The sequence below is a fragment of the Emys orbicularis genome, chromosome 12 (assembly GCF_028017835.1).
Source record: "Emys orbicularis isolate rEmyOrb1 chromosome 12, rEmyOrb1.hap1, whole genome shotgun sequence".
Taxonomy (NCBI): domain Eukaryota; kingdom Metazoa; phylum Chordata; order Testudines; family Emydidae; genus Emys; species Emys orbicularis.
In genome coordinates, this window is record NC_088694.1 from 43,703,124 (window position 1) to 43,774,853 (window position 71,730).

At 46.6% G+C, this 71,730-nt stretch overlaps 2 protein-coding genes, 1 long non-coding RNA gene and 2 pseudogenes across 3 annotated transcripts; 2 read left to right on the forward strand and 3 right to left on the reverse strand.

The window, feature by feature from the left end:
* Nucleotides 1-15,063: 15,063 nt before the first annotated feature.
* LOC135886254 (olfactory receptor 11L1-like) lies at nt 15,064-15,966 on the reverse strand. The gene has a single exon (XM_065414080.1). The coding sequence runs from the start codon at nt 15,892-15,894 to the stop codon at nt 15,064-15,066; it is 831 nt and encodes a 276-aa protein (XP_065270152.1). The 5' UTR covers nt 15,895-15,966.
* Nucleotides 15,967-21,051: 5,085 nt separating this feature from the next.
* LOC135887150 (uncharacterized) lies at nt 21,052-27,554 on the forward strand. Its single transcript, XR_010561803.1, has 2 exons — nt 21,052-21,603; nt 24,538-27,554. It is a non-coding gene; the product is annotated as an uncharacterized LOC135887150 (long non-coding RNA).
* A 7,685-nt stretch (nt 27,555-35,239) lies between these two features.
* On the forward strand, nt 35,240-36,181 carry LOC135887148 (olfactory receptor 11A1-like). The gene has a single exon (XM_065414930.1). The coding sequence runs from the start codon at nt 35,240-35,242 to the stop codon at nt 36,179-36,181; it is 942 nt and encodes a 313-aa protein (XP_065271002.1).
* Nucleotides 36,182-44,393: 8,212 nt separating this feature from the next.
* Nucleotides 44,394-45,091, reverse strand: LOC135887149 (olfactory receptor 11L1-like; annotated as a pseudogene).
* An 11,175-nt stretch (nt 45,092-56,266) lies between these two features.
* On the reverse strand, nt 56,267-57,941 carry LOC135886255 (olfactory receptor 6N1-like; annotated as a pseudogene).
* Between the last annotated feature and the right edge of the window lie 13,789 nt (nt 57,942-71,730).

Here is a 71,730-nt window from a genome sequence, read left to right on the forward strand (position 1 = left end):
GGAAAATTAAGTGATTCATAGATTTCAAGGTCAGAAGAGACCATTGTGATTATCTAGTCTGACTTCTTGTTTAACACAGGCCAGAGACCACCAATGAAATAATTCATTTTGAACTAGAACGTATCTCACATAAATGTTATTATTCAATGGAACCTAGTCAACTACAATCCCCTTAAAGGAAGTACAGGTGACAAGAATATGCTTCATCTGAACCAAACCCCCAGCTCCAACCCTAGAAATAACAAGAATTAAAGAGAAAGAAACTCAACACACCCCATACGCGCATCCAATAGCATCAGAAAATATGGGGGAAGTTTAGTAGGATTGTTTGTCTACTTCAATAGGGCTTAAGAAGAGACCCAAAAGATAGATCTATCTAGCTAGCTAGCTAGCTATCATACCTACAGTAAGTACGATGAAGTAGAAACTGAATAACAAATACAGACAATAGTATTAAATGTTATATAGACTATTATGGTAGTTATCCCCACGCAAAAATGCAGAAATTAATACAAAAGAGGTGTAAAATGCTACCAAATCTGAATTCTCCACCCATTTACACCCATGGTGGCCCTTTACACTTCTGATGCATTCGCTTTGAACAGGTGTAAATGACAACACAGAATACAAAATTGGAAAGAATCAAGCCCAAAAGTTTTACTGTAATTTTGTATTGTGGTTCAGTTGCCTCTTGTTCACAAATGCCAGAAAAGTCTGATTATATTTATCCTGATTAACAACTGAAGCCACTTTTACCTTTGATTTGGCTGTGGCCTTTATATGTAATTGTATCCCTTGCTTTCACCTCTCCAGCAATCAGAATCTTGTTTCTCTGGTTCCCTCTTCTCACAGCATGTTGTCCTCTAAAGTAAATAAGAGTTACATGAAAATATACATCATCCCCATGTTTGACCTTCACACAGTGAATTATGTATTAGCAGTCCCAACTCAGAAATATATAAAGACATATTGTCTCATTTGATAACCCAAAAGGGACTAATTACACTATTTATAGAGTGTGATCAGCAGTGTTATTTAAACCAGACTGCTAGGTCCTGTGAGGATATTCTCCTCCCAGACACCATATCTCAGGGCTTGGTCCAAAGCCCTTTGAACTCAATGGAATGGTTCCCACTGGATCAGACACTAAGCTGTGGCAAGTTAAAAGGTGAAAATTATTCCCCTTTTGGCTTGATCTGGCTACCTTCCTCACTGAAGGCCAAATTCACCTCTGCGCAGACGGCTAGCACCCTAACAATGGGCTATGTGAAGGGAATTAAGGTGATTACATTCCCCCAACCCACTGTATTACAACATGGATTGGGATGCTTAGATGTCAACAAAGATGCTCTCCATGTCTTTCGTTCCTTCAGAGACATTGGAAAGTCCTTAAAAATAGTAAAGTGCCTGCATCAATTGTGCATCTATCTATCTATCTATCTATCTATCTATCTATCTATCTATCTATCGATCGATCGATCGATCGATCGATCGATCGATCGATCTAAATTCCTCCCCATCATCCACACTCCAGAGCAATGAGGAACATTGAGGAGGGAAGTAGAGGTGGTTTTGCAACAAACTGGACCTAATTGACCTCTCATTCACACTGTTTCTCCATTGAAATAACTCCACTAAAGTCAATGTAGGGTCTGATTTCCTAAGAGGTCTGAGGGGTTTATGCACCCAACTCCCACTGTCTTTCAATTAGATTTAGGTACAATTTAAAAACCCCTAAGTGACTTAGCACCAGATTTTTGATGGTATTTACCTGCTTCAAGATCCTGCTGGGTGCATAACAAATGAGAGGAGGAGCCCACCTTATAACAGTGCATAACTGCCCTGCTGAGGTCCTATGAAAAATCTCACTGTCACAGATTGACAAGGTCTGGTCTATGTCCCAACCTTTAACCAGTCTCCTGGGAGTGCCCCTTTAGGGTACTGGACCCTAAGGACATACACTGGCTCACTGGGAAAAGCCTCTGGCCTCCACCGCTCTGAAACTGGGCCTGCAGGCATCAGCAATACCCATCTCTCTCTGTGGCTCCCTGAGTGAGTGCAGCCAAGCCAGATTTGCTCTGCCCCTTCAGAGCACAATGCTCTCAGTATCTGCGGTGTCAACAGGCAGCCCTTTCAGAATAAGGTGACCATTCATGTGGCCTACAGCATCTGAAAGTCCTTAGGTTAGCATTATGAAGCAAAGGCTAAGAGAGAGTTCATACTGGCCAGAGCCAGGGCTCCTCTGAGCCATACTGCTGGAGGGTGTATTTTGGCTCGGTCTCTCCCCATCCCCTTTGTCTCTCAGTCCCCACTGAGCGGCTGTGTTTCGGTGAGCCCAGTTCTTAACTCAGATACCTGACACCTTCTCCCTTTACTCCCCAGCTCTGGGTTTTTGCTCTGCTTCCCTGTGAGGGGGAGAGTACCCAACTTTCAGCCATTAAGGCTTCCCATTGTCTTTCCAGATTCTCCATTGATATGTGTCGATTCTAGCCCAGACAGTCCTAGTGGCTCTATGTCTCCAATATGTAGCCTGCTCTCCCATGTGCCAGGGAGAACATCAGTTCTTTCCCCTAAGAGCTAGTAATGCCAAGGGGACTGGTACAGAAGCCATACAGGAATTCCTCACATTTGCTGCACCCACTAGGGGATAGATTCCCAAAGGAACTTAGGAACCACACTGCTGAGCATTATGATGTCTAATCTTTGGGCACCTAGACAATCAAAAAAGCCTGAGTTAGGTGTTCAGGCTGCCTGTGTAATGCACGGAGAGAGATGGGCACCTAATAATGGGATCCACAAAACCCAGCAACCTGGGTGGCTCCCCCACTAAGCCAGATGCTGACAAGAGGAGGGTGTCCTAGGCCCCACCCCTCTCCGGGAAGTTGGCACCTATTTCTGCTCGGCACCCACAACCATAAACACTCTCCTAGAGTCAGTGCCTAAGTTGACTCTAGGGGAGGTGATTTTCTTTGAGAAACCCTGGAGGAGGAGCAGGCGCTGCTGGTGGTCACCTGATAACTCTATCCACCTACTGAGTTCCCAGGGGGTGGGAGGGCACAAGATGAAGGCCCCTCCCCTAGCCTAAGGGGTGGAGCTACTGAACTCAGGGCTCAACTGAATTCAGGAGATAACTAATGAAAAACAAGGATGTAGTGAAGGTCACAGGGCCAAAAGCAGGGAACCAGAGGGGGTAACTGACAACTTTATCCAGTGGTTAGACCTTTACCTGGGATGTGGGAGATATGGATTCTATTCCCTCCTCTGCCTAATAGAGATAAATAATTGGATCTCCTACCTCTGAGAAGCATGCCCTAACCACTGGGCTATGGGATATGCTGGAGTGGGTGGTTCTCAGTAACTCTTGTCCAAGCTGTTCCACTTTGGATAAAATCCGTGACTAGTCATTGGGCCAAAGAGAGTGAGTGAGAGTGAGAGTGACTTTATAGCATGGAGGAGCTCATGTTTACCGCATGGTGGGAAACCCAGGCTCCAGTCCCACTTCTTCAATGAGTACATAACCCAGAGTAAAACAACTTCTATAGGAGGAATTGAGAGAAAGCCACATCAGGCTACCCCATAGGCCAATGGTTAGAGCGCTCGTTTGAGCGGTAAAAGTTCCTTGTCCAAATCCTTTATCCCCATCAGGCAGAGGGGGGACTGAATGCCGGGTGAGTGTTTTCACCACTAAGCTAAAAGTTATAAGGTGGCTCCTCCTCCAGCTGGATTGTGAATGGGCACAGATTCAGTAGGCCTGCTCTTGGTACACCTGTCAGACTGGGCCCCACAGGTGAGATCGGTGGTCCCCCACCTATCTCCCCTGGTTTGTGGATCACTCTGGAGCTAAGCCATCTAGACACCTAGAGCGAGACAGGAGTCTGCATGCCTAAAGTCAGAAATGTAGGCACCTAGGGAACTTTTACAGTGAAAATTTAGGCGCTGAATAAGTTTACATGCCTATGAGGTGAGGAGGCAGCCGAGAGGAGTGAATGCCAGTGGAGCCTAAATCTAGTATTTAGGAGCTAAAGTACAGTTAGGAGCCTAAATCCCTTTGTGAATCCAGCCATAGATGCCTATTTGCATCTTTAGGCACCTCAATTCATTTGAAAATCTGGCTCATAGTGTGATGCAATTGCTCTGGGACCAGTTCAGGTTATGGGGTTTGCCCTGAAGGTTGGTCTGTGACTGGGATGGTGGTAAGAAACATGCAACATTTTCCTTTTTATTATACACAAAGAGCAAGCCATGCACCTTCAGTTCAAAATGGCTTTCAGTTTCAATTAAAGGGGAAAAAAGTGAAAGCAAATAAAAGCAATGTCTTCACAGGAGAGAGAGAGAGACAGAGCACAGTGTGTATGATTGCTCAGTAAAAAGCTACAGCAACTCCAGGAAAGATTTTTCAAAAGCACAAATGGCAGTTAAGCACCTGACTCCCAGGAAAAATCAAATGCTCCTAGGTGACTAGCTGCCATTTGTGTCTTTGAAAATCTCCACCTCTGAAAACAAAATGACATTTAAATGAACAAGTAGAATAGAGTAGAACAGAATGAAATAGATCATTTTTTTCGCACAATCTTTTTATAACAAAAAAGCCCATTTTATTCTGAAACTTACCTTTTAGCAGAAAAATTGACTGCCTCTTCCAAATTTTCCTTTTTTTCCCCATCCTAAGATAATCATCATTACTCTTACATATTTTTGGGTAAATTAAAATATTAGATAATTAATCTCAATTTGATTCTGAAACAAAAATGTTAAAAAATATTGATTTAAAATTAATGCTGGTCTGAAAATGCTGATTTTGTTCTGCAGAAAATTTTAACTTTGCATCAAAAAACCAAAAAACTGAACATTGGCCTATTTTTCTCAGTCATAAACACAATTTTTTGGCAGAAAACTGAATATATAAAAAAAATTGTAGAAAAAGAAAAATAGTGTTGTTCAAAAACTTCCATAAAAGCCTTCTTGTGTTCTATTTTCCAACCAAAATTGGAATGTTTTTGATGAAAGCACACAGTTTGCAAAACATTTTCATTTAGTCCCAAACCTAATTTTTTGTTGGAAAAACAATTCAGTTTGGAGTCAGAGTTACGAGGTTGCTTGCACCTCTATCCTCTTTCTGGTCTCTCCATGTGCACCTCCTCAGGTGTTGGGTGTTGGATCCTCATGTGTCTTGGGGTGGAGTCTCAGACTCCTCCCACTTTTAGACCAGCGGATCTGGGTACAGGACCCGGTCTATGCCAACTGCTTATTACTGTGCAGATCTGACTGAACACCTGTGACCCTGCACTTCAGGAGCCGTGACCTGTGATATACAGTGACCAAAAGCCTTCTTAAAAGAAGCAGGTTTATTTAGCGAATACAACAAAGCATTGGAGAAAATAATTTCAAAACAACAAACAGCTGACACGTACATTTTGACTCATCTAATCCTATGCTTCACTACAATCTCAGGCCTGGTCTACACTACAGAGTTAGGTCGACATAAGGCAGCTTACATTGACCTAACTCTGTAAGCATCTACACTAAAATGTAGCTCCCACCGATGTAACTCGCCCACTACACTGACTTAATAACTCCACCTCCATAAGTGGCATAGTGTTTAGGTCCATGTAGTTAGATCAAGAAACTGCTTTGCTTATATCGAATGTTGCTGCCTTTCAGAAGCCATCCCATAATGCCTCACACTGACAGATAAATTGGTGCAACTTCTCCTGGTGAGGATGTGCACCATTGATACAAGGAGTGTAGTGTGGACATGGAAAAGCGATTTAATTACTGTGGTGGCTGTACATTGATGTAACTTAAGTTGACTTAATTTTGTAGTGTAGACTTGCCCACAGTTACATGAGCTTCCTTTAAAAGCAGCAAAGAGTCCTGTGGCAACTTATAGACTAACAGACGTATTGGAGCATGAGCTTTCGTGGGTGAATACCCACTTCGTTGGATGCACTTCGCCCATGCATCCGACGAAGTGGGTATTCACCCATGAAAGCTCATGCTCCAATTCGTCTGTTAGTCTATAAGGTGCCACAGGACTCTTTGCTGTTTTTACAGATCCAGACTAACACGGCTACCCCTCTGATACATGAGCTTCCTTTGTATCACAGGAACAGAACAGTCCCAGCTTACATTCTTTAGCAAGCCCAGGTGCTCTTGGGACCAAGCCTGGTCTCTGGTTTTCTCCCAGACAGTGTGTCCTCCTCTCAGAAAACTCCCTTTTCACAAAGACCCACCCTGCCTGTGTGAACCTGAGCACAGCTACCACATATCTCAATATCTTTTGATAGAGGGCCTAGGTGCAAAGTCTTCCTTTTGACTGAGAAGGGTTCCTCCCAGTTGGCCTACCAGGCCCTATAGGAGAATGCCCCTTGCTCCATTGTTTGGTGGCTAGGCCCATTTGGCCTAAATGGCTTTCAGGCACACATCCTGTGACTGGAAGAGTGTGCTGAAACTGTCTTCTCCTCCCAACATTCCAGATCTCCTTCTCAGGAATCCTGTCCACAAACCAGTATTTGGGGGTCCAGAGCAATGTTGGTTACGCAGCACCCCCACACCCATTACAGCATGATTATAAGAAGCCAAATAGAACAGAAGAGAATCCTTTAGTGGGGATAGAATTTTACTGGATTCTGCGGGATGGTTTAGGAACTGTGTCAAAAGACTCTCCTTCTCTATCATTTCTAGAGGTTATTAAAGTACATTATGTAGATCCCTGAAAAGGATTTCATGTACCCAGCCCAGAGCAAGAGGAGGAAGAAGGGTTAGGCCTGGATCCTCAAAGGCACTTCGGTGTTGCACCATTGACTGTTGCAATGCCTAACTTTTAGGCACCTAGCTACCCGGTGAATTCACAAACTGTGGCTAAGGTGCCCGGGCTACCTATACAATGCATGAGGAAAGAGAGACACCTAGCAACGATAGCCACAAAAATTAGCACACTGAGCAGCACGCTCCCTAAACTAGCCAATAGCAGATGCTGATATGTCATAAACCACACCCCTTTGGGGAGTTAGGCACCTAAGTCCAAGCTAGAGGGAGGCATCTATTTCTGCTTGGGATCCCCAGCTGGGAACCTTGTCCTGAGTCAGGTGACAAGGCTGTTTCTTGCAAGAAAGGCTTCAGCCCATATTTAACCCCAAGCAAAGTGACTGGGGGGAAATAGGAATGAGGAGTCCTGCCCCTTTATAGCCCCTAGCCTAGTGGTTAAGGAACAAACATAGGGATGTGAGAGACATCAGTTCAGTTCCCTCCCTTGCCTGATGTGGAGAAGGGATTTGAAGTTGGAACACTTCCACCTCTTAGGTGAGTGCTGTAACCACTGGACTATGAGATAGGCTGAGGTGGGTGTCTTAGTCCTTCCTGTTGAAATGGTTTCACTGTGCATAAATAAATATGTTTTGGGCCAAAGGGAGAATGAGAATGGCTCTGTGTCCATCCAGCGGTTAAGCACTCTCCATTGAGGTGGATTGCCTGTTCAAATCTCCACTCTTCATCAAGCAGAGAAAGGGATTGAACTGGGGGTTGCCCATATCCCACGTGAGTTCCCTAAGGGAAATTGCCTACGCCTCTTCTCCCCCCCCCAACAGACATGTTATGTGGAGTTAGGCGTGAGGTGGAGAACACCTACCAGATCAAGTGAGATGGGCAGTGCAACATCTAGTATTACCTGGTTTGAGGAGCCCACTGGGGCTTAGGTGTGAGAGAGGCAGCAGGGTGCATGCCCAATGGCACAAATTTAAGCTCCCTCAGGGACTTTAACAGCCAAACATAGGTGACAAGGGGTATTTTGGGCCTGCAGGGTTAGGCAGCAGCTTAGCAGGCTTTTGGAGGATCTCAGTGGCACCTAAATGTTAGACTTAGGTACCTAAGGTGGAAAGCTAGGTGTCACTTTCAGAGGCCTGGTCTACACTACGAGTTTAGGTCGAATTTAGCAGTGTTAAATTGAATTAAGCCTGGACACGTTCACACGACGATGCCCTTTTTTTTTACTTAAAGGGCCCTTTAAACCGATTTCTTTACTCCACCTCCAACAAGGGGATTAGCGCTGAAATCGGCCTTTGCAGGTCGGATTTGGGGTAGTGTGGATGGAATTCGATGTTATTGGCCTACGGGAGCTATCCCACAGTGCTTCATTGTGACCGCTCTGGACAGCACTCTCAACTCAGATGCACTGACCAGGTAGACAGGAAAAGCCCCGCGAACTTTTGAATTTCATTTCCTGTTTGCCCAGCGTGGAGAGCACAGGTGACCACGCAAAGCTCATCAGCACAGGTAACCATAATAGAGTCCCAGGATCGCAAAAGAGCTCCAGCATGGACAGAATGGGAGGTACGGGATCTGCTCGCCATATGGGGAGACGAACCAGTGCTAGCTGAACTCCGTAGCAGTAAACAAAATGGCAAAATATTAGAAAAAGTCTCAAAGGCCATGAAGGACAGAGGCCATAACAGGGACGCACAGCAGTGCTACGTGAAAATTAAGGAGCTAAGGCAAGCCTACCACAAAGCCAGAGAGGCAAATGGAAGGTCCGAGGCAGAGCCGCAAACATGCCGCTTCTACGCGGAGCTGCATGCCATGCTAGGGGGTGCAGCCACCACTACCCCAACCATGTGCTTTGACTCCATCAATGGAGAATCACGCAACAGGGAAGCGGGTTTGGGGTACGAGGAAGATGATGATGAAGACAATGAAGATAGCTCACAGCAAGGAAGCGGAGAAACCGGTTTCCCCAACAGCCAGGATATGTTTATCACCCTGGACCTGGAACCAGTAACCCCCGAACTCATCCAAGGCGCGCTCCCAGACCCTGAGGGCACACAAGGGACCTCTGGTGAGTGTACCTTTGTAAATATTACACATGGTCTAAAAGCAAGCGTGTTTAATGATTAATGATTAATTTGCCCTGGCAATCGCGGCCAGTACCGCTACTGGAAAAGTCTGTTAACGTGTATGGGGATGGAGCGGAAATCCTCCAGGGACATCTCCAGAAAACTCTCCTGGATGTACTCCCAAAGCCTTTGCAAAAGGTTTCTGGGGAGGGCTGCCTTATCCCGTCCACCATGGTAGGACACTTTACCACGCCAGGCCAGTAGCACGTAGTCTGGAATCATTGCATAACAAAGCATGGCAGCATATGGTCCCAGTGTCTCTTATCTCTCTTTGTTATCCTCAGGAGAGTGATATCATTCACGGTCACCTGGTTGAAATGGGGTGATTTTATTAAGGGGACATTCAGAGGTGCCCGTTCCTGCTCGGCTGAACATAAATGTTCCCCGCTGTTAGCCACGCGGTGGGGGGGAGGGGTGAAGTGATCATCCCAGAGAATTGGGTGTGTGGGGGAGGGGGTAGTTGGGTTTGTGCTGCATGTTAACCCGGAAACCGCAGACCCTCCTTTTACATTGCAAACCCATTTTAAATGGCCAACCCAACGGGTGCTTGGTATGGGAAATGAGAGTGCTGCTGTTTGAAACCATTCCCACATGTTATGAAGGTTAAAAAAGCCAAAAGACTGTGGCTTACCATGGCTGCCTGCAAGCCGAATTCTGTTGCCTGGCACTGCATGAGTGATCTTTCACACCAAACCGGTAGGCCCTCAATATAAGAGGAAAAATGCGACCTTGTAACAAAAGCACATGTGCTGTGTAATATGAACAGCAAAATTTAATGTGAAAGAGTGTACCTATTGTTCTATAAAATGTGTCTTTTCTAACCACCTCTCCCTTCTCCTCCACCAGCTGCAAATGTTTCTTCTTCACAGAGGCTAGTGAAGATTAGAAGGAGAAAACGGCGGATTTGGGATGATATGTTCTCGGAGCTCCAGATGTCCTCCCACACTGACAGAGCACAGCAGAATGCGTGGAGGCAGTCAATGTCAGAGTGCAAAAAAGCACAATATGAACGAGAGGAGAGGTGGTGGGCTGAATCGCGGGCTGAAGAGAGCAAGTGGTGGGCTGAAGAGGATAGGTGGCGTCAGCTTGCTGACAGACGGCAAGAGTCGATGCTCTGGCTGCTGGAGCATCAAACTGATATGCTCCAATGTATGGTTGAGCTGCAGGAAATGCAGCAGGAGCAGAGACCGCCGCTACAGCCCCTGTGACACCAACAGCCCTCCTCCCCAAGTTCCATAGCCTCCTCACCCAGACGCCCAAGAATGCGGTGGGGGGGGGCCTCCGGCCACCCAGCCACTCCACCCCAGATGATTGCCCAAGCGTCAGAAAGCTGGCCTTCAATAAGTGTTAAAGTTTTAAACTGCAGTGTGTCCTTTTCCTTCCCTCCTCCCCCACCCCTCCCGGGCTACCTTGGCAGTTATCCCCCTAGTTGTGTGATGAATTAATAAAGAATGCATGCATGTGAAGTAACAATGACTTTATTGCCTCTGCAAGAGGTGCTCGAAGTGGGGAGGGGAGGGTGGTTAGTTTACAGGGAAGTAGAGTGAACCGGGGGGGTGGGTAGAGGGTTCATCAAGGAGAAACAAACAGAAGTTTCACACCGTAGCCTGGCCAGTCACAAAACTGGTTTTCAAAGCTTCTCTGATGCGCACCATGCCCTGCTGTACTCTTCTAACCGCCCTGGTGTCTGGCTGCGCGTAATCAGCGGCCAGGCGATTTGCCTCAACCTCCCACCCCACTATAAATGTCTCCCCCCAATCTCACAGATATTGTGGAGTGCACAGCAAGCAGCAATAACAATTGGAATATTGGTTTCGCTGAGGTCTATCCGAGTCAGTAAACTTCACCAGCGCGCTTTTAAACGTCCAAATGCACATTCTACCACCATTCGGCACTTGCTCAGCCTATAGTTGAACAGGTCCTGACTACTGTCCAGGCTGCCTGTGTACGGCTTCATGAGCCATGGCATTAAGGGGTAGGCTGGGTCCCCAAGGATAACTATAGGCATTTCAACATCCCCAACGGTTATTTTCTGGTCCAGGAAGAAAGTCCCTTCCTCCAGCTTTTGAAACAGACCAGAGTTCCTGAAGACGCTAGCATCATGTACCTTTCCCGGCCATCCCACATTGATGTTAGTGAAACATCCCTTGTGATCCACCAGGGCTTGCAGCAGCATTGAAAAGTACCCCTTGCGGTTTATGTACTCAGTGGCTTGGTGCTCCAGTGAAAAGATAGGGATATGGGTTCCGTCTATCGCCCCACCACAGTTAGGGAATCCCATTGCAGCAAAGCCATCCACTATGACCTGCATGTTTCCCAGAGTCACTACCCTTGATATCAGCAGGTCTTTGATTGCGTTGGCTACTTGGATCACAGCAGCCCCCACAGTAGATTTGCCCACTCCAAATTGATTCCCGACTGAACGGTAGCTGTCTGGCGTTGCAAGCTTCCACAGGGCTATCACCACTCGCTTCTCAACTGTGAGGGCTGCTCTCATCCTGGTATTCTGGTGCTTCAGGGCAGGGGAAAGCAAGTCACAAAGTTCCATGAAAGTGCCCTTACGCATGCGAAAGTTTCGCAGCCACTGCGAATCGTCCCACACCTGCAACACTATGCAGTCTGTGCTTGTTTCCCGGGCCCAGAATCGGCGTTCCACGCCATGAACCTCCCCCAGTAAAACCATGATTTGCATATTGCTGGGGCCTGTACTTTGTGAGAGGTTTATGTCCATGTCAATTTCCTCATCACTCTCGTCGCCACGCTGCAATCCCTGCAATCGCCTCCTCGCCTGGTTTTACTTTGGCATGTTCTGGCTCTGCATATACTCCAGGACAATGCGCGTGGTGTTCATAGTGCTCATAATTGCCGCGGTGATCTGAGCGGGCTCCATGATCCCAGTGCTATGGCATCTGGGCTGAAAAAAGGCGTGAAACTATTGTCTGACGGAGGGAGGGAGGGGAGAGTGACGACATGGCTTACAGGGAATTAAAATCAAGAAAGGTGGCTTTGCATCAGGGAGAAACACAAACAACTGTCACACAGAATGCCCCCCCCCCAAAGATTGAACTCAAAACCCTGGGTTTAGCAGGCCGTTGATTTCATAGAGGGAGGGGGAAGCAAATGAATACAGAACAAATCTGGTCCATCTATCTTTTACATCTTAGGCTGGCAGCAGACGGTGCAGCATGACTGATAGCCATCAGCATCTTCTGGGTGCTTGGCAGAAGATGCTGTATTACGACTGCTAGCCATCATCGTCAAGACAGTTCAATAGGACTGCTGGCAGGACTGAGTCTCCAGGAGACAAAACATGTCTGCCCAGGTGCCTCTGACCGAACTCACTGAGGAATGCGACGACGATGGATACCAGTCGTACTACACCATCTACTGCCAAAAGGTAAGGAGCTGCTGCTGTATAGCAATGCAGCCCCACGTCTGCCAGCACCCAGATAGCCGATGACGGCTACCAGTCATACTGCACCGTCTAATGCCAAAAGGCAATTAGCTGCTGCTGTGTAGCAATGCAGTACCACGTCTGCCGGCACCCAGGTGACATATGGTGATGGTGAGCTGAGCTGAGCTGAGCGGGCTCCATGCTTGCCGTGGTATGTTGTCTGCACAGGTAACCCAGGAAAAAAGGAGCGAATCGATTGTCTGCTGTTGCTCTGACGGAGGGGGAGGTGCCTGAAGACATGTACCCAGAACCCCCAGCGACACTGTTTTTGTATCATCAGGCATTGGGATCTCAACCCAGAATTCCAATGGGTGGTGGAGACTGCGGGAACTGTGGGATAGCTACCCACAGTGCAACGCTCCGGAAGTCGACGCTAGCCTCGGTACTGTGGACGCGGTCCGCCGATTTAATGCACTTAGAGCATTTTATGTGGGGATACACACAATCGACTGTATAAAACCGATTTCTATAAAACCGTCTTCTATGAATTCGACCTAATTTCGTAGTGTAGACATACCCAGAGTTAACTGCACCTTTGACTCCACCTCACACCTGGTCTTCTTCACAGGCACCTACTTAAAGTTTCAGGCTCCCAGCTGCCCTTGCTGCAGTGGGGTCTCATGTTTGTCTCCCTCCAGACCCGAGGTTTAGGCTTGCAGTCCCTCTGCACCTCACTGGGCTTTCCCCAGCAGGACTGATCAGGGTCAAGCACCTGTGGTCAGCCTTTCCCCAGAGACTACAATAGTGTATCCCAAGTATCAGGGGGTAGCCATGTTAGTCTGTATCTACAAAAACAACAAGGAGTCTGGTGGCACCTTAAAGACTAGCAGATTTATTTGAGCATAAGCTTTCATGGGTAAAAACCTCACTTCTTCGGATGCATAGAGTGAAAGTTACAGATGCAGGCATTATATACTGACACATGGAGAGCAGGGAGTCACTTCGCAAGTGGAGAACCAGTGTTGACAGGGCCAATTCAATCAGGGTGGATGTAGTCCACTCCCAATAATAGATGAGGAGGTGTCAATTCCAGGAGAGGAAAAGCTGCTTCTGTAATGAGCCAGCCACTCCCAGTCCCTATTCAAGCCCAGATTAATGGTGTTAAATTTGCAAATGAATTTTAGTTCTGCTGTTTCTCTTTGAAGTCTGTTATGTATGTTACCATTCCTGATGTCCGATTTGTGTCCATTTATTCTTTTACGTAGCTCATCAAGGGCTCATTCACCTGCACATCCACTAATGTTATATATGCCATCATGTGCCAGCAATGCCCCTCTGCCATGTACATTGGCCAAACCGGACAGTCCCTCCGCAAAAGAATAAATGGTAACATACATAAGCCAGTAAGTGAACACTTCAATCTCCCTGGTCATTCTATTACAGATTTAAAAGTCACTATCATTGAACAAAAAAACTTCAGAAACAGACTTCAAAGAGAAACAGTAGAACTAAAATTCATTTGCAAATTTAACACCATTAATCTGGGTTTGAATAGGGACTGGGAGTGGCTGGCTCATTACAGAAGCAGCTTTTCCTCTCCTGGAATTGACACCGCCTCCTCTATTATTGGGAGTGGACTACATCCACCCTGATTGAATTGGCCCTGTCAACACTGGTTCTCCACTTGCGAAGTAACTCCCTGCTCTCCATGTGTCAGTATATAATGCCTGCATCTGTAACTTTCACTCTATGCATCTGAAGAAGTGAGGTTTTTACCCACGAAAGCTTATGCCCAAATAAATCTGTTAGTCTTTAAGGTGCCACCAGACTCCTTGTTGTTTTAATAGTGTATCCCAGTCACCAGTCAGCCTTCATGAAGCAAAATACATTTATTCTTGGGTAAAAGCATTACAGAAATAACATTAAAAAAACCCATAAAAGTTCATATGTCATGTGTAACAGTGACAGACCCCGGTCATCAGCAGGCAGGATTGAACCTGGGGCCTCTGGAGCTAAATGCATGAGCCTCTACTGCATGAGCTAAAAGCCATGTGGCCCTTAGCTAAGGCTGTAGCAGACTCATTAATCTCTCTCTAAGTGGTCTCGGTGCCACTACATGGGACAGAGCAACACACCCAGGTGGTGTGTGAGTTACATATGCTCAAAGCTTACCAGAGGTCACCCATCAAACTTATGGGTTCCTAGTAGGCCAAAGTTCATCCAATCCTTCTGAAAGTCTTGGGAGCCTCTTTGAAAGAGGGTCCTGTCTGATTTCTGAATCAAAAGAAAACCCTGAGTCAGTTTAAACTCAGCCTTTTTATACTAATTGGCCTTTCTTTGTGTTTTGGTCTCTAGAAAACCCAGTCTGAAACAGTATATGCAAGCGTCTGTCTGGGGTTGTTTACAACCTGAGATGACACCTTAATCTCTCTCTCTCTCTCTCTCTCTCTCTCTCTCTCTCTCTCTCTATTTTCAGTTCTTGGAGAAGCTGTGGCAACCCTTCCCCTGGAACTGGCTGCAATCGTCGAGTATTCATAAACTTAATTCAATACGGTCTCCAAAGAAATGGCATGGGGTTTAATATCTGTCACAGTACTGCCTTAGTCCTTTGGTGGATGAGTCTTAGTGAATTGAACTAGCTGAAAACGTTCCATTGAAAGGCTTTCGGGAGTGAAAATTACATATTTGTCAAAATGGACGTGTTCCTGAAAACTATCCATTTTCATTGAAAAAAAAAATTCAGGCTTTTCTTGTAAAGAAGAATTGGCGAGGACTATTTGATCAGTCAGGGAAAGGGATGACCTTGCTTATGAGTTTCCTCAATGCTTCTTTAACCTCCTTGTTCCTCAGACTATACACAATGGGATTGAACAGTGGAGTCACAATGACGTAGAGCAGGGAAAGGATTTTGTTGAGATGAATGGACTGAGTTCCTGTGGACACGATGTATGTAACGGTCAGCGTCCCATAGAAAGTGGTGACTACGATGAGGTGAGAGCTACAGGTGGAGAATGTTTTCTGCTTCCCACTCTTTGATGGGATTTTGAGGACAGCCAAGAGGATATGAATGTAGGATGTGATGGTCAAAAGGAAGGGGATCAGTGATACAATGCAACATGAGACAAAAATCGCTACCTCCACCATGTAGGTGTCAGAGCAGGACAGTTTCAGCAATGGCGTCAAGTCACAAAAGAAATGGTCGATTTCATTAGGGCCACAAAGAGTTAAAGATTTTGCCAGAAGCAATTGCAACACAGCAGCCAACAGAAATCCCCAAACCCATGTGCCAGCAGCCAGCTTAATGCAAAGATTCCAGTTCATTGTGTCTGCATAGTGCAGAGGCTGACAAATGGCCAGGTACCGATCATAAGACATGAACATCAGGAGAAAACACTCAACAGTCCCTAATGCACAGAAGACGTATAACTGTGTGATACAGCTGGTAAAGGAAATAGATTTGTCCTCTCTCAATAAGTCCACAAGCATCCTGGGGGCAATGTTAGAGGTGTACAAAATCTCCAGGAAGGAGAGGTTACCCAGGAAGAAGTACATAGGAGTGTGAAGACTGCGATCAGCTGATACTGTGATTATAATGAAGATATTCCCCACCATGGTTGCTAGGTACACCACAAAGAAGAGGGGAAAGAGGAAGATCTGCAGATCATGGAGATCGTCGAAGCCCTGGAGTATCAATGTGCCCACGATGGTTTCATTTTCAATTCCAGGGTCCTCCATTATTTATTTCTAGCTGCAAATAAATAAATAATAGTAATAATAGAAGTTATAAATGTAACCCAACTAAAGCTTTTTATTTATTGCCCTTTATTTGGATTTGTAAATAATAAAAGTGCAATCATGCAAAATCTGTGTGTGCCCTCCTTTAATTTACAAGTTATAATTAAATAATATACAAATTATTCAGGGGATGCTTGTGTGTTAGATATCTCTGACAACAAACGAGAGGGAGAGTTAGAGAGAAAGAGAGTGTGACTGATAGATACATATGGTAGCTCTGTGTAAGCTGAAAGCTTCTCTCTCTCACCAACAGAAGCTGGTCCAATAAAAGATATTACCTCACTCGCCTTGTCTCCTTCCAATACTACAGTATCGGGGGTAGCCGTGTTAGTCTGTATCCACAAAAACAGAGGGCATAAGCTTTCGTGGGTAAAAAACCTTGCATATGAAGAAGTGGGCTTTTTACCCATGAAAGCTTATGCCCAAATAAATTTGTTAGTCTTTAAGGTGCCACTGTTGTTTTTGTTGCTAGATGTAACATTCAAGATAGATAGATAGATAGATAGATAGATAGATAGATAGATAGATAGATAGATAGATAGAGTACCTTTATAACTGGCTGATCGGGAATCTCCATGCATTCAGATCTTCCATCTCAGATGGTTGGAGAAGACATTTCACTTCTTAATGTGTGTACATGTTCCTGCATCTTCTTCAATTAAGCTGATTGTTGGCTACATCAGTGTATCTTACTATCCTATGTGGCCCCCATTATTGGAGTAGTCAAACATCTCAAAATTATTCATGGATTTTATCCTCACAACCCCTCTGAAAGCTTGCCCTATGCAATGCCATTCTGGTTTGGTTTGGCTTCCTAGATCTATATAAGCTCTCCTCCTCAATTGGCTTCATTTGCTTTCTTCATTCATTCTGCAAGGAGCATTATTATCCATGTCTAAACACAGCTGGTTGTGCCATCTGATTTATATATTCCTCCAGGTATTTTTTTTCACATGGCACCTGGGATGCATTCTCCAGAGGCTGAAAAGAAAAGTTCTGCAACATTATAGTGAAAAGAAGAATTCTTCAAGGCCTAATTTGAGCTCCCTCACACCAATTCCACACCAGACTTCTTCCCAATTCACCCCATGGTTATGTGGAGCAGCTATCTACAGTTATGAGTGGGTTAATGAGATAACAGCTCATTGGCTATTTTGGAAGGTAGGTTCTTGACTGCAGGAAAGCTGTAGGTTGCAGATACCACTACACCTTGGAGACTATTGTGATAGAGTTATGCCTTGTCGCAAACTCTTGCAATTTTGTCACGAGTCTCATGCTATTTACATAAAGCCCCAGCTCCTGGAGGCACATGGTTAGGTGACAATCCCAGCTTTCACTAAAAACAAACAACAAAACATTTGTAGCCTTCCTGGTTGTAGAAAAAGCTTGAAAAAGTAACTCCTAATGACTTCTACACTAGAAGGCAAATAATACGCACCTAAAAATTGTTGTTATTTTTGAAAATCTCATGATTTGGGGGGCCTGTCTCATGATCCTGGAATTGTTAGGGTTGGTGATCCTGGTTATGTAATGTATAAATACTAATGAACTGAGTATTAAATACCCTAAGAAAAATAGCAAACTGACTTTATTGAAGCCTCTTTATGATAGTCCCCATCCTGGTAGTATCTAAGCCGCTCACCATCTTCACAAAGGGATAGAGCCGTTGTGATGCTCACAACACCTAACTTCTAGGCACCTAGAAAATCACAGGAACAACTCTGTGATCTACAAAGTCTGAGCTAGGTGTCTGGGTTGTCTATACAATGTATGGAGAGAGAAAGACACCTTACAGCGTGATCCACAAAAGCACGTACACTAGGCGGGAAGATGCCTAAGTTAAGTGATGGGAGCATCCTTAGCTGTGCTCTTAGTCTCATGGAGATAGCTGCCTGAGTCCAGGCTGCGTGGAGGTGCCTCTCTCTGCTTGAGATTCACAGCCAGGAGCCCCTCTCCTGGTAACAGGCAGCTTGAGCACCTCAGTTGTTTCTTGTGACACTGAGCTAGGTGCCTGCCTCACTACCCACAAAATGTCTGGAGCAGGAGGGATGGAGCCGTCGCTCACCTTATAACTTTTAGCCCAGTTGTTAGAACACTGATGTGGGATGTGGGGGACCCCCGTTCAATTTCCACCTCTCCCTGAGGGTCAGTCAGGATTTGAAGAGGTCTCTGCCAGCTTCCAGGAGAGTGTGCTAATGGCTGAGCTGTGAGGTACCCTGACACAGGACTCCCTTGGTCTCTCCTGTTTAGGGTGTCCAGATAGCAAGTGTAAAAAATCGGAAGAGGGGGTGGGGGGTAATAGGTGCCTATATAAGAAAAAGCCCCCAAAATCAGGACTGTCCCTATAAAATTGGGACATCTGCTCACCCTACTCCTGTTGAAACTATTCCATCATGGATACCCGACTGTTGAGGATTTTCGGGGACCCCCATATGCCTTACTCTGAATTATAACCTATTGCTAAAGCTAGCAACAGTAGGCCGTGGCAGGCCTGCTTAATATTAAAGGTATAAGCAAGATTTGTAATACGCTTGTGTGGCACAATGCAAAACCTGTATGGCTCAATCAAAAGGCCAACAGGAGAAAAAGGGGAACCAACGCCTACTGGTAGTTGGGTAACCTAACCTAAGATAGCAGTAGTTTAGCTATGGAAAATTAATAAGGCAAAAGAGTCTTGTACAGTAAAACCGCAAGAGGGGGGCCGGGCAGAAGCCTCTAGCAATAACAGGAAAAACCCTAAATGGTATCGGATCCAAAGCGCGGCCCCCAGAGAGGCTTTGATTGGTTTGCTAGCAAATATACCAAATAAGGCTGATAAGATTTGTAATGCTTGATTACGCGTTGTGGTTTTTATCTTTATAAGCTTAAAGCTGTGTGATTTATGCAAGGGCGGCTGACCCCCTTGCATGGGGATACGCCGACCTTCCCTTTATGCATAATTGTATTGTGTAACCTAATAAAGGTGCATCAGTGTGTCTGACCCAAAATCAACGGTGTGGTCAATTTTTCCACGACAATTTGGGGGCTCGTCCGGGATCCACAGATGACATCCCTGGATCGGAGGACCGCGGGCAGTTCTCTTCCAACCCCGGGGCCCATCTGAGAGGTAAGAGACCTTTTGAAATCTCTGCTGTTAGGGGCCTGGGAGAGGACTGGTCCGTAGGCTCTGACTGGGGTAAGTCACAAGCTGGATCCAACCTTGGGACAAGTCAGACACACTTGACGCCTTCATTAGGGTTTGTTTTAGACTGGGCGGGTCTCAGTCTCCGGGTTTGTGTCAGTTTCAGTCTCAGTCTCAGGTTTCAAGTTAGGCTGTGTTACAGTCTCAGGTTTCAAGTTAGGCTGTGTTACAGTCTCAGGTTTCAAGTTAGGCTGTGTTACAGTCTCAAGTTTCAAGTTAGGCTGTGTTACAGTCTCAAGTCGCCCCCTCGGACCACGCTCCTTTGGTCCGAAGTATCCTGATCGCCTATTAGAGCTGGGCGTTCGGGGTCCCGGAGCCGACCAGGTTGGGAGGGACAAGGGGCAGTTTCGCCCTGGCGGCTGTGCCAGGAAATGTGCCTGTGTGTGTGAGGCCGAGCGGCCTGTGTGTGTGTGTATAAGGCCAAGCGGCCGGAGTGTGTTGGTCGTGGAAAGACGCCCCAGACCCCCTGCGAAGCAAGTAATTGCTCGTGACCGGGGGTGTTCTGAAAGCAAGCTCCACGACCCGCTTAAAGAAAGATTGAAAAGCTTCCCCGACTGGCAGGCTTTGGTAAGTGGCTAACCAGTCAGGGTGCTTGTGTGTTCCCCATCCCGTTACCCTTTACCCCTCCACTTCCCCATGGCCCAGTGACCGCTCTTGGAGCACCGCCTTGTAAAAGGCCACGGGGTCCCTTTTTGTTCCCCCCGGAGCAATAAGCTCCCTTCCCTACCTCGGAGAGGAGGGAAGCCCCAGGAAACCGTACCGTCGGCTCAAAAGCTACTGCAGCACCGTTGGCTTAAAGGCTGGTGCCCAGGGCTGGAGAGGGACGTACGGGGACCACGGGTTGTTCAGTCAGCCCGCCCCCCTTGTCCGCTTTCCTGTAGGTTCACCAGAAGAAAAATGCCTGGGAACCTGCTCCCTTGTGTTCCTGCCATGAAACAAGGGCAGGCCTGGAGTTGGGCCATTAGTGTAGAACTGTGGTAACCCCCGAGTTAGCATCCTGGTGTAATTGGCTTGAGTGAAAGTAAGCTGTAAAAAGAATGGGGGCCAAAGGGTCAAAAATCCTGCCGGTCCCACCCAAAGGCACGCCTGCTGCTTATATGTACGTACATTATAAATCGTCGACGTGTAAATAGTTAGATAAGTGGAACTGGTACACTAGAGATAATCCGCAACTACAGTTTCCCCTGGAGGGTAGCTTTGATCTTGACAGGATGGTGCACCTTAGAGGAGCCCTTCTTGCCAACACGGTGCCCCAGGGTCAGTTTGATGCGTATTTTATGTGGTATGATAAGATGGGAAAGGATTTGCTGTGTAAACTGAATTGTACAATTTTTGCTCCCCAGACGGGGTGTTTCTGGAGGTGCCCGATCCTGCACAGAATACAGTTTTAGCTCTGCTGCAGGAAGAGCAGGCTCCGATGGGGGACACCCAGTCCAGCCCTTCCTTGTTGCAACAGGAATTGCTGGCAAAGGTCTCACCCACGTTATGGGCAAAACATGCCAACCAGGTTGGGCGCATTGGTTCTGCCCAACCGGTTAAAATCCGTGTAAACCCAGCGAAGCCCCTCCCCAGGATCCGCCAATATCCATTATCCAGACAGGCGGAGGAGGGTATTCGCCCGGTAATGCCCAGGGTTTATAATTGGTCCCCAATTTCTTAACTCATGACGTATTGTTTGTACCCTGTTTGTGGTTTAATAAAAATAAAAGAAGCTGGTAAGCTGTTGTTGGTGTGTTGGTCTCCGGACCACACCCCAGTGCGTACTGGTTTGTATGTCAATAAACTGGCCTCAGGCTATAAGTCTGTGAACTAAAGTGACTGCGTGGGGTCCCACCGGACCGGAGGACCGTGGACCGCTTCCACACCGATCCCAGGCGCCAGGTAAGAGACCCTTGTCTCTATTTGGGCTTCGGTGGGGAGCTGCCCATAGGCTCTGGGTTCAGGTAAGGGCGCGCTGTGATCCGAACCTTTTGAGGTAAGACTCATTTGCCTGACGCCTGTTCGTTTTGTGTGTGTCTGTTCTGTAACTTGTCTGTTTAAATTCTTGCATCATGCTGCGCTCTCTTAGGCTGTAAGCTAGGGGGGAGGGCGTAGGGGACTGTCTGTTTTGTGGTGTGTACACGAGGTCTTAGACCCAACGGTTTCTTTGAAACAGCCTCGGTGAAATTACTGGGACATCCGTCTGGCAGTTAAACACTTTTAGAGTGCCAGCCCAGAATAAAAACAAGTTTCGGATGACAGGAGATTATTCAGGCAGGAACAAAGGCTGAATAGGCTGAGTGATCTCTCTGGGACATAAAGGAAACCACCACTGACTCAAGAACTGAGTGGCCCGAGGACTAAAGGTAAACAACTGAAAGGGTTTCTAATCTTGATAAGAACAAGAAGTACGCCAAACTCCTATGCCTTGCCTTTTAGGCTTTCTATATTGTTGTTTGTTTAGCTTTGTGGCCATATCCCTCTGGGCAGTGGTGATCTCAGAGGGAGGTGAAAATCAGGCTGTAGGAGCACCCCGGGACAGTGGACCCCATAGTGAGTAGGGGACAGAGCCACTCCCTGGAACCCACTGCAGGCGGGGTAAGGGACCGAGGATAGCGGAGACCCCCGCCTAGAGTGACAGTGGTGGGATGAGGCCAGGGCACCCTGGAGCCTACTACGGGTGGGGTAAGGGACTGGGTAAACCGGAGACCCCCACTTAAGTAAGTAGTAGGAGGGCAGGACTTTAGGGAATCCCGGTGCAGCCGAAGGGGGCAAAGGACTCCCCACCAGCAATAGGCTGTGTGGACTAGTGAGACCTGCGACCCGGGGATTGACAGGACTCCCACTAGCAATAGGCTGGGGGCTGGAAAGGACTGTTATAGCAAAGATCCCAGTTTAAGTGTGGTGTGATTGTAGGTCGCAAGGTGACTCCGGGACTTGCTACGGGCGGGGTAAGGGACCGTAAAGTGAAGTAGCGGAGACCCCCGTTTGTGTGAATAGAGTAGTAGGTCCCCACCCTTTTCTACCCATTTAAGTGACCATTGTGTCCCTTCTCACTCGGAGAGAGAGAAGGCCCCGGGAAACCGTCCAAGTACTCCTAGGCAGTGGTGCAACCCATCCCGTTCTCTTGAAGACGGGCCGGTGCTCTCTACTGGGGGAGGAGAGTACGGTGACAGAAGCTTTCCAAATTTTTCGTGTGATTGACCTACGACCGAAAATCCTCCACAAAACCCTTCCCCGAATCTTATCTTCCTCTGGAGCAAGAACTCGCGTGTGGGTTGGATCACTGTGGAGTGAGCTCCCTCCCCTTGCTGTGTGTGAAGGGGAGCCCCTGGAAATCGTTTGCCAAAACCTGGGGCAATCGGGCATCCTACCCCGTTCCCCTAGAGGGCGGATTGATAACTCGTTGCCGGACAGGGTGCATGCGAGGACCTCCCTTATAAATCCTCCCCAGTGGTGTGAATGTTGAAAGGGGTGAGGCTACACCCAGGTTTAAAAAGGAGCAAGAGGGAAGGATTGCTCTCCCCCGGAAGAGAGAGCAGAGCTTATTGCAGTGTTCTAATTTGTGTAATATAAATTTTAGTGTTGTTTAATTATTCTTCAAGCATAATAGCAAGTGTTTTAGTGTTGTTGTGTTGTTTAACCACTCTTTAAGTATAATAATAATTGTTTTGTTAAATAATTGGTCCTCTTCTACAAGGAGGGTTGGTAAAAACAGCCCACCCTCCCTGCTGAATTGATAGTAAAACAATGCCTGTGCCCATAAGAAAAAAGGATTGGGCCCAAGCGGGCAGACAACCGCAGTTTGAGGAAGTCAGGAGAGGGGGGTTAGGGGGTTAACTCTGTAGTTGCTGGTGAAAATTAAGTAATTGCAGAGTTGGCTTCTTGCCTTTTTCCTTTCATAATAATAATTGCTTAAATAGTGGTGTAATGTAAAGTCCATATAATTTTATAGAAACATAATAAATCAATATAATGTAACTGAAATAGTTTTAGAAAAAATATGGTAATAAGTAAATATAACGTGATTGGGATATGTTTTATGTAAAAGGTCTCTTGTAAGGTATCATTACAGAGCTTATAATCTACTAAGTATAGTCATCTGATTTGTACCACTCTTGTATCTAAAACTGGAAATATAAAATGTATCTCTCTATCAGTGTTATAGAGGGCAAACAATTTATAAGTTTGCCCTGCATGGGCTTGTGCAGGGTAAAACGGATTTATTTGGGTTTAGACCCCATTGGGATTTGGGCATCTGAGTGCTAGAGACAAGCACACTATTGTAAGCTGTTTTCAGGTAGACTTGCAGCTTTGGGACAAGTGATTCAGCGGGGTCTGTGTTAAAACAAACTGGAGTGTCTGGCTCAGCAAGACAGGGTGCTGGAGTCCTGAGCTGGCAGGGAAAGCAGGAGCAGAAGTAGTCTTGGTACATTGGGTGGCAGCTCCCAAGTGGGTTTCTGTAATCCAACCCGTCACAAATGGCATAAGCGGTAAAACTATGAATAAATGTTAAAAAGGAAATTCTTGGTTTCTTTGCAGCCATTCCTTTGGGAGTGTCTGTAAGTAATCCAGGCAGAAGGTTATTAAGGTAAAATCATTTGACTATAAGAAAAGGTTAGTTAAATTTGTTAAGAAACACTCCTGGTGTGTATAATTATTGTTTATAAGTTTAAGATAAGTTAATGTTGTTTTGGGGTTATGGAACCAAGGGAAATATTTTTGCCAAACAAAATAAACTAGTGTTGTTTAGTTTTGGTATTTAGCATTTAATCCTTAAAGTAATTTAGTGCTTTGCAAAGTTTAAATTGTTTTAAAATGGAAAATTTTAAATCTGTTTTGGATATTTAAATTAATTTGTTCAAATGTTTAAAAGTTATAATTATAAGTGTGTGTTAGTTTTGGTGGTGTATTTTTTTGTGAAGGGGGGCAGATGCAGGATCTTGGATGAAGGTTTTACAACAGTTTTGCATTGGTAGAATATGTCATGCGGGGGCTGTTGTGGAGCTTTTGCTTAAGAATTTTGTATCACAATCTGGCATATCTAAACTAATTATAAAAGAGCTATGTGCAGCTTCACAGATCCAGTATGTGTGCAGCTTCACAGATCCAATATGGCCAAATACCCTTTGAAGGCCACTCCCAATCAAGGGACCAAATTCAGCCCTCATGAAAATTTTTACCAGGGCACCCAATGCAACTACCAACAGTGCCCTGCTGGCTTAGCTCAAATAAACAGTCATTTAATAAATTACACAATAGTCAGGCACTAACGAAATGTGAGGTTTTTTTATATACAGCAGTCCTGCCACTCACGGAAACCAGAGACTGGGTCTGCATAGGGGTCCATCAGCAAAGAACTGCCCTGGCCCCATGCTAAGGAACTCTTGTCCGCTGACAAATCCATTAAGCCTTCGGACCTTGCTAAGAAAAACAACTTCTCCGCCTGAGGCCATAATAAAGCCTCCAACCAAGCAAGGTGATTGTGCTGGTAACCCCTCCCTTGCAGCCTCATTGCCGGACAGCTAAGTGAACTGAGACTACGAAATCTTGAAGAATAGCTTGCGGAAGCTAGCCAAAACTACCTAAAGATGAAACTTTTAATATTTTTCAGCCTCTCCTCCTTAACGAACTTGGGGTGGGGAGGGAAAAAGTAATTTTTGTATTGTTTTTGTGTTTTTCTAAATCTTGGCCAATCAGTAGCCTTCGGTTTGGCCTGTGTCGTATTGCAGTGTATTCTGGCTCTATATGGTTGCCCATTGTTGTAGTCCCCGCTCCCCAGCTACTCCCCCTTGTATCTTCTCCAATTCCCATACAAATCTGTCTGGCCATAGCCTCAGGAAAAATTCAAGCCTCGGAACAACGAAAGTGGTATAGCACATCCTACCGATGGAATTGTTGTTTACAGTGGTAAATTGTGCTAAATGCTATTATAAGAACCACCACTTTCTCATTTCCCCCTCTGCTTTCCAAATAACTACCTAGTACCCTGATTGTTTTCAAAGAGCGGCCATTCAACTGGCCCAGCTTGTGCAGTGGGAAAGTTTTTATCAAGGAAGGAGAGGTTTGGTGGAAGGAGCTTTGCATGGCCTAACTAAAGTAGCCGCTATTTGGACAATAAATAAAACATCTGTTGTATGTACCTTCCAAGCTTCGGAACCGGTAAATGGCACCTGGGCTCCAGTGCACTTACTTGTGCCAAAACCCTGGGCGAATTGTCTATGGGACTGGGTTATCCACCGGCAGGTATGGGAAGTTAAACCACCCCATGAACCTAGCCATTTCATCACCACTCCCTATGATTTCGCTGCTCATCATATCTGGGTGGGTATCGGAACCTTGTGGTCATTATGGCCCTTGGAACCCCCACAGCTATTTTGCCTCCGCAAATTGCATCCTGGGAAAATAATCAATGTATTGGATATGGCCTGTTGGGAAGAAGAAGCAATTAAAAAGGACCCAAAGGAAAATTATTGTTTAGCAAAAAGAATGGGTGTGCCCTGCCATCTCAGCCCCAAATCCCCATTCCATACAGTCTTAACTTAACCACTGCACAAGGCAGCCGTTTATTACCTGGCCTGGTATGCCCCAAATCTATGTGTCCCTCAACCCAGCCATCCCTCTTACTAAAGAATTGGCTCAGCTTGTACCCAGCCTTTCCACTTCTATAGTTGTAAAAATTTTGCTTGGTATTATTTTAGCTGCTTATTGTAAATTGTTAATTGCCTTATTGTGCTGCTTATGTAAAGTTTGTCTCATATCCCAGCCTCAGCCACAACCACCCCTCAGGACCCTGTTCTTTTCCACTGATGTTAATAATCTTTCAGACCCAACTGTTAACCACCTTAGTATAAACTTGTGTGCTAAGTATTGCCCAATGACCTCCATTCTAAATAAGAATAGTAATGCCTACCTGAAGACCCTGAAACATCTTCCCTAGAAATCTGCCATACTGAGGACTTTCGTGGGTAATGGGGTAGGCCTAAAAGCCTGAACCAAAAATCAGTTTGTGAGGCTATGCAAAAGTACCAACAGAGGAGGGAATGACCCCCCAGCAGTACTGGTAAAATATGTTCATGGCTAATAAAATATAATAACCGCTTGTGTGAAGCAATAGGTAACTTTAGCTAAATGCAAACTGACTCATGCAATTTCTCCTTTGCATAATCTATGACCTATTTCGAAATTCCAGCTATCTGCAAACTAGCCCCCCCTTAAGCCTTTGCTGAAATCACCCGGAAAATGACATAGTCCAAGTCTTAAGAAATGTACCAAAACTAGGGCCGAGTACCACCCCTGCGGAAACCACCAAGCGCCCTTCTACCCAAACAAACACCCACTCCTCGGAAATTAGGTCAGAGGGTAGGGAGGGGGGTGAGAGGACTGACCCCAACCCCAACACCCTAGCTCGTGATATACATGGGTTTCTGTTCTGGGGGCTCATCGGTGGTGGGCTGTTGTTGGGCACCTGTGTATGCTATTGTTGCTGCACACGTTGCCATCCCCGACCTGCAGTATTGTCCTTCCTTCTACCACGCCCTCACCCCTTGCCCCTCGCCCCTTTGCGGACTTCTGTGTTGGAACCAGAAGATCCAGTATATGACTCACTGGAAATACCCTACTGTGACAAATATAAAACGCCCCTGGGAAAAAAAAAAAAAAACCTGAGGTCCAAGCTTTAATAAACATTCATATTAAGGGAGTTGATGCTGTTGAATTAGCATCAAGAGGAGGGAGTTGTTGAGGATTTTCGGGGACCCCCATATGCCTTACTCTGAATTATAACCTATTGCTAAAGCTAGCAACAGTAGGCCGTGGCAGGCCTGCTTAATATTAAAGGTATAAGCAAGATTTGTAATACGCTTGTGTGGCACAATGCAAAACCTGTATGGCTCAATCAAAAGGCCAACAGGAGAAAAAGGGGAACCAACGCCTACTGGTAGTTGGGTAACCTAACCTAAGATAGCAGTAGTTTAGCTATGGAAAATTAATAAGGCAAAAGAGTCTTGTACAGTAAAACCGCAAGAGGGGGGCCGGGCAGAAGCCTCTAGCAATAACAGGAAAAACCCTAAATGGTATCGGATCCAAAGCGCGGCCCCCAGAGAGGCTTTGATTGGTTTGCTAGCAAATATACCAAATAAGGCTGATAAGATTTGTAATGCTTGATTACGCGTTGTGGTTTTTATCTTTATAAGCTTAAAGCTGTGTGATTTATGCAAGGGCGGCTGACCCCCTTGCATGGGGATACGCCGACCTTCCCTTTATGCATAATTGTATTGTGTAACCTAATAAAGGTGCATCAGTGTGTCTGACCCAAAATCAACGGTGTGGTCAATTTTTCCACGACACCGACTAAATGGGTCTACCACCTCCCAGGGGGTACCCTATGCACCAAGCTGCAGAGACATTCTCATCTCTCTCTCTCTCTCTCTCTCTCTCTCTCACCCAATATCCATAGCCCCGTGGTTATGGCACAAATCTCAAACACAGGAAACATTCATGCAAATCCTTTCCCCCCTCAGCATGAGAATCATAGACTCATAGAAGATTAGAGTTGGAAGAGACCTCAGGACCTCTAGTCCAACCCCCTGTTCAAAGCAGGACCAACCCCAACTAAATCATCCCAGCCAAGGCTTTGTCAAGCCGGATCTTAAAAACCTCTAAGGATGGAGATTCCACCACCTTCCTAGGTAACTCATTCCAGTGCTTCACCACCCTCCTAGTGTTTCCTAATATCCAACCTAGACCTCCCCCACTGCAACTTGAGACCATTGTTCCTTGTTCTGTCATCTGCCACCACTGAGAACAGCCTAGCTCCATCCTTTTTGAAACCCCCCTTCAGGTAGTTGAAGGCTGCTATCAAATCCTCCCTCACTGCAGAACTGCTGCTTAGCCAGTCAGTCCCCAGCCTGTAGCAGTGCATGGGGATTCTTCCTTCCTAAGTGCAGGACTCTGCACTTGTGCTTCTTGAACCTCATCAAATTTATTTTAGCCCAATCCTCCAATTTGTCTAGGTCACTCTGGATCCTATCCCTACCCTCCAGCATATCTACCTCTCCCCCCAGCTTAGTGTCATCCGCAAACTTGCTGAGGGTGCAATCATCCCATCATCCAGATCATTAATGAAGATGTTTATTGTTTTCTGCAGAAGACGTTTATGTTTACATTTATGTTTATGAAGAAGTCTATGTTTTCTGCAGAAAAGGACTTGGGGATTACAGTGGATGAGAAGCTGGATATGAGTCAACAGTGTGCCCTTGTTGCCAAGAAGACTAATGGCACATTGGGCTGCATTAATAGGAGCATTGCCAGCAGATTGAGGGAAGTGATTATTCCCCTCTATTCGGCACTGGCGAGGCCACATCTGGAGTATTGTGTCCAGTTTTGGGCCCCCCACTACAGAAAGGATGTTGACAAATTGGAGAGAGTCCAGTGGAGGGCAACAAAAATGATCAGGGGGCTGGGGCATATGACTTATGAGGAGAGGCTGAGGGAACTGGGATTGTTTAGTCTGCAGAAGAGAAGAGTGAGGGGGGATTTGATAGCAGACATCAACTACCTGAAGGGGGGTTCCAAAGAGAATGGAGCTCGGCTGTTTTTAGTGGTGGCAGATGCCAGAACAAGGAGCAGTGGTCTCAAGTTGCAGTGGGGGAGGTCTAGGTTGGATATTAGGAAACAATATTTCACTAGGAGGGTGGTGAAGCACTGGAATTGGTTCCCTACGGAGGTGGTCGAATCTCCATCCTTAGAGGTTTTTATGGCCCGGCTTGACAAAGCCCTGGCTGGGATGATTTAGTTGGTGTTGCTCCTGCTTTGAGCAAGGGGTTGGACTAGATGACCTCCTGAGGTCTCTTCCAACCCTAATCTTCTATGATTCTATGTTGAACAAAACTGGCCCCAGGACAGACCCCTGGGGCACTCCGCTTGATAGTGGCTGCCAACTAGACATCGAGCCATTGATCACTACCCATTGAGCCCTATTATCTAGCCAGATTTCTATCTACTTTATAGTCCATTAATCCAATCCATACTTTTTTAAGTTGCTGGCAAGAATACTGTGGGAGACAGTATCAAAATCTTTGCTAAAGTCAAGATATGTCACATCCACCACTTTCCACATATCCACAGAGCCAGTTTTCTCATCATAGAAGGCAATCAGGTTGGTCAGGCATGACTTGCCCTTGGGGAATCCATGCTGGCTGATCACTCTCCTCTCCTCTAAGTGCTTCAAAATTGATTCCTTGAGGACCTGCTCCATGATTTTTCCAGGAACTGAGGTATAGCTGACCGATCTGTAGTTACCCGGATTCTTCTTCTTCCCTTTTTAAAAGATGGGCACTATATTTGCCTTTTTCCAATCATCAGGGATCTCCCCCGATCGCCATGAGTTTTCAAAGATAATGGCCAATGGCTCTGCAATCACATCAGCCAACTCCCTCAGCACCCTCGGATGCATTAGATCTGGCCCCATGGACTTGTGCATGTCCAGCTTTTCTAAGTGGTCCTTAACCTGTTCTTTCACCACTGAGGTCTGCTCACCTCCTCCCCATACTGTGCTGCCCAGTGCAACAGTCTGGGAGCTGACCTTGTCTGTGAAGACTGAGGCAAAAAAAGCATTGAATACTTCAGCTTTTTCCACATCATCTGTCACTAGGTTGCCTCCCCCATTCAGTAAGGGGCCCACACTTTCCCTGACCTTCTTGTTGCTAACATACCTGTAGAAATCCTTCCTGTTACCCTTCACATCCCTTGCTAGCTGCAACTCCAATTGTGCTTTGGCCTTCCTGATTACACCCCTGCATGCTTGAGCAATATTTTTATACTTCTCCATAGTCATCTGTCCAAGTTTCCACTTCTTGTAAGCTTCCTTTTTGTGTTTAAGCTCACCTAAGACTTCTCTGTTAAGCCAAGCAGTTCGCCTGCCATATTTGCTATTCTTTCTGCACATCGGGATGATTTGTTCCTGCGCCTTCAATAAGGCTTCTTTAAAATACAGCTACCTTGGATGAGGGAGAATTGAACCTCCCACATCCCAGGTGAATGCTCTAACCACTGAGGAAAAGCTATTAGGGAAACAGCAACAGACAGACCCAATCTGGTAAGTGGTCTTTGAGATGGATTGGGTCCCGTATGCAAGTTGGGCAGATAAATGCCTATCTTCCCCCAGTTCATGGATCCCTCTGGAGCTTATGTGGGAGGTGAGGCAGCAATGCACATGACCAGAGTGAGAAACTTAGGTGCCAAGGGAACTGCTACTAAGAAAACTTGGGCACTGGGTGAGTTTCGGTTCCTATAGGCCTCATTGGGAGTTTTGTGAATCGCAGTGGAGATGAAAATTGGGATTTAGGCGCCTAAGTACCTCTCCCTTCTGTCACCTCTCTGTTCTCAGGCTGGGCCTCTCCTTCACTTCCCTGTTGAGAAGTGGGAAAAAACCTCCTTCTTGATTGTTGGTTGCTAGGCATCATTGTTCTGGCCATTGGGGGTTTCATTGTCTTCTTGGATTTTCCGCTGGTATGGGTTAGCCTGGGCCAGCCCTTTAATGACCCATTCAGTCTGCTCCAAACAGCGAGGCAACACACACACATCATACTTCCTGTGCTGCCCCAAGAGCAGATGTAACTCTTTTGCACCCAGTGCATAGCAACACAAAATATGGGAGAAACAAAGATAAAGGCTTAATGAAAATAGTACAGAAAATGCAGTAACCACTAACGGTTCTGAGATTGCTTCAGCTAGTTCCTTAATTACCCAAGGGTAAATTTCATTAGGCACTGCTGACTCGAATAACTTACCTTATCACCCTCACTAAGGATTCTGAAGGGCACAGTCTCCTCCCAGACACAGCTGTGCAACCCTTTTTTAAGGCAATGTGCATGATTCTACTTCCAGATACCGCAATTGCACTGTGGGGAGGCCCATGTGGGTGTGGTGATGTTGTACACAGGTAAATGTAAAGGCATTCAATGCAGTATCAGTCACCACATGAGCCTTCAAGCTTCTTTTTTCTCATAGTAGCGCTTAGGACTTGGGTAGCATCCCTTTAAATTGTCTGTGAGTCCTCCAGCATGGTGCTCACTGTGTTCTATTTTGCAGAAGCCAGAGCGGCAGTGTCTGAATTTCGCTAGACCTTGCAAATTGTGCATACATAATGAGCACAATTACTCAGACCATGCTGAGTACATGTGGTTCCTTTATATTGAAAAGACACAGCAATTGGACAAACTGTTTAAAGATATGTGACCCGATTACTATACACTATATGCCTCTTCCAGGCCCTCCCTCATTCTCTGTTCTGGCCTCCTAATGTATCAACCCTGGAACATCCAGTCCACCTGCTGCTTCCCTGCTGTTCCTGGAGCTCCAATGTTTTGTGCACTCCCATAGATTATAGATTGCTGATCCAGCAGACTTTGATCTTAATCATAAAGAACAACTATTGGCTCAGCTCAGTGGTGAAGGCTTGGACAGGTTTACTGTCAACAAAGCATGGTCTGAGTGCTCTATCTAGCAGGTTACAAATATGCTAGCACATGTATGCCAGTGACAAGATATCAGCTCAATCAACATCGTGTTGTCCCTAAGCTAACACAAAGCTGCTCCTCCTGCTACAATCCTTTTGTACATTTGATACAAATATGTTTCATATTACATTCCAGATGTTATTAGTTATAATCATAGAATCATAGAAGATTAGGGTTGGAAGAGACCTCAGGAGGTCATCTAGTCCATCCCCCTGCTCAAAGAAGGACCAACCCCAACTAAATCATCCCAGCCAGGGCTTTGTCAAGCCAGGCCTTAAAAACCTCTAAGGATGGAGATTCCACCACCTCCCCAGGTACCATCCTTGGACCTGATAGTTCAAACAAAACTTCCTCATCCATTATCCTGTCATCCCACCCTTATCTTAGGAGGGGTCTGTGTGCTCCTCTACCATCCTCTTAGGATTGTATTTTCATGTTTAGCTGATAAATGACCGTCCTCTTGGGATTGTGGTTAGCCAATACCTAGTGATACTATTCTAATAAGGCCTGCTTTGGTTCACAGCCTACTTTGGTTCATGCTTTTAGCCAAAACGAGGGCTCCAGCAAGGCCTACACCTCCTAGGATGTTTCCATTTGTCAACTTACTACTCACAAAAACCTCTTGACACAGGGGCGCCAGAACAGGGGGGCTAGGGGGCCATGGCCCCATCATTTTTAAAAGTGGGAGGGCATAGTCCTCCCACATTTTACCGGCCCTAAGGATGAGCGATGGGCGGAAGGGGGGCAGAAAGGAGCAAGCAGGGGGCAGGGTCTTGGGGGGAAGAGGTGGCGTGGGGGTGGGGCCATGGGGGAAGAGACAGCATGGAGGCAGGGCCTCAGGGGAATGGGTGATGCAAGGGCGGGGGTTCAGGGAGAAGGGGCGGCACAGGGGTGGGGTCTCGGGGAGAAGAGGTGGCGTGTGGGGGCAGGCCACGGTTTGGGCACCGGTGGTCCCCTTCTTTGAGAGAGTTTCCGCTGCTCCTGTCTTGTCACCTTCTTGACATTGAACACTGTCTTGACACTGACTGCTGTCCCTGAACATAAAGCTGCCCCCCACCCCCCAGGTCCACCAGTACGACAGAGGGAGGATGGTCCAGTGGACACTTATGAGAGCTGGGTTCAATTTCCTGCCCTGACATGTGCTTCCTGTGTGACCTTAGATAATCCCCTTAGAGCAGATTTTTGCAAAATTGCCTAAGAGATTTAGGAACCTAAGCCACATTCATTTTCAATTATCCTTAAGCAGCTAAGGGCCAAACTTTCAAAGGTATGTAGGCATCTAAAGATGCAAATAGGTACCTAATACATTCTTTAAAAGCACATAAGCAGATTAGGGGCCAGATTTTGAAAGGTATTTTGGAGCCTAGTGGGATTTTCAAAAGCACCTATGTGCCCAAAACTCATTGATATCAATGGGAGTTAGGTGCCTAGATATTTCTGAAAATCCCACTACGCATCTAACTACCTTTCAGAATAGACAGTAGAGCTTTCAGCTCTGCATCACGTACCCCCAACTTGTTTCAGGTAGGGTAAATCAGCCATAGCTCCATTGGGTCAATGGATCAAATCCCCAGCTGGTGTAAATGGATGTATGCCGATTTACTCCATCCATGTATCTGGCTTCCATTGTCTGAAGAGGGACCAGCATTCAAAGGTGACTTGCACATGATAGAAAAAGAAACATTTTAATGAAGCCCTTGGGGAACCAAATTAGAATGTGAGGCTTGTACAGGAAAATGCATCAGAACCTATAAAAGACCCAAAACCTGGGGAAATATTATCTGCCTAAATTCTCGATAGCAGAAAGCAGACAATACATGACTCTGGGAAGAGATTGAAGGCATCACAAGAAAAAGCAATAAAAGGGGAACTAAAGATACCTGTCGGTGATCAGCAAATACCTAAGAAAAGTGGAAGATGTTCTAAAGGTGAAAGGTGAATAAAGCATGAAAGGTGAATATGATTGAATTTGTTGCTGAGAAAGAAAATGTGTAGGGTCAAACCCAAGGGGTCTTTATTTGGGTCTTATTCAGGTTAAAGCTGTTCAAAAAATGGCTCATTATTTTTTCTGCAAAAAAATGGAGAGTGGGGGGGAATTTCATCAAAATTTTCAGAAGAAAATTTGTCCTTTTCATCCCCAAACTGAAAACTGGAAATTTTGGGCTGAAATTCAAATAAATGAGACAGTCCAATTTTCCTTTAAAAAAATTTCTATTGGAAAAGTTTTCACCACCCTGCTCAGACTAAATAGGTTATGTGCATGCACGGGTGAGGGATACCACAACAACAGATAAGTACTCAGGTAGCCTCAAAAACTTCAATCAATATGAATGAACAACAGTGGCTGGAAAAGTTTAGACTTTAGTATTCAAATTGCTCCAAAAATTTTGTCAATATTTTATATGGAAAAGAAAAAGGAAAATTGAGAACTGGTCAAAAAAAAGAACATAAATTTCCTTCTCTGCTCCATTTTTGTAGTGATTTTTTTTTTACAAAGGTAAAAACAAAAGTGGATTTATCCTGAATTTTAATAAAAAATTTGAAATATTCAAGCTGGAATTTTCAAAGGAGTTTGAGGACAGTTTAATGCCTAATTTGCCTTGCTGCTTGGAAAATCCTACCATAGGAATTCAATGGGAAGTCTGCTTAATTTCAATGGGAGCTGAGCACCTAACTCTCTGAGGCTCCTTTGAAAATCCCAATTTCAGACTTTTCCGACTAGCTCTAGGGTCATCTTATTGCAGTGTTAGATAATAATTTTGGGTTAACATCTTAATCTGTATGAGATGGAAACTAATAAGGAGGAAGAAGAAAAAGAGGAAAATGAGGAAGAAGAAAAAGAGGGAGAAAAGGATAAGGAAGTTAGAGAGAAGAATGATGATGAATTAGAGAGAATAAGGATGCCAGTTGAGGAGCTACTAGCTGGTGAGATGTGGTAAAAGCAAAAATGATTAAAGGTCTAGAAAACATGACCTGTGAGGGAAGATTGAGAAAAGCTGGGTTTGTTTAGTCTGGAGAAGAGAAGACTGAGAGGGGACATGATAACAGTTTTCAAGTACATAAAAGGTTGTTACAAGGAGAAGGGAGGAAAATTGTACTTCTTAACCTCTGAGGATAGGACAAGAAACAATGGGCTTAAATTGCACAAGGGAGGTTTAGTTTGGACATTAGGAAAAACTTCCTAACTGTCAGGGTGGTTAAGCACTGGAATAAATTGCCTAGGAAGGTTGTGGAATCTCCATCATTGAGGATTTTTTAAGAGCAGGTTAGACAAACACCTGTCAGGAATGGTTTAGATAATACTTAGTCCTGCTATGAGTGCAGGGGACTGAATTAGATGACCTCTCGAGGTCTCTTCCAGTCTTATAATTTTATGATTATAACATTATTTGATCATGAAAGGGTGATCACAAAAGTGTGTCTTGCAATGTCTCCCAGGACTGAGGTTCAAAGGCTCAAGGACACCTCTCTTAAACCAAACATGGCTAAACTGCTCAGGCTAAATCAAACAGCCATCGACGGATTCATCCTCTTAGGATTCTCCGATCTCTGCGAGTCTCAGGTGCTGCTCTTTCTGACTTTTCTCATTATTTACATTGAAACGATCACAGGAAATTTCTTGATTGCGGTTACAGTTCTGTCCCAGCATCGCCTTCATACCCCCATGTACTGGTTCCTCAGCAATTTGTCCTTCCTGGAAATCTGCTACACCACAAATATCGTCCCCAGGATGCTACTTGGTTTCCTGTTGGAGAAGAGTATAATATCATTCCCTGGCTGCATGATACAGTTCTACCTCTTTTGTTCATTGGGAACCACGGAGTGCTTGCTCCTTGGTATGATGGCTTATGATCGGTACCTGGCTATATGCTATCCGCTGCACTATGCAGCTGTCATGACTGGCAGGGTCTGCATCCAGTTAGCAGCTGGTTCCTGGGCATGTGGTTTTCTGATACCCATGATAACAGTATCTGTGATGTCCCATCTGACATTCTGTGGTCCCAATGAAATCAACCATTTCTTCTGCGATTTCAAACCTCTCGTAAAACTCTCCTGCACGGACTCCTTCTCAGTCGAAACCACCGTTTGTATCTTGTCCTCAGCTGTAACCATGGTCCCATTTCTCTTAATCCTGGTGTCCTACACTCACATCCTCAGGGCCATCCTGAGTATCCCTTCCACCACCGGGAGGCAAAAGGCCTTTTCCACCTGCTCCTCCCACCTCATTGTGGTCACCACTTTCTACGGGACCCTGATTGTCATGTACGTGGCCCCCTCAGCAAACGATTTGCCAGCTCTTAACAAGGTCTTCTCCCTGCTGTACACCACAGTGACTCCCATGTTTAATCCCATCATATACAGCCTCAGAAATCAGGAAGTTCGAGACAGTGTGAAGAAACTCCTAAGAGCAATGGTTTTGTAGGGCGGCAAATTGAAGATCACATTATGCAAATAAGAATAGGAGCTTCTATCTATCTAATCTAATCTATCTATCCAATACCCCCTACACCATGGTGTCTGGGGGTGATCATCCTTCTTTTTTAACCCCTCTTGAAATCAGCCACAAACATTTCAATGACCTTGAAAACCTTGACAGTTAGGAGATTTGGTGAGGAACTTGTGGTGAAGGATTTCTGGAGCTATCCATAACTCTTGGAAATGGTAGAAACACTGGGGACGTTGATTGTAAATTAAGAATGGCCCTGTAGCTAAAACAGAGGACTGAGAGTTAAGAGATTTTGGTGCTGGTCCTGACTCAGTTGGCAGTCTCATTTTGCAAGTCACTTCCTTTCTCAGTGCCTCAGTTTCCATATTTGTAAAATGTGTTGTTATTAATCTCTGTAATGTATAGCTTTAAAATCCTTGTGTATTAGACTTTATAGAGAGGACATTATATATTAATATTATTGTTGTTGTTGTCACAGTTTCAGGGTTAAATGCAACATTGGCCCTCTTCCCCCACACCTCCAGCCTTCCTTGAGGGCATCTACTTAAGGATTAAGGCTTCCCAGCTGTCACTTCTTTAAACTGAGGGGTTTAAAACTTGCAGTCCCCTGCACTTCAGTAGATCTGACCAGTGTCGAGCACCAGTGGTTAACTCTTTCTCCAGAGGCTATAACAGTGTATACCAGAGTTGCCAACCAGCCTTCAAAAAGCAAAATACATTTATTCTTAGAGCAAAAGCATTACAGAGAAAACATATAAGAAACAATAAAAGAATCTATATGAGCGGTTCTCAAACCACAGCCTGCAGGTCGCATGCGCCCCAATTAGCACACACCTGCAGCCCAGCTGTGTGCTAAAGGCTGCAGGGCCGCATGGGGCTGGTTTACCAGCTGCCTGGCCACCCAGTGTCACGAGGTCTGGGATGCCCGGCCAAGCAGGGCCAGGGGTCGGGGTCACCGGCCGGCCCCACATGGCAGGGTCCGGCCCCACATAACAGGATCTGGCACTGCTGCCTGGCTGGCACCACAGAGGGTCCGGGGTCAGTGTTGGGGCTGCCAGCTGGCCCTTGTGGTCAGGATCTGGGGCTGCCGCCCGGCTGCCCTGGCTCCATGTGGCCAAGCCCAGTGTCCGGGCTGCTGCTGCGCCCTGCACAGAGGGATCCAGGGTTCCTGCACTCCTGACCCCACTTTGTGGAGGGACCTCTGGCTGGGAGGCACTGGGCATAGAGGATCTGTGGGGGGATGGAGCTGGGGGGACACGCTGTGGTTCTCAACTTGCGGCCCAGATAACACATTGTGGCCCACATATGAGTCCCACAATGATAAATAGGTTGAGAACCACTGATCTATATGCATGCCAACAGTTTACCAGAGGTCACCCCCACGCTCCAGTCTAGGCTGTGGTAAGTGTCAGATTTGCAACCCCCACAACTGGTTTTGTCACCTTCATTATAAGTACAAGTCAGTTTTTAAACCAGGAATCAGACACCAACTGGACAGTTCATCTGTTTCTTGATGCAGCTATGGCCTTTGATCTCCGGCCCCTTGGAACAGGTAATCACCAGCCAGTTACCCGCTCTTCATCAAGGGCATAGCTGGGATTGTTCAATTTTCATTAACCCACCCCCAGGGATGCCCCAGGAAACCCACTTAGAGCTTATATTGTCCCAAAAGTCCATACCAGTCCGGCACATTTCAATACAGTCTTTTGAACTACTTGCACTACCCAGGTCCCCCATTTGTTGTTACAATTACTACTACACTACAATGTAGTAACTGTAGATATACTTACTAGCAACGGAGAGCCCATGCTGTCATGAACTGAGGCAGCTGAGTCAAATAATTCACCCTCTGTACAGCCAATGAAATTGCTGCATGCAAATTAGCTGTAGGGTGGTGGTTGGTTGAAATACCTCTACCTCCAATATCACAACAGTCTAGGACTCCTGGGCTGAATGTAGCTGAAAGCACATGCTGTGACATGGGTGTAATTATGAAAGTCTAAATGGCTGAGCACTTAAAAATTGGGAGATAACAGACCAGAAAACCCACCCCTGGCTCCTTGTCCCAGTCCCATTCTACTTGCCCACTCAGTCCCAGGTCTCCACTGCTTAAGGCTTGTCATCCCAGTACCAGTCTCCTTGCCCAGACAGTCCAATTCCCTCTTCCTAGCTGGATGCAAGGAGGTCTGGCTGGCTGGAGCGGTGGGGTGAAGAGCCTGGCTAGAGGGGTAGGGGCCCTGTTGGAGGAATTGTCTGGACCGGTGGGGCAAGGGGATGGCTTGAGGGGATGGCCAGAGTGGGGGAGAACATCATGGAAGGGAGGGGCCTGGCTGGGTGGAATTGACCAAAGTGGGAGACAAGGAGCCATGCTGGATTTGCTAGACAAAGCATAAATATACAGAGGCTTGTAAGGATTAGATTTTAATCAGTGAATGTTGATAAACATTGATTTCATCATACACATACATGCAAAACTGCAGGGAGGAAAATGCCATCATCAATAATCAAAATTTCCAGGTAGGCAAAGTAAGAAAAATGCTGCTTGAGAACTACTTATGAATTTGAGTTAAGGGGATATATTTCTTTTCTTTGTAAATTTAGATGTGTAATGTTGACAAGTCTGTGTGTTAACAAATACAAAGCTTTAAAATTTTTGAATCTTAACATCCACAGTCATAAAAATAATGATGGGGGGAGGGATAAGCTCAGTGGTTTGAACATTGGCCTGTTGTGAGTTCAGTCCTTGAGGGGGCCACTTAGGTATCTGAGGCAAAATCAGTGCTTGGTCCCGCTAGTGAAGGCAGGGGGCTGGACTCGATGACCTTTCAGGGTCCCTTCCAGTTCTAGGAGATTCTATAAAATTTGGGAGCCTGTTTTCATCAGCCCTTGTGAGCTGGAGTGTTCTTTGGAGCACAAACCATTCTCCTACTCATGGGTCTCCAGCAGGAGCCTTGTACTCACTGCCCGTCTCCTGCAACCTCGGCTACAGCTTCTACTTGCTCTTTTCGGTTCCTTTCTGGCTCTTTATAGAGACCAGCTGCCCTCTTAGAGAGGCAATTAATGGGCTTTAAGGACTCAGTCTCCCCTGTGACGGGGCAATATTGTTTCTGGACTCAGCTGTAACTCTTTAGGTTTTTCTACCTTAAAATATTTGCCCCACAACTCATTTCACTGAGTATGTTAGAAAGGACAAGAAAAATTCACAGTAATATTGGTAATAGGCACGTTGTAAAAAACCAAGCACAGAAAAACTCTGTCTGTGGTTTAAGGCTGGTCAAAAAATGTCCACCTAGACATCTTTTTAATGGAAAACTGTGTTTGACAAAACACAAACTTTCAAAGAAGCTGCCTGCTTTCCAGGAACATGTTCGACTTTTCATCCAAATGCCCTAAACTGAAATTTTTCAGGCAACCCCATAAACTTTAGGTTTTTGTTTTGTTTTCTGCTGTTTGGGACGAAAATGTTATGTTAAGGCTCATTTTCCTCTTCACTTTAATGGTGTAACTGCAATGGGGCCAGGCTCTGGAAGTCCCAGGCTACGTCTACAGTACCCGCCTGAATCGGCGGGTAGAAATCGATCTCTCAGGGATTGAATTATCACGTCTCGTCGGGACGTGACAATTGATCCCCAAATCGACGCTTGTACTCCACCAGCGCAGGTAGGAGTAAGCGTCGTCGACGGGGGAGCCGCGGAGGTCGATTTACCGCCGTCCTCACAGCGGGGTAAGTCGGCTTGGATACATCGAATTCAGCTACGCTATTCACGTAGCTGAATTTGCGTATTTTAAAACGACCCCTCCCCCCCGTAGTGAGGACGTAGCCTCAATGAGCTACAATCCCAGCTGGGTCCCCAGAGGGCAGTTCCAGGAGGGCGGGGTGATTCCCTGCACAGCCCGGGCAGAGGCAGCGTTGCCCTTTTCTCTCCTCTCATTCCGAAGGCTTGGCCCGGACCCGTGTCACAAGGTTGTGTGAGCTGGGTACACGCTGGGAAAAGCCCTGAGTGGGGGGACTCAGGCTGGTGCAGAGAGGGGAGCTAAGCCCGGAGGTCTCCAGCCTGGCTCTCTCTCTCCTTCCCCTCTCCACCTAGTACCTTGTGTACCCTGCTGCGGCTGGGCTGAATCTCTCCCCAGGGGGCCCAGCCGAGGGACACCCCGTCTCTCTCTCGCTCTCCCGGGGGTCTCTCCTGGTGTCAGGGTCACCGTCCACTGACGGAAGAGGTGCCTGGCAGTTGCGGGGAGTCTCGCTTGCTCAAGTGGAGATGACTCTGTCCAAAGCAGAGTGGCGCCTGCCGACATTCCCCGCTCCGGCGGGGTCTGTCTACCACCTACCTCGGCCCTGAAGCGCAGGGTCTCGCCTCTGCCCCACACAGAGGGAGCCCCATTGCTCAGTGTATAACAGGGGGGTCGCTTAGCCTCCTGTACAACACGAGCAAGAGCCTTGTGTCCAGCAAGTATAAATGGGAGTGGTTCCCCCCAGGCTTTGTCTTTGGGTTCGGAAGCCCAGGAGGGCGCCGCCCCTCACTCCCAGGCTGGGGTGGCTGCATGGCTGGAGTGAGACTGCTGTCTAGCCCCGTCCCCAAGGGGCAGAAAGAGGGGGGGGGGCACACAGCAAAGCTCCTGGCGTGTGTTTGGGAGCACAGGTCCCACAGACTGGGAACACATTTCAATTTCATTTTTTTTTATTTTTTTACACTTTTAAAAACTTTTTCTTACTGTTTAAAACATATTATGTATTTTTTTTAAGTTTTTGTCCTTTATTTTTATTGTATTTTTAGTTTTGTATTCTTTTGATTTATTTTATCATATATATAATATATACATATACATTTTTATAAATTCTTTATTAATTTATATTATTTTTTTTTGTTTTAAAACAAACTTTAACTGAAATTGACCTGCAAGTTTTCATTTTAATTAACAATATTTTTCTGTCAGAAAAATGTTCCATCTTGAAAATTTTTAATCTGCTTTAATTCCCACTCATATCTGAATCAATGTGATTTACATTGGATCTGGATAGAGGGGTGAGGCACAGTGACCTCAGGGTTAGGGTTTAAAGCAGGGGCCAGCAACCTTCGGCACACAAGGCCCATCAGGGTAATCCGCTGGCGGGCCGCAAGACATTTCGTTTACGTTGACCGTCCGCAAGCACGGCCTCCTGCAGCTCCCAGTGGCCACAGTTCACTGTTCCCAGCCAATGGGAACTGCGGGAAGCTGCGAGGTGCTGTGACTGGGGACGGCCAATGTAAACAAAATGTCTCGGGGCCTGCCAATGGATTACCCTGATGGGCCACGTGCTGAAGGTTGCCGACCCCTGGTTTAAAGGGAGAGGGGTTAGTGGCCTGAAGTGGACGAATGGACTATAAGGTGGATAGAAAGCAGGCTACATCATCGGGCTCAACAGGTAGTAATCAATGGCTCCATGTCTAAAGTTGGCAGCTGGTATCAAGCAGAGTGCCCCAAGGGTCGGTCCTGGGGCTGGTTATGTTCAATATTTTCATTAATGATCTAGAGGATGGCTTGGACTGCACCCTCAGCAAGTTTGCAGATGATACTAAACTGGGAGGAGTGGTAGAAGATACGCTGGAGGGTAGGGATAGGATACAGAGGGACCTAGACAAATTAGAGGATTGGGCCAAAAGAAAACTGATGAGGTTCAACAAGGAGAAGTGCTGAGTCCTGCACTTAGGACGGAAGAATCCCATGCACTGCTACAGACTAGGTAGGGACCAAATGGCTAGGCAGCAGTTCTGCAGAAAAGGACCTAGGCAGTTACAGTGGACAAGAAGCTGGATATGAGTCAACAGTGTGCCCTTGTTGCCAAGAAGGCTAACGGCATTTTTTGGGCTGTATAAAGTAGGGGCATTACCAGCAGATAGAGGGACATGATCATTCCCCTCTATTCGACATTGATGAGGCCTCATCTGCAGTACTGTGTCCAGTTTTGGACCCTACACTAAATGAAGGATGTGGAAAAATTGGAAAGAGTCCAGCGGAGGGCAACAAAAATTATTAGGGGGCTGGACACATGACTTATGAGGAGAGGCTGAGGGAACTGGGATTATTTAGTCTGCAGAAGAGAAGAATGAGGGGGGATTTGATAGCTGCTTTCAACTACCTGAAAGGGGGTTCCAAAGAGGATGGATCTAGACTGTTCTCAGTGGTAGCAGATGACAGAACAAGGAGTAATGGTCTCAAGTTGCAGTTGGGGAGGTTTAGGTTGGATATTAGGAAAAACTTTTTCACTAGGAGGGTGGTGAAGCACTGGAATGGGGGTTATTACCTAGGGAGGTGGTGGAATCTCCTTCCTTAGAGGTTTTTAAGGTCAGGCTTGACAAAGGCCTGGCTGGGATGATTTAGTTGGGGATTGGTCCTACTTTGAGCAGGGGGTTGGACTAGATGACCTCCTGAGGTCCCTTCGAACCCTGATATTCTATGATTCTATGATTCAGTGTTCTTGGGGGCTGGAGGGTTGAGAGGATCAGAGAGCTTCCTCTCTCCCTCGACTGCTAAAGGGGAATTCTGTGGGCCTGAATTTTAGCGAAAATCAGGCTTCTCCTAATTTTTCTGGTAACTTTTCCCCACATCTCCCTTCCCAGCCCCACTCAGCCAGTTCCACCCAACATATAAGCAATAAAGTGTGACTTTCTAGGCTAAAGGGACCCTAAGGGCTTGTCCATATGGAGAGTTAGTGTTGAGCAAGCTGGGAGGTGTAAATCTACAAAGCCATAAAAGAACATAACAAATGGCCATAGTGGATCAGACCACAGGTCCATCAGCAGCCAGGTGCTTCAGAGGGAATGAACAGAACAGGCAGTCATTGAGTGATCCATCCCTGTCACCGTTTCCCAGCTTCTGACAAGAGAGGGTTTAATAGGGACACCATCCCTGCCCATCCTGGCTAATAGCCATTGATGGACCTATCTTACATGAACTTACCTAGATTGTTTTTTGAACCCTCTTTTATAGTCTTGACCTTCACAACGTCCACTGGCAAAGAGTTCCACAGGTTGAATATCTATCTATCTATCTATCTATCTATCTATCTATCTATCTATCTATCTATCTATCTATCTATCGCACTAAGATGCCTATATCGTGGTGTTGTCATGGAGTGCGCAGCCTCGGTGCTCTTGGAACCATTAGAATGAAGTTCAGATGGGACCCCTCTGGTGTAGTGTGACAACCCCTCCGAGCACACTCTCACTGGGGCAAGCCTCCTTGGTTTCAGCGCCTCCTGGGTCTGACCTCAGAGCGTTCAGCACTCTTCTTTTTGCACTGTGAGATCCCCACAGTGAGTCTGCCTGAATGAGATACCAGGGTAAGCCTTACAAGACCCCCCTCAGTCGAGCTGTGCGCCCCAACTTTTCAGTCAGTAGTGACTCTCAGCCAGCATTGTAAAACAGAAGGGTTTATTAGTCAACTGGGACACAGCGTAGAAAAGATATTGTTAGCACAGAAGCTCAGCAAAGTCCATCTTGGGGAATCCAGAGCCCTGGGCTCTCCCCCCTGAGTCCCAAAAGGAGACTGACTCACTTCCAGCAGCCCACCCTCAGTCATGTCCAGTTGCCCCTCCTCCATCCTTTGTCTCTTTCCCAGGCAAACTGGTCACCTGGCTTCCACTTCTCGCTTTGTTCTCCAACACCTCCAGCTGGCTCTTGCAGAGTTGCCAGGATACAGAGTGTCAGCCATTGTCTGTGCCCAGGCAGCCAGATGATAGTCACACCGGCCCGCTAAGCATCACTGCAATGATCAACACACCCTTGTCCCACCACATAGATACTGGGGTAACACACAGGGGAAACTGAGGCACGCACACTAGTCAGACAAAACATTAAAAACACCACCTCCACTTTGTTACAGGTGTCAGATAACTATTAAAGGAATAAGGCAGTATTATAGAGGAGGAAACTGAGTCATAGAGAGGTTATTTGAAATACCAAAGGTCACACAGTGCGTCATTGAGAGATCTAAGAACTGAACACATATTTCCTATATTCCCAGCCAACTACTGTGTTATAACCAACAGAAATATTCCTGCCTTCATGGAGTTAAATGTCTAATTAAGAATAAAGGACACAATACCATTTTGGGCAGTCACATCTTCCCACTCTTTTCTTTCCAATAAGAAGCAAATTTTCTACCTACCAGCCTCTTCAGGGCTTCGCGTACTTCCCTGTTCCTCAGACTATATATGCGGGGATTCGCCATGGGGGTCATCATGGTATAGAAGATGGAGAAGACTTTATTCAGATTTAGGGAGTGGTCAGCAGCTGGTACCACGTACATAGCAATCAGAGTCCCATAGAATGTGGTGACTACTATAAGGTGAGATGAGCAAGTGGAAATGGCCTTTTGTGACCTGGCGGTGGACTGGCGGTTGAGGTTGGCAGATAGGATATAAATATAGGACACCACGGTTAACAAAAAGGGGACCAGTGTCAGAGTGGAAGACAAGAAGAAGGAGACCTTTTCGAAGAGGTAAGTATCTGAGCAGGCCAGCCTCAGGAGTGGGGTGAAATCACAGAAGAAATGATCTATTTCATTGGGGCCGCAGAATGTTAAGCTCATCATGAACAGAATGGTCACTAAGGCAATCACAAAGCCACTGATCCAGGAGGCAGCTGCCAGGCAAAGGCACATGCCCCTGCTCATAACAGTTGCATAGCGGAGCGGATTGCATATGGCTAGATACCGGTCGTACGACATCACGGACAGGAGGAGACATTCGGTGCCACCCAAGGAACCGAACAGATAAAACTGGGCCATACAGCCACTGAAAGAAATCGATTTTGCCTCAGCAAGGAAGCTGGCTAACATACAGGGGAATATGTTGGTTGTGTAGCAGATCTCCAGGAAGGAGAGGTTACCCAGGAAAAAGTACATGGGGGTATGAAGGCTCCACTCAGCAGCCAGTGTGATGAGCAGGAGAGTGTTTCCTGCCAGGGCTACGAGGTAGAAAAGTAAAAACAATGCAAAGAGTAGGAGCTGTACTTCATGGCTCTCTGAAAATCCCAGCAATATGAATTCCGTGACCGACGTTTCATTCCATGGGAGGAGCTTTGCCATATAGGATTTAGCTGGAGAAAAACATCATGATAATGCAAGTATTACAGAGACAAATATGAAGTTCTTACTCTGTGTTTACTCATCCCTCAGTAAGGGCTAGATTCTGGCCTGACTCGTTTGGTGAAATTCACCCCTGTGCACAGGGGCCAGCACATGAGCTATTCTACACTTCGGCCCCAAGTGCACTTTGATACAATTCATTCCCGTCTGTGGTCCAGCGGGGGCACCCTCTCTATGGCTCCTGGCTCCTCTCTCTTGGGCAGAGACTTGTGACTCCCTCCCTCCTGACCCCCAGCATATTTCCAGGCTGCACAGTTCCCTGACTGTGATGTGAATTTCCCAGCAAAACCATCTGCCTCACCAGGCCTGCTTTGCTTTCCTTCCTCAGAAGCTATAAGCAGTATAATTGCTCACTGTTCAATTACCACACCGCCCTTTCTAAGCAGGTGCATTGATTCTGAAGGTGAAAGCATTACAGAGAAAATATATAAAAACACTAAGAACATAAGAACGGCCATACTGGGTCAGACCAAAGGTCCATCTAGTCCAGTATCCTGTCTTCTGACAGTGGCCAATGTCAGGTTCTTCAGCGGGAATGAACAGAACAGGCAATCATCAAGTGATTCATCCCCTGTCGCCAATTCCCAGCTTCTGGCAAACACAGGCTAGGGACACCATCCCTGCCTATTCCGGCTAATAGCCATTATCGGATCTATCCTCCATGAACTTATCTAGTGCTTTTTTGAACCCATAAAAGAAGCTACACACCTGCTAATGACCTCACTAGAGACCACCCCAACTCCAACCCGGGCTCTGGCCGGTCCTTCAAACACCACTGAGGGGTTGTGGGGGTTTTTTGTGCTTACAAACTCATAACTGCCTTGGCTCAGAACAAGTACACCCATGCATCTATGAGTCACTTCTTTATACAGTTTGGGTCTTTGACCTGTCATCATATAACAGCTGATCTGCAGAGAAAGGGTCACCTCTTCTTTGAGTGGGGGGTTACATTAGCATACACCTCTGCCTAGAGATTTCCTGGGAAACCCAATTAACTTAAAAAGTTCACATTGCTCCAAATAGTTCTTTGAAGCTCATAACACTTCCCAAGGTTTTTCATTAGTTAGGTCTCCTCCTTAGCGACGTTACATTCATTCCACGATAATACATAAACATTTGCATTTTTAATACAATGAACTCCTAAAATTACTTAGTTCAATAGGGTTTAGCGTAATTCAGTAAGGTTTGACCAGGATATTGCAGGAAATTGTCATGTATGTTACACATTTATGCACCATTTAAATTAAACTTGGGACTTCGTAGTGCATAGGCTTTTTGCTGGACAATCTGCACATCCATTTCATGCAATCATTTAATGCACTGAGTGATATTCTACCCCATGACTAGTCCCAAGTGCTATTCAAAATGACAAAGGATGGCAAAATTGTAGCCTTTCTTGAAAAGCCACTCACAGAGCTCAAAGATCAGAGCCTGAAACCATTACCCTTTATTATTTTTTTCCCCTGGTTTATACAGCCAAATTCCCACTGAAGTTATCATGAGTTTGCTTGAGCTAGGACTTTAGCAAGTGGCCCATTGTTTATGCAACCTTCATCCACTTTGAAAATCGCAGTGTGGGGCTCTGAGCTTTAGAGATGCTGATACCAATTACTTCATCTGCAGTCATGGACTCTTACTAGAGCTGGTTGACATTTTCTGAATTTCAGTTTTTTGGACAAAAAAAAAATCAGGATTAAATGTTTGCCAAACTTTACATGATAAGTTTGTCCCCTTTTGGAAGCAGCTATAGTACTTTTCCCTTCTGAAAACTGGCCTCTAGATCCCAGTTAGTTACATGAAAATAAATTATTCGCCATCATCTAGAAATAGACATCACTTATCAGTATCAAGAAAAATTAACAAGTGTCAATACTTTAACTTCCCGTCATACCTGGCCAGATTCTTATCAAATTTAAATCCACTAACGCCAGTAGAGGCAATTCATTTTTACACCAGTGCAAATGAGATCAGAATCTGGCCTGTGTTTTCTTTGTAGAAATGCACTATAAAGGCCCTGATCAGATTCACATGTTCAGTAATTATTCGGGACAGTTATCAGTCACCTTTCCTTCCTGATGTTTTCCTCTTCTTTCCATAAGAATTGCAGATAAAAGGAGAGAATGAAGAGGATAGATTTGAACCTCTTGTCTTCAAGTATCATTCTGACTGGTAGCCAACACACAAAAAAGTAACCTCTCCTTCTGTGATGACGACGCAGGAAAGGAAACAGAACGCCAGGTTTGTTGGTAGCCAGAGAGCTTTACAAGCCTCCTGCAAAAAGCCTCCCAGGAAAAAACTTTTCCTGGGGTTTTTATTCTTCTCCTTACTTTATTTACAACACTTCTTAGTGGTTACATTCTTGCCCATTCAGAAGGCAGGCAATAAACATGAGCATAGGATTACAAACCCATCTTTTGAGCGCGTGAACAGCCAGCTGCAAAGGTGATGTCATTGTTGCCAATAAGTTTTCCAAACATAGGCGCTAGAACAAGGTCACTCCCGCCTCAATTCCGAGGGAACAGTTTGCCGTTCTTCAAGGCTTATGATTAGGGAGCAACACATTCCTACATCCTTCTACATAATGATGTGATATTTATAGCAGACAGCAAGATCTCCCTTAATGCTCTTGAACGGCATAAGAATTACTGAGCTGGAGAGCTAATAATTGTTTTGTTTTGAAGATTGAGTAAACAGCTATTTTAATTATAATTGTAACCTCAGATGAAGCAGTATTGCAATAACTTGTCCATTATGGGAGGTCTCTAGTGGATGCATAGAGTAGTCTTCAGCATGAAATCCTCACTGAAACATGCCAACCCCACTGTATTCCTGCTGTACTAGTGAAAAACACTTATGCATGTCATTAGTTTAACACACGAGTAATCCCACTGAATTTAGGCATAAAATGCCCCACATGCATAAGAGTCAGTACAAATGCCTATCAAGTGAGTGAGTAACCCATTGCCTGCTTGGTGTGGTACTCTGTCCCTGTCTACTAGCACCTATACCATCTAGAGATTAATGAGTTTGCTACAACCTTAGCTAAGAGGCGCATGGCTTTTAGCTCCTGCAGAACAGGCTCATGTATTAAGCTTCAGAGGTCCCAAGTTCAATCCTGCCTGCTGATGACCATGATCTGTTGGTATTACAAGTGCAAGACTGTTAGAATCATAGAATATTAGGGTTGGAAGAGACCTCAGGAGGTCATCTAGTCCAATCCCATGCTCAAAGCAGGACCAATCCCAGCCAGGGCTTTGTCAACACAAGCCGAGCCTTAAAAACCTCTAAGGATGGAGATTCCACCACCTCCCTAGGGAACACATTCCAGTGCTTCACCACCCTCCTAGTGAGAAATAGTATTTCCTAATATCCAACCTAGACCACCACTGCAACTTGAGACCATTGCTTCTTGTTCTGTCATATGCCACCACTGAGAACAGCCTAGCTCCATCCTCTTTGGAACCCCCCTTCAGGTAGTTGAAGGCTGCTATAAAATCCACCCTCACTCTTCTCTTCTGCAGACTAAATAACCCCAGTTCCCTCAGCCTCTCCTCGTAAGTCATGTGCCCCAGCCTCCTAATCATTTTCATTGCCCTCCGCTGGACTCTCTCCAATTTGTCCACATCCCTTCTGTAGTGGGGGGACCAAAACTAGACACAATACTCCAGGTGTGGCCTCACCAGTGCCAAATAGAGGGGAACGTGAGCTATCAACTCAATTCCCACCCATGCTTGAGACTGTGGGGTTCTGGAGGGGAAATCAACCTGTGTTGACTGCACAGTCCCCGTTAGAAATTAAAAGCAGTTGAGCCTCATATGTGGCCTTGAAAAATCCCACCCTCTGTAATATAGGGATAGATTTATTGTAGGGTTATATTTATAAATACAAAGTGGTCATGCAGACCCTAGTGTAACAGAGGGGGCTCTTTACCTCCACCTAAGAGCTAGGCCATGTACAGCTGTTTACCAGTCTGCTATTGCTTCCAAGTTGGCACGGCTGGTACTTTAGTTCAATCAGTAGACATACATGTTTTTAGATCCAGAGGTCTTATGATCAGTTTCCCAGGATGACCCATCCAAGGATGCCCTAACACTAGGTTAAGAGGAGCCGTAGAAGTAGATAGTTTGAAGAGATGAAAGTTAAGTCATTTTTACAGAATGTCTACACTGCAGCTGGAGGTGTTATTTCCAGCTCGGGCAGTGTAGCAACAGGGTGGGGTGTTTCTAGGGTCATCACTAGGGTCTCGGTGGGATTCTGCTAGCCTGTGCTGCCAAAGCTACTCTTCTTTTTTTAGCTGGCTTGCTTGATCAAAGCTAGTGCAGAAATGTCTAACTCAGCTGCTGTGTATACACACCCATAGGTAGAAGTGGAACTCATAAAGATGCCTATCAAAGAGTGTTAGGGAAAATACAGTCTAAGAAAGCAATAAAAAAGCAGAGTGATGGAAGATCACAAAAAGGATGTTAGACATATTTGGTCAATTTTTTTGTTCATTTTATTAAATTTGCTATTGTGATATTCCTACCCCGTCACACGCACATGGGTCCATCCCCGCAGCTTAATTACATTTGCCTTGTGTCAAATATCGGAGACCCTTTCACTCTATCACCGGTCTCTGCACATTTTCAGCTAGTGCCACCCTCCTCAGCCTCAGAGCGACATTTACCCAGGTCAGAGGCCACAAATAAGGTTGTCAGCCACTGAATCTGAACACGCCTGAAGCTGAGCTATTCTAAGAAGACAAAGGGAGTTAGGAACCCAATTCCCATTGTTGAGCACCTAACTCCCTTAAACTTTTTTGGGCACCTAAAGAGCGGCGAAAAGCGGAGGCTAACAGAGGGAGTTTGCCTGGGATCTGTCCAAGAGGAGGTACGCTAAGTGCTGCATTAGGGGGGCTGTGTTGGTGAGTATCTGAGTGTCTGTTTTCTTGGGGACAGTTTGTCAGTTTGACCGTGTGCTTGATTGTTTGATAGTTTGTTTGAACAGTGTGAATTGGGAGTGCTTTGTTCCAGGTCGGCCTTGAGTGGGCCTGACTGTTATAAAAAGGCAGTCATCAGCGAACCAGCTGAGCGGCAAACAGCAGAGCCTAACAGAGGGAGTTTGCCTGGGATCTCTCCGAGAGGAGGTACGCTAAGTGCTGCATTGGAGTGCTGTGTTGGTGAGTATCTGAGTGTCTGTTGCAGGGGACAGTTTGTCAGTTTGACCGTGTGCTTGATTGTTTGATTGTTTGTTTGAACTGTGTGAATTGGGAGTGCTTTGTTCCAGGTGGGCCTTGAGTGGGCCTGACTGTTATAAAAAGGCAGTCAGCAGCGAACCAGCTGAGCGGCAAACAGCAGAGCCTAACAGAGGGAGTTTGCCTGGGATCTCTCCGAGAGGAGGTACGCTAAGTGCTGCATTGGAGTGCTGTGTTGGTGAGTATCTGAGTGTCTGTTGCAGGGGACAGTTTGTCAGTTTGACCGTGTGCTTGATTGTTTGATTGTTTGTTTGAACTGTGTGAATTGGGAGTGCTTTGTTCCAGGTGGGCCTTGAGTGGGCCTGACTGTTATAAAAAGGCAGTCAGCAGCGAACCAGCTGAGCGGCAAACAGCAGAGCCTAACAGAGGGAGTTTGCCTGGGATCTCTCCGAGAGGAGGTACGCTAAGTGCTGCATTGGAGTGCTGTGTTGGTGAGTATCTGAGTGTCTGTTGCAGGGGACAGTTTGTCAGTTTGACCGTGTGCTTGATTGTTTGATTGTTTGTTTGAACTGTGTGAATTGGGCAGGGCCGGCTCTGGGGGCGGGGGGGGGGGCGGCGAGCCCCGGCGGGGGCTCCGCTCTCCCCCCGGCGGCCGGGGGCAGGGCGCCGGGGGGGGGAGGGCGGCTGGAGCCCTGGGAGGAGGGCAGCGAGCCCCGGCGGGGGCTCGGCTCCCCCCCGGCGGCCAGAGCGCCGGGGGCAGGGCGGCGAGCCCCGGCGGGGGCAGGGCGGCGAGCCCCGGCGGGGGCTCGGCTCTCCCCCCGGCAGCCGGGGGGAGGGCGGCCAGAGCGCCGGGGGGAGGGCGGCAAGCCCGGCTGTGGCCCCGCTCTCCCCGGCGGCCCGAGCGCCGCGCCGCCCCCCTCCAGGTGCCGCCCCAAGCACCAGCTTGGTTGCCTGGTGCCTGGAGCCGGCCCTGGAATTGGGAGTGCTTTGTTCCAGGTGGGCTAACAGTGGAGGCTAACAGAGGGCGTTTGCTAGGAGTTCGCCTGGGGAGAGCCCACTGAGGCTTTCATCTTGCAGGCTTCTCTGAGTTGCTGCAACAGCTGAGGAAGCTCTTAGAAGGAAGAAATTATGGAAGGTGAGAGTTCAGCTGTTGTAACCTGCACAGGTTGTGCCATGTTTGTCTTTCTTCCACAGGACAGAAACGACTTTGTCTGTACAAAGTGCAAGCTGGTCTCCATATTGGAAGAGAAGGTTCGAGGTCTGGAGAAACAAGTATCGACCCTGTGTTGCATAAGAGAAAATGAAGATGTCCTGGACAGATGTCAGGATATGCTTCTATGGGCACAACGTTCTGAAGAATCGGAGCAGGCTTTTCAGAGGGGACTGAGGGACGGTGAAGAAATTTGGCAGCATGTGACCTCCAGAAGAAGAAAGAGGAGCGTCCATGTACCAGCAATGGATATACAGGTGAGCAACCGTTTTCATGTTCTCTCCACAGGTACTAATGCAGAGAGTGGACTAGATGATACATCTGAGGGAAGGGAGCAGAAGGAGACTCCACCGATTGGAAGGCATGAGATGCACTGTCCTAGGGATGGGGTTCCATGACCACCACTCCCAAGAGAAGGAGGAGGGTAGTGGTGGTCGGGGACTCCCTCCTCAGGGGGAATGAGTCATCTATCTGCTGCCCCGACCGAGAAAACCGAGAGGTGTGCTGCTTGCCAGGAGCTAGGATTCACAATGTGATGGAGAGACTGCCGAGACTCATCAAGCCCTCGGATCGCTACCCCTTCCTGCTTCTCCACGTGGGCACCAATGATACTGCCAAGAATGACCTTGAGCTGATCACCGCAGACTATGTGGCTCTGGGAAGAAGGATAAAGGAGTTTGAGGTGCAAGTGGTGTTCTCGTCCATCCTCCCTGTGCAGGGAAAAGGCCTGGGTAGAGACCGTCGAATTGTGGAAGTCAACGAATGGCTACGCAGGTGGTGTCAGAGAGAAGGCTTTGGATTCTTCGACCATGGGATGGTGTTCCAAGAAGGAGGAGTGCTAGGCAGAGACGGGCTCCACCTAACGAAGAAAGGGAAGAGCATCTTCGCAAGCAGGCTGGCTAACTTAGTGAGGATAGCTTTAAACTAGGTTCACCTGGGGAAGGAGACCAAAGCCCTGAGGTAAGTGGGGAAATGGGATACCAGGAGGAAGCACAAGCAGGAGAGTGCAAGAGGGGAGGACTCCTGTCTCAGACTGAGAAAGCGGTACAATCAGCAAGTTATCTTAAGTGCCTATACACAAATGCAAGAAGCCTGGGAAACAAGCAGGGAGAACTGGAAGTCCTGGCACAGTCAAGGAACTATGATGTGATTGGAATAACAGAGACTTGGTGGGATAACTCACATGACTGGAGTACTGTCATGGATGGATATAAACTGTTCAGGAAGGACAGGCGGGGCAGAAAAGGTGGGGGAGTTGCATTGTATGTAAGAGAGGAGTATGACTGCTCAGAGCTCCGGTATGAAACTGCAAAAAAACCTGAGAGTCTCTGAATTAAGTTTAGAAGTGTGAGCAAGAAGGGTGATGTCGTGGTGGGAGTCTGCTATAGACCACCAGACCAGGGGGATGAGGTGGACGAGGCTTTCTTCTGGCAACTAGCGGAAGTTACTAGATCACAGGCCCTGGTTCTCATGGGAGACTTTAGTCACCCTGATATCTGCTGGGAGAACAATATAGAAGTGCACAGACAATCCAGGAAGTTTTTGAAAAGTCTAGGGGACAATTTCCTGGTGCAAGTGCTGGAGGAACCAACTAGGGGCACAGCTCTTCTAGACCTGCTACTCACAAACCGGGAAGAATTAGTAGGGGAAGCAAAAGTGGATGGAAACCTGGGAGGCAGTGACCATGACATAGTCGAGTTCAGGATCCTGACACAAGGAAGAAAGGAGAGCAGCAGAATACGAACCCTGGACTTCAGAAAAGCTGACTTTGACTCCCTCAGGGAACTGATGGGAAGGATCCCCTGGGAGAATAACATGGGGGGGAAAGAAGTTCAGGAGAGCTGGCTGTATTTTAAAGAATCCTTATTGAGGTTGCAGGAAAAATCATCCCAATGTGTAGAAAGAACAGTAAATATGGCAGGCGATCAGCTTGGTTTAACAGTAAAATCCATGCAGGAATGAAATCAGGAAGGCCAAATCACACTTGGAGTTGCAGCTAGCAAGAGATGTTAAGAGTAACAAGAAGGGTTTCTTCAGGTATGTTAGCAACAAGAAGAAAGTCAAGGAAAGTGTGGGCCCCTTACTGAATGAGGGAGGCAACCTAGTGAGAGAGGATGTGGAAAAAGCTAATGTACTCAATAATTTTTTTGCCTCTGTCTTCATAAACAAGGTCAGCTCCCAGACTGCTGCAGTGGGCAGCACAGTATGGGGAGAAGGTGACCAGCCCTCTGTGGAGAAAGAAGTGGTTCGGGACTATTTAGAAAAACTGGACGAGCACAACTCCATGGGGCCAGATGCGCTGCATCCGAGGGTGCTAAAGGAGTTGGCAAATATAATTGCAGAGCCATTGGCCATTATCTTTGAAAACTCATGGTGATCGGGGGAGGTCCCGGATGACTGGAAAAAGGCTAATGTAGTGCCCATCTTTAAAAAAGTGAAGAAGAAGGATCCGGGGAACTACAGGCCAGTCAGCCTCACCTCAGTCCCTGGAAAAATCATGGAGCAGGTCCTCAAGGAATCAATTCTGAAGCACTTAGAGGAGAGGAATGTGATCAGGAACAGTCAGCATGGATTCACCAAGGGCAAGTCATGTCTGACTAACCTAATTGCCTTCTATGATTGAGATAACTGGGTCTGTGGATGAGGGGAAAGCAGTGGATGTGTTATTCCTTGACTTTAGCAAGGCTTTTTATACAGTCTCCCACAGTATCCTTGCCAGCAAGTTAAAGAAGTATGGGCTGGATGAATGGACTATAAGGTGGATAGAAAGCTGGCTAGATCGTCGGCCTTAATGGGTAGTGATCCACGGCTCCATGTCTAGTTGGCAGCCGGTTTCAAGCGGAGTGCCCCAAGGGTCGGTCCTGGGGCTGGTTTTGTTCAATATCTTCATTAATGATCTGGAGGATGGCGTGGACTGCACTCTGAGCAAGTTTGCAGATGACACTAAATTGGGAGGAGTGGTAGATACACTGGAGGGTAGGGATAGGATACAGAGGGACCTAGACAAATTAGAGGATTGGGCTAAAAGAAACCTGATGAGGTTCAACAAGGACAAGTGCAGAGTCCTGCACTTAGGACGGAAGAATCCCATTCACTGTTACAGACTAGGGACCGAATGGCTAGGAAGCAGTTCTGCAGAAAAGGACCTAGGCAGTTACAGTGGACGAGAAGCTGGATATGAGTCAACAGTGTGCCCTTGTTGCCAAGAAGGCTAATGGCATTTTGGGCTGTATAAGTAGGGGCATTGCCAGCAGATCAAGGGACGTGATCATTCCCCTCTATTCGACATTGGTGAGGCCTCATCTGAAGTACTGTGTCCAGTTTTGGACCCCACACTACAAGAAGGATGTGGAAAAATTGGAAAGCGTCCAGCGGAGGGCAACAAAAATGATTAGGTGGCTGGAGCACATGACTTATGAGGAGAGGCTGAGGGAACTGGGCTTGTTTAGTCTGCAGAAGAGAAGAGTGAGGGGGGATTTGATAGCAGCCTTCAACTACCTGAAAGGGGGTTCCAAAGAGGATGGATCTAGACGGTTCTCAGTGGTAGCAGATGACAGAACAAGGAGTAATGGTCTCAAGTTGCAGTGGGGAAGGTTTAGGTTGGATATTAGGAAAAACTTTTTCATTAGGAGGGTGGTGAAGCACTGGAATGGGTTACCTAGGGAAGTGGTGGAATCTCCATCGTTAGAGGTTTTTAAGGTCAGGCTTGACAAAGCCCTGGCTGGGATGATTTAGTTGGGGATTGGTCCTGCTTTGAGCAGGGGGTTGGACTACATGACCTCCTGAGGTCCCTTCCAACCCTGATATTCTATGATTCTATGATTCTATGAACTCACTGGGGATCTTTTGAAATCCCTAACCTTCAGCAGGTGTTAAAGGCTTTGTGCTAGTTTCACTGAATTTTGCCCCCAATGCGTACTGTGATAACCACCCATCATCATCAACACCTCATTGCTGGCAACGATCATGACCAGAGCTGGTTGAAAATTGGAAAGACTTTCACAAAAAATTGTTTTTTCACATTTTATATTGAAAATTATTATCCAAATTTTTCCTGTTAGAAAATTTTCATTTCTCTGAGTTTTCTGGGTTTTTTATTGTTTGGATGGTTGGTTTTCCCTCCCCATCCCCTCCTGTCCCTTTCTCTTGTCTCATCTTCCTCTTTCCACGCCCCGTTGCCCCCACATTTCCCCTTTTTTTCCATTTTCCATTTTGCCACTGAAAAAAGGGAGTGGGGAAAGACAGGGGGAAAGGAGGGAAATAAAAAGAAAGAGAATTAAAACAAAAGTTTTCAGTTTCATTGAAAGAAAAGGAAAATGATATATATATTCACAAAAATTACCAATTTTGAAAAAAGGACAATTTTTCAACAACAACAAAATTCAGCCAGCTTTAATAATTACCATAGGCACTGACTCCGTGGGTGCTCCAGGGATGGACCACCCACGGAGAAAAAAATAGTGGGTGCTTATCACCCACCGGCAGCCAAGCTCCCCCACTCCCACCCAAACTCCTTCCCAGTGTCTCCTGAACTCTGCAGAACAGCTGTTCAGCAGCACGCAGGAGATGCTGGAAAGGAGGAGGAGGTGCGGGGACAGGGTGCACTTGGGTGACGGGGTGGAAATAGGCAGGGAAGAGATGGGGTGGGGGTGGGGGTGGGGCTGGAGGTGGAGCAGGGACGGGAAGAGGGGGGGCAGAGGTGAGGGCTTAGGGGAAGTGGTGGAGTTTGGCAGGGCCTGGGGCTAAGCGGGGGTTGAGCAGCCCCGGGGAAAATTAGAAGCCGAAGGCTGTGATAATTCCTAACCACACTGATAAAGAAATAAACAAAGTAATATGCTAGATGGACCCCTGACACCAGCTCAACACATATGAGTTTTAAATTGAGTGACAGTCACACATGTCAAAATACTCAGTGTGTGCTTGTTTCCCCAAGATCTTGAAGCATCTAATGATCATCCACATGCACTATCTCCAGGTTATTTATCCTTAATAAATTAGCTCAGATTCTCTGAATTCTTCTAAAAGCCCAGGGGCGGCTTTAGCATTTTTGCCACCCCAAGCATGGCAGGCAGGCTGCCTTCGGCGGCTTGCCTGCAGGAGGTCCCCGGTCTCGCGGCTTCGGCATACCCGCCACCAAATTGCCGCTGAATCCCCGGGACCGGTGGACCTCCTGCAGGCATGTTGCCGAAGGCTGCCTGACTTCCGCCCTCGCAGGAACCGGCAGGGCGCCCCCCCACGGCTTGCCGCCCCAGGCACACACTTGGAGCGCTGGTGCCTGGAGCCGCCGCTGTAAAAGCCACAAGTTTCCTGGCAGTTTTTCTCAGGGCCTGCTTGACCTCTTTGTTTCTTAGACTGTATATGAGAGGATTGACCAAGGGAGTAAAGACCATGTAGAAGACAGAGAACACTTTGTGTAGGTCTCCCATCAGGTTATGGTTTGGCAAGATATACACAATTATTAGGGTCCCATAGAAACTTGTCACCACAATGAGGTGAGAGGAGTAGGCGGAAAAAGCCTTTTGCCTCCCGGTGGTGGAAGGGATCCTCAGGATGGTACTGATTATATGAACATAGAATGTCAAGGTTAATAGAAATGTGGGAAGGATGTCAATGGCAGAGAGTATGAAAGCCAGAAGTTGTATCAGGTGGGTGTCGCTGCAGGACAATTTTATCATTGGCGTGAAGTCACAAAAGAAATGGTCAATTTCATTGGGGCCACAGAAAGTTAAAGGTGACATTAGAAATATTATTATGCTAATAGGTAGAAATGCACTGAACCAAGACCCAGCTGCTAGCTGAAAGCACAACCTGCCATTCATAAGGGCTGCATAATGCAGGGGGTTACATATCGCTCAATACTGGTCATAAGACATCACGGCTAGGAAATAACACTCTATACACGCAAGGAATCCAAAGAAATGTAATTGCACAATACAACCGCTAACAGAAATGGTTCTGACCCCAGTCAGCAAACTGGCCAGCATCCTGGGCAGGATGGTGGAGCTGTAGCAGGTCTCAAAGCAGGACAAGTTTCCAAGGAAGAAGTACATGAGGGTGTGAAGGTGCTGATCAGCCACAACTACCGCAACACAGAGGATGTTCCCGACCACTGTCTCAATGTAGATCACTAGGAACAACAGGAAGAGAAGAATCTGTAGTTCAGGGAGATCCCTGAATCCCAGGAGGATGAATTCTGTGCTGGTTGATTGATTCCTCCAATCCATGTTTGCCTTGTGCTGCATCTATGGCTTATAAAAGAAACTGGAATTTAGTTTAAAAAACATCATGTTATATTTTGATGCAATATTTCTATATCAATTCTTTGCTGTTTATATTTCCCAAAATTAGGTCAAGAACTCAGACTAGGAAATTTACCTTCCTCATCTTTCAACTCGTCGAGTAGATTTTAAAAATTCTGGTATCCTACTTCCTCCAAAAAAAAAAAAAAAAAGAAACAAAAAAACAAGCACTTTGCTAATCAGAGACTTGACTACTGCCATGAAATTTTACATCAGCTATTGATTTTCTTATATATTCTACCTCCCAAGCTGAAAAATGTCCTTCTTCAGATGCGTTTCCATAGCTTATGGTAGTCACCAGGTGATGTTTTATTGGGTGCATATATAATTAAATAACCCTTGATGCACTTTAATGTTCATTACAAATATTTCAGTGTTCTGCATATGGAGGAAATCCTCCTGCAAGCACACACTGTTGTTCAGTCTGTGACATCTATCTTTACAAGAGATTACATTTTTCAGGGAGAGAGGATAATATGGGCATGGTGATTTTGTGGCTAAGGTACCAACCTGGTAAGCTGGAGAGCAGGGTTTGGACGTTTTTCTCTGTGAAAGGCTCACAACATTACCTTGGACAATTCACTTAGGCTGGGATTTTCAAAGTTGCCTTTGAAAGTAGATCCACTAAGGGACTTAGACACTTCACTGCCACTTTAGGGGCCTAAGTCCAACGTTGAAGTGCCACTGAGATCCTCTGGACCCCCACTCTGCCTAACCCTAAAGGCACCTAAAGTCCCTAAACATCTGCTGGTGGCATGCGCACAGCTACCTCAGTCTTGATGCAGCTGGTGCCTAAACCCAGGTGGGATTCACAAAGAAAGCTTTCCCCTGCCTATCTCGCCTGATCTGGTAGGTGTTCTCAAAGCATGCCTAACCCATGAGGAGGAGGAAGAGGTTAGGTGTGCTTTGACCGGGTTTTGGGCACCTGCATTTCTTCCCTTTGGGAATCTGTGAATGGTAATATATTGACTAACCACCGCCTTACAATATTTTTATTTATCTGCTAGAAAAAGGATTTTAAAACAGAAAACAGCCTTTACCCATATATAGTCTTATCCCATCTTACACTGCACTAACTAAGGCTTCCTCTGAAATTACAGGAACAGATCTTGGCCAGGTTACATTCACCAGGCCAGCCCATTGACTCCCCATTGACAGCTTGCCCTATTGTTCTTCCTTTCTCATTGCTAGTTGGTGAGGGTTTCTCACCTTTCTTCTCTTTGACCCATGCTAGTCAAACTATGATTTTCTAGTCAGCCATAGCATCCACCAAGATCTACCCAAAAGAACACCCCTATGATGATGGCAGTACCATTGTTTGGTCATCAGTCTCTATGGGTGTAAACATTAGCCTGGGGTAGGTGAGGGAGTTGGAACTCTCTGTTCCTCTTTGTTAGCCTAACTCATCATCTTGGAAGTCAAGGACATAAATCATGGTTTGGGCTATACATTGAAGTATGTATTAATACCTATGGTCATATTTTGTCACAAATACTGATCTACCTCGGAAGCATAGGTGCAGGGTTTACAGTTTGGTTCAATGGCTCTCAGCACTCCCACTATAAGAATTGTTTCAGCGCTCCTGCTCAGAGGTGTTTTGTCATGGCAAATAAATAAATAAATACTTGTGATGGGCTCAGACAGTACGTAGTTTAATATTGCCCATAAAGTTATAAAATAATTCTGGATTTGGGAAGAGGGCTTTTTCAGGTTGACTCCTTGTGGCAAAAAGAAATATATTATTTTATGGTTATAAAATTATTTGGTACCTTTTGATGCATTATAGTTCCAGAGATCTCTATCTATCTATCTATCTATCTATCTATCTATCTATCTATCTATCTATCTATCTATCTATCTATCTATCTATCTATCTATCTATCTATCTATCTCCAGACATTCATTTTCTCTCTCTCTCTCTCTCTCTCTCTCTCTGACTGACACTAATACTAAAACAAAGAGACATTTCAGATGTGCCAATAAGGCCATTAACATAAAAGAGTTTGTTGACTTTTTAACTACTGCAGCATCATAGAACTGAAAGATTGTACAAGCAACATCTCTGCTCCACATTTGTGTCAGAGAAATTCTGGAGTGACAATTAAGAAAGTCCTTAAAGGAAGAGGGCTCATCTAGATGAGAAAAATTCACACTAGTGTAACTGCATTAAGAGATATGCCAATACAGACTTCTCAGTAAACACAAGATGACAACGATATAAGAGAGAGAGAAGACAATCTGGGTAAACATGTGGGAAAGGTTGGTTTACCTTTAAGATGGGTGCACAAGAGCCCAAGTCTCGAACATAACCTTCATTCATTGCTTCATAAGCCAGGATATAGGTTCTTCTATCACCATATCCTGTCTGAGCTTTGGTTCTGTCAATGAAGAAATCTGGTTGTGCTGTCCTGCTTGGAACATTGTATTGAATACCAGGGAACATGTATCTCTCCTGAATCATTGTTTATCCTTCATGTGAGAAGGTGAAATACTTCCTTGACATACTGGAACTTATAACTAATGAGGCAGGGGAAGTTAATTATATCTTTATTCTCCAGACAGCGGAAGCAGCTGTGGGAATGGAGTCAGCGTGAAAACTCAAAACAGAATTAACAGAAAGAGGAGAGCTTCTGAACACATAGGAAATATTCCTCTTTTCCAGGGATGAGATGGGATGAGATTTCCTATGATTGTGAAATAATAACTTGCCAAAGCAAAAAGTTCAGCTTAGAAGCCGGATCATGTGTTTCTTGCCCATTGAATGCTGGAGGCAATCTGTGACCCCTCTAAGGAAGCATGTGTTTCCCTAGCCCAGTGGTTCACAACCCGCGGCCCATGGGCCACTTGCGGCCCAATCAGCATACAGCTGTAGCCCATGTGACATCCTCGGGGCCATACAGGTAGTATATATATAGGGTGGCCATATTTCCCAAAGGGAAAATGGGACACCACATGGGGCTAGCCCGAACTCTCCCCCCCCACACACACACGGGGCTGGACTGAGCTGCTTGTCCATGCCCCCCCCCAACAGTATGGGACTAGAGTTGCTGCTTGTCTGAGCCCTGCATGCCCCTCACCTGAGTGCTGGCTCACTGGAATCACTGCTAACCTCCCCCCGCACATTCCTTCGCACCCCACTTTTTTGGCAAAAATGGGCATTTGTCCCATTTGCTCTAGTCAAAAAAGTTTGCACAGCTGGGACAGGACTTAAGAAAAGAGATTGTCCCAGCCAAAACAGTAATTATGGTCACCCTATATAGATATATTGTGTGGAGATGGCCCACACAACACATAGAGAGCTGCATATTCAGCTCACAATGGTAAACAGTTTGAGAACCACTGCTCTATCCAATAGCTGGAGGGCAGAGTGGGAGAAGATGTGTCTTCTTTATATTAAAAGTAAACTGCAAGATAGTGATGTCTATGGCCCATACTCAAGGGCGCCAGAGCCTCCCAAAAGTGACTCTGCCCTCCCCCCCCCCCGAGGTCCTGCCCTAGATGGAAGCTGGCGAAGAACCAGGGATCCCCTCTCCCCCCGCTCCCAACCTGTGTCACCACCCTTTGAGCCCTCAGCTCAGGGCAGGTGGAGAGATCCAGGCTCCTCACAGCTGCCTGCATGGCTGTCCCCAATCTGGCTCCGGCTTGGGGGGGCCTTGGAGCTGCAGCCCAGCCATGGTAAGAGCCGCACAGGCAGCTGTGAGGAGCCGTGGAGGACCCTCCACCTGCGCGGGGTGAGAGCACAGTCCCCATCCAGAGTCCCTGCCTGCTGCGCAGGGCAGGTGGAGTGTCCGCGGCTTCTCAAAGCTATCCGTGAAGCTCTTAACATGGCCGGGCTGCAGCTAGGTTGGGGGGAGCCACGTGGGCAGCTGTGGGGAGATAGAACAGAGTCGAGGACCCTCCACATGCACCTGCCCTGGGCCGGGCAAGGAGCCTGGTTTGGCAGGGACATGGACCAGGGGCTGCTCTTATCAGGCCCCCTGCACCAGTGTCAGGTGGAGGGTCCACCTCCACACTGGCCTGGCTGGGGGTTGAGGCCTCAGGGGGAAGAGATGGGGAATGGGGCAGGGTCCGCCCTGGCGAAAAGTGGATGGACTAGGTCAGTTCCCTTTAAAAGTGGGAGGGCCATGGCCCCTGGCCCCCAGGTTCTGGTGCTACTGACCATAGACGTTTAACACAAGCTAGCAAATTGCAGCTCTCTGCTCCCTTTTAGTGGCTAGACTGATTACAGAGATTTCTGTGTCCGCTCCAGGCTCCAAGCTGACAGTTGTTCCTTTATCTCATACAGTAGAGGCTCATGCTTTTAACCTAGAGATGTTCTAGGTTAAGTTCTTGTTGATGATTTAGCTAGTGAAATTATTAGACTTGTATAGTGCAATCTGGTCCCAAGCTTCTATTAGAGACACAAGTGAATAAGCAGGTGGGTTTATTGACCTGATCCACTATCCAAAGTTAGCCCTTCATGAGGAGTACCGTGGTCAGAAACCTCCGTGCATCCTCTTGCAAGGTAATGCATATTGGAAAACATAATCCCAACTATGCATATAAAATGATGGAGTCTAAATTAGCTGTTACCACTCAAGAAAGAGATCTTGGAGTCCTTGTGGATAGTTCTCTGAAAACATCCATTCGATGTGCAGCAGCAATCAAAACATTAACCGAATGTAGGGAATCGTTAGGAAAGAGATAGAAATAAGACAGAAAATATCACATTGCCTCTATATAAATCCATGGTACGCCCTCATAGAATCATAGAATCATAGAAGATTAGGGTTGGAAGAGACCTCAGGAGGTCATCTAGTACAATCCCCTGCTCAAAGCAGGACCAACCCCAACTAAATCATTACAGCCAGGGCTTTGTCAAGCCAGGCCTTAAAAACCTCTAAGGATGGAGATTCCACCACTTCCCTAGGTAACCCATTCCAGTGCTTCACCACCCTCCTAGTGAAATAGTGTTTTCTAATATCCAACCTAGACCTCCCCCACTGTAACTTGAGACCATTGCTCCTTGTTCTGTCATCTGCCACCACTGAGAACACCTGATTTCCATCCTCTTTGGAACCCCCCTTCATGTAGTTGAAGGCTGCTATCAAATCCCCCCTCACTCTTCTCTTCTGCAGACTAAACAAGCCCAGTTCCCTCAGCCTCTTCTCGTAAGTCATGTGCTCCAGCCCCTGACCATTTTTGTTGCCCTCTGCTGGACTCTCTCCAATTTGTCCACATCCTTTCTGTAGTGGGGGGCCCAAAACTGGACGCAATACTCCAGATGTGGCCTCACCAGTGCTGAATAGAGGGGAATAATCACTTCCCTCGGTCTGCTGGCAATGCTCTTACTAATGCATCCCAATATGCCATTAGCCTTCTTTGCAACATGGGCACACTGCTGACTTATATCCAGCTTCTCATCCACTGTAATCCCCAGATCCTTTTCTGCAGAACTGCTGCTTAGCCAGTCAGTCCCCAGCCTATCACAGTGCATGGGATTCTTCGGTCCTAAGTGCAGGACTCTGCACTTGTCCTTGTTGAACCTCATCAGATTTCTTTTGGCCCAATCCTCCAATTTGTCTAAATCACTCTGGACCCTATTCCTACCCTCTACCGTATCTGCCTCTCCCCCCAGCTTAGTGTCATATGCGAACTTGCTGAGAGTGCAATCCATCCCATCATCCAGATCATTAATAAAGATGCAAAGAGTCCTGTGGCACCTTATAGACTAACAGACATTTTGGAACATGAGCTTTCGTGGGTGAATACCCACTTCTTCGGACATGCATCCAAAGAAGTGGGTATTCACCCACGAAAGCTCATGCTCCAAAATGTCTGTTAGTCTATAAGGTGCCACAGGACTCTTTGCTGCTTTTACAGATCCAGACTAACACGGCTACCCCTTTGATAATTAATAAAGATGTTGAACAAAACCAGCCACAGGACCAACCCCTGAGGCACTCTGCTTGATACTGGCTGCCAACTAGACATCGAGCCTTTGGTCACTGCCCATTGAACCCAACAATCTAGCCAGATTTCTATCCACCTTATAGTCCATTCATCCAATCCATACTTTTTTAACTTGCTGGTAAGAATACTGTGAGAGACCGTATCAAAAGCTTTACTAAAGTCAAGATATATCACGTCCACTGCTTTCCCCATATCCACAGAGCCAGTTATCTCATCATAGAAGGCAATCAGGCTGGTCAGGCATAACTTGCCCTTGGTGAATCCATGTTGACTGTTCCTGATCACCTTCCTCTCCTCCAAGTGCTTCAAAATGGTTTCCTTGAGGACCTGCTCCATGATTTTTCTAGGGACTGAGGTGAGGCTGACCAGTCTGTAGTTCCCCGGGTTCTCCTTCTTCCCTTTTCTAAGGATGGGCACTATATTTCCCTTTTTCCAATTGTCCAGTCATCTTGAAGACTGTGTGAAGATCTGGTCACCCTATCTCAAAAAAGATATATTGGGATTGGAAAAGGTACAGAAAAGGGCAACAAAAATTATTAGGGTTACGGAACAGCTTCCATATGAGGAGAGATTAATAAGACTGGGACTTTTCAGCTTGGAAAAGAGATGACAAAGGGGGGGATATGATAGAGGTCTATAAAATCATGAGTGGTATGGAGAAAGTAAATAAGGAAGTGTTATTTACTCCTTCTCATAACACAAGAACCAGGGGTCACCAAATGAAATTAATAGACAGCAGGTTTAAAACAAACAAAAGGAAGTATTTCTTCACACAACACCCAGTCAACATGTGGAACTCTTTGCCAGAGGATGTTGTGAAGTCCAGGACACTAACAGGTTTCAAAAAAGAACTAAATAAGTTCATGGAGAATAAGTCCATCAATGGCTATTAGCCAGGATGGGCATGGATGTTGTCCTTAGCCTCTGTTTGCCAGAAGCTATGAACGGGGGTGGATCACTTGATTGCTGCCTGTTCTGTTCATTCCCTCCATAGCACCTGGCATTGGCCATTGTCGGAAGACAAGATAATGGGCTAGATGGACCTTTGGTCTCACCTAATATGGCCATTCTTATGTTCTCTTTGCTCCAAGAACTTGTCAAAGGTCAGATGTATTATTCAGGGTGGGTGTCATAGACTCAAAAGTGAATATTATTGGTTTAAAAACCATGCTTATTGCGAAAATATTGAACAGCTCAGTCTGACCTGCCATTCAGATCAAGTAAACATTGTTGTTTTTTTATTCCCATTGTAACAAAGACCATTAACAATTATTTTATTATATTATTATACAGGCAGAAAAGGAAGGAAACAGTTAAAATATTTGAAACTTATAAAGTGTGACAGACCCAGACCAGTGGGGTACAGGAGTCTGGTGGAGAGCAAATATACTGGTCCCTGGATGAGTAGTTTTCTGTTCCCTGAGTGACCAGAGCAGGGGCTGCACTAGAGTAATCAGGAACCTGCTAGAACCAGTTAAGGCAGGCGGGCTAATTAGGACACCTGGAGCCAATTAAGAAGAAGCTGCTAGAATCAATTAAGGCAGGCTAATCAGGGCACCTGGATTTTAAAAGGAGCTCACTTCAGTTTATGGTGCGAGTGTGAGGAGCTGGGAGCAAGAGGCGCAAGGAGCTGAGAGCGAGAGGTTGTACTGCTGGAGGACTGAGGAGCACAAGCGTTATCAGACACCAGGAAGAAGGTCCTGTGGTCAGAATAAGAAAGGTGTTTTGAGGAGGCCTTGGGGAAGTAGCCCAGGGAGTTGTAGCTGTCATGCAGCTGTTACAGGAGGCACTATAGACAGCTGCAGTCCACAGGGCCCTGGGCTGGAACCCAGAGTAGAGGGCGGGCCCGGGTTCCCCCCAAAGATTCCAATTGACCTGGACTGTGGGTTCTTCCAGAGGGGAAGGTCTCTGGGCTGTTCCCCAACTCACACAGTGAATCTCTGAGGCAAGAACATCCACCAATAAGCGCAGGACCCACCAAGATAGAGGAGGAACTTTGTCACACTGGTGTCAGGAGTGGGATCTTGGGGTGCACAGCGCAGCGGAAGAAGGAGGGTGATTTAAAAAAAACAACAACAACAAAAACAAACAAAAAAAGGGAGAGGGTTTATTTTTTTTCACCACAATGGATGACGTAGTGCGGGCACTGATACAAGCTGCGGCAGCCCAGCAGGAGGCTACCCGTGTCCAGACAGCCGCCCAACAGGAGGCAGTGCGGCTGCAGCAAGAGACTAATTGCCTGCTGATGGACCAGGCTGCTCAAGACCGAGCTATGTTGTGGGAACTGGTAAACCATGTAAAGTCCCTTACAGAGCTGAATCACGGCCATGATGGGACGTGGCTCATATGGGCCAGCCATTGGCTGCAGAAAATGACACAGGAGGATGATGTAGAGGCATACCTTCTGGCCTTTGAGAGGACAGCCCTACGGGAGGCTTGGCCTCGAGATCAGTGGTCTGGCATCCTTGCCCCATTCCTGTGTGGAGAGGCCCAGAAGGCCTACCATGATCTGCCTGAAGAGGCTGCGGCAGACTACCCCCAGCTGAAAGCAGAGATCCTGGCCAGATCTGGGGTAACGACAGCAGTGTGGGCCCAGCAGTATCACGGTTGGAGGTACCAGGAAGACAAAACCCCGCGGTCCCAATTGTATGACCTCATCCATCTCGTACGAAAGTGGTTGCAAACAGAGTCCCGGAGTCCGGAAGAGATACTAGCGGTTCTGGTCATCGACCGATACGTGAGGGGACTACCACCAGACCTTCGTGCCTGGGTAAGCCAGAACGAACCCTCCACCTATGACGAGGTTGTCGCCCTGGTAGGGAGGCGAAGGACAGCGAGGGAGCTGACCCGACCAGTTAAGGAAGAGGCACCCCGGGTTAAACTAGCAGCACCAAGTCCTAAAGTTCGGGTGACTGGGCCACCAGGAGGGCCCAGGTGGAAAAAGAGAGAGGCTGAAGGCCCATCAGAGGCCACAAAGAGTCGGAGCACTGAGGGAGAAGAGGATCGTGATGTTAGACTGCCCAAACCAAGAGACCGGGGAACGCCTAGGGCTCCATACAGATGTTATGCCTGCGGGGAGTGGGGACACATCCTTTTGTAGCTGCTCAGTGTCCCAATGCTGAGGAGCCTATGCAGTGTAACCTGGGGAAATGGGCCGATCCATGCTCCCTAATCCACCTTGTGGGGGTCTCACTAACCCCACATATGTATACCAGACCAGTGAAACTAAATGGCGTAGGGACCACAGCACTGGTTGATTCGGGGAGTTCTATCACGCTTATCTCAAGGAAGCTCGTGAAGCGTAGTCAGCTGCTGCAGGCTAAACGTACAGGGATAACATGTGTCCATGGGACAGTTAGTTACTACCCCACCATCCCAGTAAAAATCGAGATCCAAGGGAACACTACTGAGGTAGCAGCAGGTGTAGTCCCTAAACTCCCATACCCGGTGCTCATAGGGAGGGACATCCCAAGGTTTGGAAACTTACTCCCAGTAGGGGGATTGGAGAAAGATGGGGACCCTAAAATTGGTGAGGCATCCACAGCAGACTGTCAACCCCCAATCTTCTCTGAAATATCCCCAGATTTGTTCTCCACTCCCAGACAGGGTAGAAAGACAAAAAGGTAAAGAAGGGCAGCTAAGGCCTTGGGAACCCAAATACTGACCCAAAGCCAGAGGGTTGCTCTTGTAGGTAGGCGGACCCATGCAGCTGAAAAGGAGGCCACGCAGGAGGGAGAAGCACCTGAGTCTGACCCCCACCCTAATGCTTCTGAACCAGTAGAGGCAACAGAGACTGGGCCCCTAGATCTTGGGCAGATTAGCCCAGGGAGAGGAAATTTTGGACGGGACTAGGCAGAAGACCCAAGGTATGACAACATTAGGAAGGAGGTGACTGAAATAGATGGGGTCACCATGGAAGGGAAAACCCAGGGACCAGGACCCTACTTCATAATGAAGAAGGATCTCTTATACCAGGTTGCACCAGTACAGGGGCAGAAGGTACAGCAGATCCTAGTACCTCAAAAACACCAGAATGCTGTATTAAGTCTTGCTCATAGTCATCTTTTTGGGGAGCATTTGGGGGTAGAGAAGACCCTGGCCCGGAGTACATGAAGAAGTGCGGAGGTACTGTGCCTCCTGCCCGGAGTGTCAGCTGCACAGTCCCCGTCCCCACTTGAGGGCACCTTTAGTACCCCTTCCCATCATAGAGGTCCCCTTTGAGCGAATAGCCATGGACCTAGTGGGACCCCTGGAGAAGACGGCTCAGGGCCACCAATATATACTTGTTGTTTTGGACTATGCTACTCGCTACCCAGAAGCCGTCCCCCTGCAGAACACGGCCTCTAAAACTATAGCCAAAGAGCCGGTGGGGATCTTTGCCCGAATGGGGCTACCGAAGGAGATATTAACCGACCAAGGAACCCCATTTATGTCGAAGCTAATGAAGGACCTCTGTACGCTGCTCCATATACATACCCTGAGAACTTCGGTCTACCATCCACAGACTGATGGGTTGGTAGAAAGGTTTAACCGGACCCTCAAGGCTATGATAAGGAAGGTAGTAAGTCAGGATGGGAGGGATTGGGACACCCTACTATCCTACCTTATGTTCACTATCCGGGAGGTACCTCAGGCCTCAACTGGGTTTTCCCCCTTCGAGTTATTGTACTGGTGTCACCCCCGTGGCATACTAGATATCGCCAAAGAGATCTGGGAAGAGGAACCCAATGAGGGGAGAAATATAATAGAGCATGTAATGCAGATGCGAGACCAGATAGCCCGGGTCACCCCTATTGTACGGGAACATTTGGAGAAGGCACAGGAGGCCCAGCGAACCCATTACAATCGCCAGGCAAAAGTGCAACAGTTCCAACCAGGGGATCAGGTTATGGTGTTGGTACCCACGGCAGAAAGCAAGCTTCTGGCCCAATGGCAGGGGCCCTATGAGGTGGTTGAATCCGTGTGGGAAGTAACCTACAAGGTGCGTCAGCCAGGACACAGAAAACAAGAACAGATTTATCACGTTAACCTTCTGAAACCCTGGCATGCACAAGAGGCATGCACAATGGTCCAAAAAGACCTAACCCAGGAAAACAAGCCTTCCAAACAGGTGAGAGTGTCTCCCGATTTAACACCAGACCAGAAGAATGAGGTGTCTGAGATGATCTTCCGGAACCAAGATGTGTTCTTATCAAAACCAGGTTGAACAACCGAGACATATCACCACATCGTCACGAACCCTGGGGCCAGAGTAACAATGAGGCCCTATCGGGTGCCAGTAGCAAAAAGGGAGGAAATAAAAGCAGAAGTAAAAAAAATGCTGGCGTTGGGGATCGTCGAAGAATCCCACAGTCAGTGGTCCAGCCCAATTCTGCTGGGGCCCAAACCTGATGGCACCACAAGATTTTGCAACAACTTCCAGCGACTAAACAAAGTATCCCAGTTTGACGCGTACCCCATACCTTGCATAGATGAGCTAGTGGACCATCTGGGTAATGGCCGGTACTTGACTACCCTAGACTTGACAAAGGGGTACTGGCAGATTCCCCTTGCAGAAGACGTAAAGGAAAAGACTGAGTTCTCTACACTAGAGGGTCTTTTTCAATATACTGTCCTCCCTTTTGGACTACATGGGGCCCCAGCTACTTTCCAGCGCCTCATGGACAAGCTATTACACCCGCATAACAGTTATGCTGCTGCCTACTTGGACGATGTGGTCATTCATACCCCAGACTGGGAAACCCACCTGGAGAAGGTGGAGGCAGTCCTCGATACCTTCAGGCGAGTTGGCCTTACAGCAAACCCTGCCAAGTGCGCTGTAGGGTTTACAGAGGCCAAATATCTTGGCTACATTGTGGGAAAAGGTCTGGTAAAACCCCAAGTGAACAAGTTAGAGGCCATCCAAAATTGGCCCTGACCAAGTCGCAAGAAACAAGTCCGGGCGTTCCTAGGTGTGGTGGGGTATTACCGACGATTTATCCCCCACTTTGCCACAAGGGCAGGCCCCCTGACAGACCTAGTGAAAGCCCGTGGACCTGATCTGGTGAGATGGTCTGACGCAGCAGAGGAAGCATTCACAGACCTACGGACTGCCCTCTGCAGTAACCCCGTACTGATAGCCCCTGATTTCACCAAAGAGTTTATCCTGCAGATGGATGCATCAGAAGTAGGGTTGGGGGCCGTTCTATCACAGATGGTCAGGGAGGAGGAACACCCAATTCTATACCTCATTTGGAAACTTCTTCCAAGGAAACAAAAATATGCAGTGGTGGAGAGAGAATGCCTTGCTGTAAAATGGGCCATGGAAACTACTACCTGCTCGGACGCAGATTTGTCCTCGTGACCGACCATGCCCCTCTTCAATGGATGCAGCGGAAAAAGGAGAAGAACACAAGGGTGACCAGATGGTTCTTATCCCTCCAACCTTTCCAGTTCCGTGTGCAACACAGAGCAGGGAGCCGTCATGGCAACGCCGATGGCTTGTCACGTGTGCACTGTCTGGCGTCCCAAGCTGCCCAACCCCTTGGCGTTGAGCAGGGGGGAGGGATATGTGACAGACCCAGACCAGTGGGGTACAGACGTCTGGTAGAGGGCAAATATACTGGTCACTGGATGAGTAGTTTTCTGTTCCCTGAGTGACCAGAGCAGGGGCTGCACTAGAGTAATCAGGAACCTGCTAGAACCAGTTAAGGCAGGCAGGCTAATTAGGACATCTGGAGCCAATTAAGAAGAAGCTGCTAGAATCAATTAAGGCAGGCTAATCAGGGCACCTGGGTTTTAAAAGGAGCTCACTTCAGTTTGTGGTGCAAGTGTGAGGAGCTGGGAGCAAGAGGCGCAAGGAGCTGAGAGCGAGAGGGTGTGCTGCTGGAGGACTGAGGAGCACAAGCATTATCAGATACCAGGAAGAAGGTCCTGTGGTGAGATTAAGGAAGGTTTTTGGAGGAGGCCATGGGGAAGTAGCCCAGGGAGTTGTAGCTGTCATGCAGCTGTTACAGGAGGCACTATAGACAGCTGCAGTCCACAGGGCCCTGGGCTGGAACCCAGAGTAGTGGGCGGGCCCGGGTTCCCCCCAAAACCTCCCAATTGACCTGGACTGTGGGTTCTTCCAGAGGGGAATGTCTCTGGGCTGTTCCCCAACCCACATGGTGAATCTCTGAGGCAAGAAAATCCGTCAATAAGTGCAGGACCCACCAAGATAGAGGAGGAAATTTGTCACAAAAGTTAATGATCATTTCATTTTAACAATCTCCCTTTCCCCATTTTCTTTACTTTTTAGCTGGTCAGCATTCTTCAAATGAAAAGTGTCTCACCTGAATGACAAATGGCCTTTTTTAAATTAAAAGTTTTAACAAAAACTTGCTGAGTTTGTCAATTATTTTTGTTATTTTTGTCAAATATTTTATAAGATTTGCATTCACATTTTAGAAACAAGTCTTTTTTTAAAAAGTATATAGTTTAAAAAAAACTAGTTTATATATTCATAATTAAAAACTATGAATAATTTTGAAAACTTTTATTTCCTGCACAATTGATCGAATTGTAATAATTTTTTTTAATTTGTGAAATCTTCAAACCTTTTATGTTTTATTCACTTAAAACTCAGTTTTTCTGTAAACAACAAAAACTTGAAAACTTTTAAAATCAAAATATTGGGATTTGTGTGTGAAAAAGTTCCAAAAACAAATGAAAATGGTGGCAGAGGGGGAGTTATACTTTAGTTTTAATGGTCAAATCCCCAACTGGAGTAACCAGCAAAGATTCA

Bases quoted from the DNA above. Each gene is read 5' to 3' on its own strand.
- LOC135886254 (XM_065414080.1), bottom strand. From the start codon at position 15,894: ATGGTGGGGAATATCTTCATTATAATCACAGTATCAGCTGATCGCAGT.
- LOC135887148 (XM_065414930.1), top strand. From the start codon at position 35,240: ATGGCTAAACTGCTCAGGCTAAATCAAACAGCCATCGACGGATTCATC.